The sequence below is a fragment of the Chenopodium quinoa genome, unplaced genomic scaffold, assembly GCF_001683475.1.
Source record: "Chenopodium quinoa cultivar QQ74 unplaced genomic scaffold, ASM168347v1, whole genome shotgun sequence".
Taxonomy (NCBI): Eukaryota; Viridiplantae; Streptophyta; class Magnoliopsida; order Caryophyllales; family Amaranthaceae; genus Chenopodium; species Chenopodium quinoa.
Window position 1 is genome coordinate 995,355 of NW_018742656.1, and position 72,089 is coordinate 1,067,443.

The 72,089-nt window shown below is 34.0% G+C and overlaps 5 protein-coding genes and 1 pseudogene across 6 annotated transcripts in view; 3 read left to right on the forward strand and 3 right to left on the reverse strand.

The window, feature by feature from the left end:
• The window catches only part of LOC110722203, a 1,304-nt gene extending 1,269 nt beyond the window's left edge, over positions 1 to 35 (reverse strand). Inside the window, exon 1 of the mRNA XM_021901468.1 lies at positions 1 to 35. This exon is cut by the window's left edge and continues 157 nt beyond it. The gene's annotated coding sequence lies outside the window, so the exon portion shown is untranslated.
• Positions 36 to 24,397: 24,362 nt separating this feature from the next.
• Positions 24,398 to 30,074, forward strand: LOC110722246 (WD repeat and HMG-box DNA-binding protein 1-like). The gene is made up of 12 exons (XM_021901523.1): positions 24,398 to 24,810; positions 25,873 to 26,981; positions 27,065 to 27,241; positions 27,397 to 27,510; positions 27,827 to 27,931; positions 28,116 to 28,250; positions 28,336 to 28,391; positions 28,479 to 28,581; positions 28,663 to 28,779; positions 28,912 to 29,038; positions 29,138 to 29,268; positions 29,408 to 30,074. Exons 1-12 carry the CDS (start codon positions 24,528 to 24,530, stop codon positions 29,939 to 29,941), a joined length of 2,991 nt encoding a protein of 996 aa, XP_021757215.1. The 5' UTR covers positions 24,398 to 24,527; the 3' UTR covers positions 29,942 to 30,074.
• A 2,519-nt stretch (positions 30,075 to 32,593) lies between these two features.
• Positions 32,594 to 34,425, forward strand: LOC110722247. The gene has a single exon (XM_021901524.1). It carries the CDS (start codon positions 32,662 to 32,664, stop codon positions 34,201 to 34,203), a length of 1,542 nt encoding a protein of 513 aa, XP_021757216.1. The 5' UTR covers positions 32,594 to 32,661; the 3' UTR covers positions 34,204 to 34,425.
• A 10,960-nt stretch (positions 34,426 to 45,385) lies between these two features.
• LOC110722248 lies at positions 45,386 to 49,735 on the reverse strand. 2 transcript variants are annotated; one of them, XM_021901527.1, is made up of 5 exons: positions 49,411 to 49,735; positions 49,226 to 49,308; positions 47,589 to 47,689; positions 45,962 to 46,016; positions 45,386 to 45,868 (listed from the first exon to the last, which is right to left on the reverse strand). In XM_021901527.1, the coding sequence occupies exons 1-5, from the start codon at positions 49,531 to 49,533 to the stop codon at positions 45,715 to 45,717; spliced, it is 516 nt and encodes a 171-aa protein (XP_021757219.1). In that variant the 5' UTR covers positions 49,534 to 49,735; the 3' UTR covers positions 45,386 to 45,714. The 2 variants fall into 2 exon arrangements, with proteins under 2 accessions (XP_021757219.1, XP_021757217.1); XM_021901525.1 differs by having other exon boundaries at positions 49,226 to 49,311; positions 49,411 to 49,732.
• Positions 49,736 to 63,805: 14,070 nt separating this feature from the next.
• On the forward strand, positions 63,806 to 68,076 carry LOC110722275 (pre-rRNA-processing protein TSR2 homolog). The gene is made up of 6 exons (XM_021901551.1): positions 63,806 to 64,001; positions 64,253 to 64,341; positions 64,435 to 64,536; positions 65,045 to 65,225; positions 67,512 to 67,561; positions 67,939 to 68,076. The coding sequence occupies exons 1-6, from the start codon at positions 63,806 to 63,808 to the stop codon at positions 68,074 to 68,076; spliced, it is 756 nt and encodes a 251-aa protein (XP_021757243.1).
• LOC110722250 overlaps positions 67,300 to 72,089 on the reverse strand; it is a 6,439-nt pseudogene continuing 1,649 nt past the window's right edge.

The following is a 72,089-nucleotide window of genomic DNA, read 5'->3' on the forward strand; positions in this document are numbered from 1 at the left end:
TTAATTTGATAAGGAAAATTACACAAGAAAGAGGAATGAAGTAATAAGCTTTAAAGTGAAAGAAGTTGTGTATTTAGGGCTTTAATTTATACATATAGCTTAGGATGATTAAACTATTTAAAGTGATCGATCAAACAGAAAAAATGTAAGTCAAAGCTGCAATTCCAAGGATAATTGGTCAGTTTCAGTTGATAAATTATATAAACTAGTTGTTACTATAAAATAATAATATGGTGGTTATTATATGCTTAACATGTATCAGTAATTTATGCATGAATAGCTCAGAAATCAAAGCTTTGTCTAATGGTGGTGAAATGAGAATTAGTAATATAATGGGGTTTTAAAATGTTATTAACAGCGTGGAACGGAAGATACGGGGTTGTTTTCACTTTTGCACTTGTTTGCTTGCCGTCATGCATGCTCCGAGGTGAAAGAGTTCGTAGGGTATGTTTTTGGGTAGCCAAGCTTTGACCATAGATGTACACTTTTGTAGTTCCATTCACATCCTATATTCCTATATTGGTCAACAAATTTATTCAGAGCGCGGAATTGTGTTTTGAAGTGATACATGATTTCAGAAAACGTGAAGATTATACTGTAAGATGAGATATTGATATATGGTATCGTGTATGTCTCATATGATAGTGTTATGTATAATGTTATGTCGTGTAAATGTACTTTGTTATATCATTGAGTTGTTCATACTTTGAATTGTCATTTTTTATGCTTCATGTTATTGCCCCTCTACCAACCTCTATGTTAAAATCCAAGCAACCATAATTATAATAATTTAAACAGTGGATATAAAAGTCGTAATATTAATTAACTAGATGTTACTATATACATACTATATATATGAATATTAAGACAATGTTAACTTGAATAAATGATTCATTATTATACATATGAGTTTTGTTTATATATGTCTAGATTCATGCTCAATTATGCAACAATGCAAGAGGATTAAAAAATTCACTCTTACAAGCTCAAATAATTTCTAATTAAAGAAGCCTAACTACAAGTTCAAACTTTGTGAACATAAAGTGTATGGAAACTTGAAAGCATGAACTAAGTTGGAAGATCAAACCATATAGTGAAAAGGTTTAATTTTACTTTTGAAGTGTGAAACAAGAAGCCCACTTTTAGGTTGTAATAACTTTGGAATTGCTTCTTTTACCATCTTTACTTAACACTATTATTTGACTAATTTACCAAAAAATTTACTGTTTGACTAAGGGTAACATGTCCACATGCTTCAAAGCATGTGACACCAACAATTACAAGTGATCGAGTTTAAAAAAGTTATTGGTGAAAGAGTTCTACTAATAAAATAATAAATAATTGTTGTTTATTCAAAAAACAAAAAAAAAACAAAAAAAAAAATCAATTTGCCGAAAAAAAAAATCAGATTAGGTTTTGGCATATGGCTCTTTATTCATAAATCACAAACAATTTTGTACATGCAAAAAACCTGATTTTCTGGCAAAATGGTCAGTTTAAAATCCGATTAATGCTGAATATTCTGGCATATTGTGATTGGCGTTCAAGGAAGAGACAATTATCATTTTGGCATATAATCATTGGTCCATGATTAGCCCTTTTAATTATGTGAGTATTTTGCTTATTGCTTAATTAGAATACATTAGAACCCTAAAAAAAAGCACATAAGAGAAGTGCATGTTAGACTATTTGTACTCCATAAAATAAGTCTCTGTTTTGTTCACTTTATTTTCATAGCAAAAATAGTTCTTAATTATATATGAGGGTCACCAAGCTCAACTTATAACTTAAATAATTCTAATAAGGTTTAATAATTATGATCCATACATGTAGGTAAATTATGTAAATGGGTAATCAATATATATTTCATGGCAAATTCTTTAATTTAGTATATATGTACTTATTAGCTTAGGTATATGAGTATATCATGTATGCACATGATTTGCTTAGTTGGGAACTAATCAATAATCTCACAAGAGGAATTTTGATCTCATGCAAGATTGCAAGAATATAATGTATGCTTAGGAAAGTGTGACCTAAGTAATAGTTATGGATATACCTTCTTTAAGGCTATATTTAGGCTTTGTAAAAAAAAAAAAAAAAAAAAAAAAAAAAATAGCCTATATTAAGGCCGTGATTTGTTCATCGTATTTCTACTTATTATTTTATGAATAATAAAAACTCCATATGTAAAAATAAGTTTGTATCTAGAAAACACACACCTATCTACATTTTAGTACTTCACTCATCACATATATGAAGTTGTTTTTTTTTTTTTAGGAAATCACTCATCACATTTATATGTCTAGTACCAAGTATATATTTAGATTATTTACTATGGACACATGTAAAATTTTATCGTTCGTGCCAAAAATTATTTCTTTTCGACGTATTAATTCAACCTATTACCAATCAATTAACTAGTTTTAGATAAACCCTAAATGAGCTTGTATAGTTGTAAGTGGTTACAGCCCTTATAGTACTATCAATATTCTCAAATACTCAAATTCTCAATTATCATAATGATATTTAAACTAGTACTACTGTACGTATTTAAAATAATTAAGAGTTTTTCTAAGCTATGCCCCTAAGGTAGTCGAGTTTCTAAGGAGTACGCATGCTTTTTCAAATTTCTAAGTTGTGCCCCTCAACTCACTACCATTAATGAATGGTACCCTCCTTGGAACTTCCACGTCACCTAAAGTTAACTATAAATTTAATAAAAAGATGATAAAAGCTAAGGAAATGATACGAGAAAGAAATCTTAACCACAACAACCCTAATAACGAAAACTAAAGCCACGAAATGACACTCTCAATTAACTTTTAAATAACTAATAAGGGTACATTTTAGTATTGATAAGAAGTTGAAGGGTACGGCTTAGAAACTTGAAAAAGCATGGATACACCTTAGAAACTCAACTAATTTAGGGGTATAGCTTAGAAAAACCCAATAATTTTATTTTATTTTTGAAGGGAGAAAAACCCAATAATTAATTATATACAAGTATGCCGCAACAAAAAGGAAATATCTGAAAAAAATAAAGTAATAAAAACAAACTTGGGGATTTGCCTCTCTGGCGAAAGGAGGGGGAAGATGCGGCAGCACAAAACATGTATTAAAACATGAAAAGCATATATTAGAATAGAAACCTTAGTTTGGTCAATTTGCCACTATCTCGATTCGTTAACTAATTTTTCATACTACAAGATCATAGGTAGCAATAGCGGTAGCAGTTTCTGATTTCAGGTGATTATGTGATCGATTCTAATAACTCATTCATTTGCCCTTGTGAATATCGTGACTCTAAAAAAAATTATTATTACATTTATCATAATTACAAAAATAATAATAATTTATACTTCATCTTTAATTTTAGCGAATATCAGATGAATAGATCAAGAACTAAGAGATTAAATACGAATAACAAAACCATAATCTATATATTGTCAAAAGTCAATATTACTGTATAAAATATTATATTAAGTATAAAAATATAAAGAAGCATAATCAAAACGGAGTACTAAGAATACTAATTTAGTTATAGTTACTAACTAAATTAGCATTAACTTAATTAGGTTAGCTAAGAACACGAGGACGAGCAATCCAACATGAAAGCAGTGGGTACTTTTAGAGAATTGTGTAAACAACTGTTCAAGATTAGTCGGTTTCTATTTGTCTTATTTCTAACACTAATTGTCAAATGATTATACTAATTACTAATAAAGTTAACCCTTAATTAAAAATACTACTTAAAGTTTTACCGCATGTGGATGATAAGTTTCCAAGACAAACACATGTACACTAATCCATAGAATATAAATATATTTTACAATGGTAAGAAAAAAGTAATCATTAGGAAACCCTCCTCACGAAGGGAATTCCTAATGCGATCCATAGACCATATATGGTATCATAAACTTAGATACCAACAAGTTGTGAGAGGCTATGAAAAAGGCAATTAAATCGGTTAATGAGACATTTTTACGTGACACCCTATTACATACAGATCTAGCTAGAGGGCACAACAAAATTTGAATTATAGGTTTGATGACATTCACCTTTAATCTACCCAAGAGATTCTCATGCTCCGGACAATTTTTTTTTTTTTTTTTTTTTTGGACAAAATGATAAAAAGATATCATTTATAAAATAGCCAAACATCACTTACAATCAATTTTTGAGAAATTTAAAATTCCAACAAAAATATATAAAACCCTAAAAATAACAACATCGCATAATTGATTGATAATAATCTTAACAACAAACTTCATCCGAAGCAATACAATATGTGAGTTCGCTCTAATTCGGCATAAGATCTGCAGATGCATAATTTTTTGGATGAATATACTTCCGTGGTCTTCTAAACTCCGGTAGAAATTGCAAACCTTCAATCTTCATATTTCAATAAACAAATAATTAAAATCCCTGCCATGAACACCATCTTAAGGATGCATGATATCTTTTTATTGAAAGCAATTAAAGTGATTTTGGGGCTTTTCACCGGTTAAAACCAGTAGAACCCCCTACAAAATTCACAAATAAAAATCAAGAATTAAGGAGATGAAGAGAAGTAGGGAAGGATTGAAGAAAAAAACTCTAGAAAAAGAGGCTATGGAAAACCCTAGATGGAACTAGGGATGTCAGTGGGGCGGGTCAAGTAGGAGACCCGCCCCATCCCCGCCCCAATGGGGCGGGGATGGGTCTCGGTTTGGCGGGTGGTGGGGCGGGGATGGGGATAAAAACCATACCCGCCATGGGTGATGGGGCGGGGGTGGATTTTAAGTTGTACCCACCCCATCCCCGCCCCGCCCCACTTCGTACCCGCCCCATCCCCACCTCATACTCACATCTATATATCTTTTAAAGTAAAATTACATACCTTTATTCTATTTATAAAATAATTACATGAAATACAATATTAATTATAATACTTTGTACGACACTTATATTATAACACAAAAATGTGTATAGAATGTTTTATTTTATAATTCGTATTAATTACGTAAGATTGTGTATTTGAGATACGGATATTAGGTGGATCTTGCTATTGGGTGGGGATTAGGCGGGTCTTTGGTGGGGATTAGGTGGGGATTGATATCCAAGTGGAGGGTGGGGCGGGGATGGTTTTGGAGTTGTACCCGGTGGGGCGGGGATGGGGATGAAAATTGGACCTGCCGCGGGGATGGGGATGGGGATGAAAATATTGGGTGGGGATGGGGATGAGAAGGCCAACATCCGCCCCGCCCCATTGACATCCCTAGATGGAACTATCTCTCTCTAAAAACTAGAGAGAGAAAAAAAAGAAGCGCCTTAATTTTTTTTTATTTTGATTGTTTGAAGGAAATCCACCTTACAAAGAAGAGTTCGTTTAATTTGGGTCCAACTTGTTTTGGGTGTTTTTGTCCCTCGGGAGAGTTACGGCTCGAAGACTGGTTCGATGGCGCATGTACCTGCAAAACAACGGAGACTCCGGATGGTTGGATTTTCGCCTTCGACGATCAAGTTAGAACGTGTAGGAGAATATGGAAAGGTGCGGAAAGTAAAGTGGGATCTTCACGGATTTCGAGATCAGGTATTCTATTATGTGAGAGAATATAGGGTGGTAGTGTAATAAATGATTGAACGTGCCCCCAAAATAGGGGGGGAATCTCCCTATTTATAGGGTCATTGGAAAGCGTGCCCTTTCTTAGGTCACTCTCACCTAATTCTGGTGGGCTGCACCGCATTGCGACTTTCTTGGGATTTGGGCCCTAAAGGCCGCCTTTTCTCTCATTCTCTTGGAGTGACACGTGTCAAGCTGGGATTGGTCCATGTTGGACTAATCATGGGATGATATGTGTCGCCTTCTGATTGCCCCGCGTGGCATCTGTGACATATGTCACTCTGCCATTGGGTGAATATTTAACCGCGACTTTTTTACTATTCACCTTCTAGGGAAATTATGGAATTACACCCGCATTTTACCCCCTCTCATTTTGCACTTTTGCAAAAATTTTCTAGAAAGAGAGACTCCTCCTTTCGTCTGTGTTAGATACAAACAATTGGAGTTCGTGCCCACCTGATACAGTCGGTCAACGCTTGACACCTTCAGATTTCAAATCTTAAGGTACCGTCTTTGCCCTTCTCAACTCTTTCTTGTTTTTAGCATTTGTATATATTTCAATTCTTGCAATAAATGGATACATCGCCGCCACCACACACGGCACAACCTAGGTTAGTATCCAGCCGGTCACCAGGTACGGCAGAGTTTAGGACTGGGAGTGCCGCCTTTAGGTGTTCGGACCACCCTTATGCTTCTCCGAATCCGACCGTCTCTATGTCTGTGCAGGAAACTATGGCTCGGACTATGTGGACGGCCCAAGATCCAGATTATAGAAAGTGAAGGCTTGGACGGTCTTCCGCCTGGGGATGGGTCGACAGAGAGGCAAACCCGTCTATAAAGGAGGAAAGATCTCCTACGAGTACTCCCCCAACTCCAGGTGATTCCATCTTAGAGGATTTCGAACATGGAGACGGCGAGGAAGCCGCCTCTATGTCTGGCTCGCAAGATGATGAGGCTTCCTCTAAGAGAGACGGGGATGACTCTACTTCTAGCTCAGAGATCAGTGACGAGCCCATGTCCCCGCTTGAGGATAGTGAGGCTGAAGAGAGGAAGAAGTGGAGTGATAAAGTCGATCCCTTCAAAATCCACATCTCTGCCAAAGAGAGGGAAAGTATGGAGAAGGGACTTAAGAACTTTAAGCTCATGCGGCCTCTCTACGAGGGGTATAACATCTGGATGCCGCCTGAGCTTGGTACCATCTCATGGAAGGATGACCAGAGGAATGACAACGCCTACTTCGGCTGTTATGAGGCGGCATTCCTGGCGGGTCTCCGATTCCCCCTTCACGAGACAATGAAGGCGATCTTGCAAGGCTATGACCTTGGTATTTGGCAACTATCCCCAAACTCCTGGGCCAATATCTTGGGGTACGTCGCAACCTGTGAGATGCAGGGTCTGCATCCCGGCTGGGAGGCGTTTTCCCACATGCATTATCTCAGCCGCAACCAAGGCAGCTGGAGGGCGTGGCATACCTTGACCACTTACCCCAAGTAAATGATGACTTTGGAAAGAGTAAGTGTCCAAATTTGACAACTGGAAGCACCGTTTCTATCTGCTATTTGGCCCCACAAGGCGTGAGAACTTTGAATTCCGCCGCTATAATAAGCAGCCTGACCTTTTGGGTCAGAAGTGTGCTCTTTCCCGGATTCCGGATGAGAACTATAAGCAAATAATTGAGTCGAAATTTTTCGAACTCAAAACAGACACCCTCTTAACCGGGGATGGAATAAACGTTCCAAATAATTGGATACCCATGAGCGTCTGGTTTAAAGATGAGGCGTTCTTGTCCGCCTACGGGCTGAGCACAATGTTCACCAAGCGTATGTTTACCGCACATCCGGCAATTTTCCGTCTGTAATATTGTACAGTCCAACTAAGTATCCCAGGACGTTTGTTTGTTCTTTTTTGCAGAAAAGGCTCTGAGAATGCTTCCTGGAGATAAGACCCCCAGGCGGTCTGCTGCTCAAATCCGCAACGACCTTGCAAAAGCAAAGGCAGCCCAGATAAAGGCTAAGGTAAAGTCGTCTAACTCTTTGCTCGATGAAACTCACCATGATGATAATTTCACCGATTGCGTTATTGACGAGCATCTTATTTGCAAGGTGGGAAAGTTCCCAAGTCCTTCAACAAACTACTCAAATAGGGCCAAGATGACAGCGCCTCCACCCCTTAAAAGTCTCAGAAGGCCACGTCTACTCAGACGGCTTCAGACGTTTCGTCTGGGAAAGGCGGGATGCGCATCGGGGGGAAGAGCATCACCCTCGGAAGTAGCCTCTGCTTGGATTTGGCCAATACTCTTTCTGCAGCCGGCGCTACTACGCCTGTAGGTAGTGCTAACCTACAGGTCACTGATGGTATGGCTAACCCTTTCAAAACCCCGCCTAAGTTGGGCTGGCCTTTGCAAGTGAAATCACACTCCTAACAGACCTCCTCTTCGGACAGCCGACAACAAGTTGGTGCCGCCTATATAGCTCACTCACCCACTGTTACCTATGTTGCAGATCAATTCCCCAATGGCCAGACGTGCAGGCACATGCTAGAGCCATGCTTAGAGCCATTTCCAAGAGGGAGAAGGATGTCATATCAGGGATAGAGACGTTCAACCTGGAGCGCATCTTAACCCTCATGTCTGAGGTAAGGTATCTACTCTCAAAAAGTTTTAAGTGTTTGTAGGGAATATTTCAATCATTACCCGTAACTTGAACCCCACTGTGATCATACACTAAAGTACGGTGGCGTCCAAAAGGGAAGAAGATAGAGCAAAAGAGTCGCCAACAAGTTTATTAGGAACTTGTAAACCGTTCACAGGGTGAAGGTTACACCCCTTAACGATCCAAGAGAATGTTAACTCCATAAGGTCTTGAACCAAATAGGGTTCGGGGATAAAGGTACAAATCCAACCTAAAAGAGATTGAACGTGCCCTAATAATAGGCCTCTACTTTATTCTGCTCGTATTCATGTGCGCTTTCTGATTAACATACAATCATTAGGATTACCCTAAACCTGTTTATCTATGTTGGTTGAATATTAATGCACAAATAAAACTATTATTGGCGACCACTTGAATTATAATCATATTAACCCTAAACAAGATTATTAATTATCTTATTAAGCGTGATTACAAGTACCAATTCCCTTTAAACATGCATAAAAGGCGTGATCAAGAAATATCAAGCAACATAATAATCATCATCAAAATAATAATTATAACAATCATAAAATTATAACAATAATAAAAACAATTATAAAAATAATCATGAATCATGTTAAAGCATAATAATATCAAGATCCTAGGCATGATACTAACAAGATTAATAACAAACCCTAGCATGTCACTAAACAATAAAAATCAAATCTTTAACCCTAACATGATACTAACATGAATATTAGGAAAGAAAATAGGAAGCATCATAGAAATCATAATTGACATTATATTATTTACCCTAAACATGATACTAGGAATTTATTGTTGTCACCCTAAACATCAAATTAAGGAAAACATCCTAACATGATACTAAGAATCAAAATAACAATCTAAGCATGATTTTTATATCATAATATCATTAAAACAATTAAAGCACTTACTTGGATGCCTCGTACCTTTTTCTAATAACAAAATACACGCTTTAGTAACTTCAAGGAAAATAATAAACAAAACAATTAAATTAAATAATTGAAAGAGAGATTTGGGACCAAACCCTCAGAAATTAAACCTTTCACGTCTAGGGCGAAGGCAACTTCGAATATGGCTAGGTGTATCTAGATCTAATGAATGCGGAATTTTGTATTTTGAGAAAAGCTAGTTTAGAAAAGAGAGAGAGAGAGAAATCAAGAAAAATCTTGATGAGAGTTGGTGAGAATTAAAAAGAATAAGAATTGATGAGAATTTATGATTGTAGGTTATTGTGGATGAAAACTGGTTATCGAAAACGGAGTTTTTAATACGTTATTTATAGAAAAATCAGCCAAAAAGATAAAATATCAAAACAAAGTCTGGAGCAGACTAAACTGGATTGGCGCCAACGCTGGCTATTGGCGCTAGGCGCCAATGCTAGCGCCAGGCGCTACAGCTGGCGTTTGGCGCTGATCCAGAAATTCACGCGTTTTCTTAAAATCAGATAAAAATTGTCGTTCAGGAAGATAAAATCGTATCTTCCTCAAAAAACGTTCTTTGATTTTAATTAAAACTCTGAAAAGTCAACAAAAGTCAATTTATCAATGCTAATTGAATTAGGAATGAAAAGAACCTTCTACAAGAATCTAGAAGACTAAAACCATTCCTAATTCATTAGAAATGATAAATCTATATTAGGCCCTCCCCTAGATCATTGGGCCGCATATAAGGCTCAAACCGGGCCCAATTTAGTAAATTGGCCATAACTTCCTCAGAATTGGGCTTATAATATATCGTTGGAAAGTTCTTTTCAAGCCCCATCCAACTACACTACTATTGGACCCATATCATGGACCAACCAAACTGGATTGACTGTTTTCTTAAAATAAGTTTTCAAAAACAGAGAGAAGAGAAAAGAAATTAAAACTATCCGCAATACTAGACTTTCCACACTTTCGATTCATTCGATTATGATTCGACGTGAAAGGTACTCATCACCGGGTTTGGTTTTGGGGAGACAAAAATAGGTACTCATCACCGAAAGTGCCGCTTCTACATCTATCAAACCACTATCGATTCCTTGTGAATTTCTATCAAACTTCATTTTCATGTCTCTATCTGAAAAACAAATCAAAACACTAACTAAATTAGTTCACTTAATTAGTCCAAACAAAAGTAATTAATAAGTCCAGATAACGTAGTTTAAAACTAATATAATAGAATGAAATATAGCATTAGTCATGAGGGCTGACTTGATAAAATCTGGTAAAAAATGCGGATTAAAACTCATGAAATATAATATAATATCAGCAATTATTGTCGTTGAGTAAGATGTTCCACTAGCAATGCGAAATTCACAACTTTCTTTTCCATTATCTCCATGTAATGTGACTTTTCCATTGGCTAATACAAGAATTGTCTTAAAATACAAAAATTCATTTGAAAATACAATATACTATTGGCTTACAAAGGAATACGATAGTCCTTCTTTAGTACAAAGTATAGCAGTTCTTAGATTGCTCTATTTACCAATGTTCTTAAATTCAAATAAAAAAAATAATCTTGGTTTGTCGTATAATATTAAAAAATTATATTAAAATTATTAATTAATTAACAAATTACATAAAACTATATGTATGTGTAAACATGCGTATCTGTAAAATAATCATAATTTTCATATTTTGTTTCTCATATTAATTTTACAGTCTAATACATATATGAGTTTTTATCCGAAACTTTAAAGAGTCGTGTGGTGTTATAATTTTTGTAACACACAACGTAATTAGAATCATAATTTGTAATATCGTTGTAAAAGGATATAATTTCATTTAAATTTAAATAATCTAAATATAAAATTAGTGAGAAAATTCACAAGTTATTTTATAAACATAAAAATTTAATAATATACAACGAATAGAATCATAAATTTATATCATAAATACATAAAATATTTGTTTTACAAAACTACAATAAACCATGCATAACACATATTTCATGTAGTCTTAAATAATTCATTACTATATGAAACTCGTATGATGCACGATTTATTTATATTTTTTTCAAATAATATATTTTGACTTTTTTATGATAAATTTATTACTCGTATAAATTAATTTGTCAAATTTTTTTCTAAAAAGATAGAATCAAATTAATGTAAGCCCGTGCGATGCGTAGATTATATTTTTTTTATATTTCTGTTTTTTTTTTTATATTTTGTTTTCTTTATCTTATAAATCTTTATACATTAAATAGTAGTTATTTTTTTAAGAAATTTTGCATAAAACCACCTTTTAAATCTTTTTTTTTTTTGGCATATAACCATCTTTTTAAAAAATGTTGTAAAAGACCATTAATTTTAAAATTTTTGTTGCAACTTTTCTTGATCTGTGACTTAAGAGGCTAAGACTAATGTCCTTACAAATGGCTATGTTAGACAAGTATGACCTAAGTTCTTCGGGAAGTATAAAGTCTATATATTATTGGTTTACAGAGTTACTAGAGAAAAAAAATTCCATAGTTTCAGGTAGACAAAAATTGGGATTTTTCATATGGTACCCAAATTTATTTTTCCTTTCATATGATACCGCTCAAGATTATACTTAACTAGCATGGTACCCGTGCGATGCACGTTTTATAAATTAAATTACTAATCTCGTAGGAAAAAAACAAATAACTTTATAAGTAATAAAGGCTCACTTACTAATGATCGATACAAAAATAAAGGAACATAATTTGAATAGTACTTTTATTTTATTTTTTTTATACATAAATTCATTTTATTAATTGAAATATAAATGAATATTGCTCCACATAACTATGTAAAGAGAAATTGATTCATTCATTCCTATCTCTCGTAGAGAAAAAAAAAACTAAAATTTTCTTGTCATACCTTCTGCTTCAGTAGCTACAATCTAATACGAAGTACATGTTTACCTATAGTGTTCACAAAAATCTTTAATTATTATTATTAAATTATAAAAAATTTAGCATAAATTTTCCTTGGAAAATATTTTTTAACTTTTAGATGTGTATTTTTTTATCAACGTTAATTTAGGGTTCTTTTGGCATCGTTGTGGTTTTCTTTTTTTGGTTTTTTTTTTTTAAAAATCATATGATATGTGTTATATAATGAGTAAAAAATTAGTCAATTTATTAAAATCATGATAATTTTAAAAATTGACAACAAAAAAGTTGAAACACCTTTTTCTTATTTCATGTTTTTGGTTTTTAGTTTTCAAAAAAATAGGAAACAAAATACAATACCAAACAAACCCTTAATTTTACATTAGGTTTTGTGGTAAAAATTGGAAACTCTTTATTTATTTAATATTACATTAGATATGTAGTCTAAATTTACATAGAAGGAAAAATATTAATTACTTAAACGAAAAGTATATAAATCAATACAATCACAAATATATTATATCATTTGGTGAATATTTTGTATATAACTTATAGAAGGTAATGAATGTCATTGGCTAAAAAAGGAATAAAAAAAAAAGGAAATTTTGTCAAAAACTACCAATTAAAGTGCGTGTTTTGAAAACAACTACCTATTAAATTTTTTTTTTTAAAAGAACTACCACAAAATTGTAAAAATTTTAAGTAGCACTACCACTTTAATAATTCCAACTAGAATATTCGGCATGTAGGTTCTACATTTTACCTTTACCTCATAAAATCATCATCTAAATTAACTAAATTACCCTTCATAAAGGTAAAAAGTGATAAAAAAAAATGAGACCCAAATACCGGAGATTTTAGCCAAAATTGTTAAAGTGGTAGTGCAAGTTAAACTTTTATATCTTTGTGGTAGTTCTTTTAAAAAAAATTAATAGGTAGTTGTTTTCAAAACACGTGCTTTAATTGGTAGTTATTGACAAAATTTCGAAAAAAAAGGAGGGGATTTTGGAGGGAAAAAAACACCTGACACGTGCCATTCATGGTGTCTGTTTTAATATTATATATTGATGATTGATATTGATTAGTGTAGTAACACTCCGTTAAATTAAACATGAATTACACTATTAGGTGAGTTAGATAACTAAACTTGAAATTACGTTTTAACCCTTAGCTTGTACTCTCTCTGTCCCCCCCCCCTTTTTTCTTCTCCATTGGACTTTACACGGTCTTCGAGACGCGTGTTAAAAAATTATATATCTCAAGATCTATAAGTGTAAAATTATAAAAATTTGATATTAATAATATATATAATTCGATAAATCCAACAAGATCCCACTTGACTATATTACCTCTTATACATTAATGGGAATTTGCGATCAAAGTTATTAAAAGTTGACTAAAAAATTAGCTATGGGGCAAAAAAAATAGGGAAAGAGGGAGTTGTTGTTGTCTTGCCCATCCTATTTGTCTTTGAAAATTGAAATGACAGGTGTGACTGTGGTGTCTTTCTGACTTTCTTCCTCATATAGCTTTAGTTCTTTAATGGCAGAACAAGCTCATCATTTCCTCTTGGTCAGATCGCCCTTTCCTTTTGCTTTGTTCTTGTCATGAATCACGAGTAACAAAGACGGAATCTCGAAAGCACCGACCTTCTTTCTTGCTTATAATTCCTGTGCGCTCTTCAAGTTCATTGCTTTCTTCTCTCTCCTTCTTTTGAAAATTTATGTAGTTTTTTCATGTATAAATTAATGGGCTTTTATATATATATATATATATATATATATATATATATATATATAAATATATATATATATATATATATATATATATATATATATATATGTCTTTATATATGAGAAATCTATCATATATGAGAATACATCACAATCCTAAATAGAACAAGATCCAACAGCTGAGATCACTCATATAGGTCTTTATACGAGAAATCTATCATATATGAGAATACATCACAACCCTAAATAGAACAAGATCCAACAGCTGAGATCACTCATATAGGTCTTTATATGAGAAATCTATCATATATGAGAATACATCACAACCCTAAATAGAACAAGATCCAACAGCTGAGATCACTCATATAGGTCTTTATGTGAGAAATTTATCATATATGAGAATACATCACAACCCTAAATAGAACAAGATCCAACAGCTGAGATCACTCCAAGAGTAATGTCAAAAGTGTAAATTCGCGCTCAAATAAAACCCTTCATACCCACACATTCAACTCATCCTCCAAACCCATGCTTAAATTACCAGCTTCTCTCTCTCTCCATAAAGCTAGACTTTCTCTCTCCTCTTGTTCTTAGGTAAGTAATTCAATTCTTATGATTCAATTCTTTTTACTTATTATATACTTATGATTTTTGCTGTGATTTGTTTGAGCATTTTTATGCGATTTTTCCCAATTTTCTAAGCGATTTTTTGCTTCGATTTTTATGCAATTTTTCTTAGTTTTTTCACAATTTTTTCCCTGATTTTAGCGATTTTTATGCTCGAGTTTGTTCGTTTTATGTTTCATTTATGTTCGATTTTTGGTTTCTGTTCGATTTTTGCGATTTATATGCGTTTTTTTTTTTTCGAATTTCCATCTTATTTTCGAATTTTTGATTTAAATTTGATTCTTACAATCAAAAATATGGTTTCAATTTTATTTTAAATTGATATATATATATATATATATATATATTTAGGTTAAATTTATTGATCTTGATTGCTTGGATTGAATTTGTGTATATTATCAGTGTTTCATTTGAAATTTGTAATCTGAATTTTTGCAGGTTCATAATATTAGGTTGAAAATTATGGATGAACAAAAATCGTAGAACATGGTTGAAATTTTTCTAACATGTATGTACAAATTTAGAACATGTTAAAAAAGCAAGGGAAAGTAATAACTGAGGATGTAGATGAGTAAAATTTGATGAATAATTTAGAGCATTTGATAAATAATTTAGAACAAATGAGTAAAATTTTGGAACATGTTCTGATTTTTCTAAGGGGGTGTCTAAATAACAATGTAGAACATATGAGTCATAAATTAGAACATATAAGTAAAAATTTAGAACAAACATCTTAATTAGGTTAAACTTTAGTCTTGAATTTATGCTCTATATATAATAAATCTCTTTGTTTTAAATCAAATTTGCATGTACACTTTGAATTAATTATTATAAATATTGTTCTAATTTCATACTCATATGTTCTAAATCTTAAATTGTTTTTTCTAAAAAACTTACATGATCTAAGATTGTTATTCAAATGTTCTAAAAATTGTTTCTAATGTTCTAAATTTTTAGTCTAATGTTCCAAATTATATTTTATATGCTCATAAGCTTTAACAACTAACTCTTCATTCAAATGTACTTAATAGTGATTCTTATGTTCCGATTACAATTAAATAAACTTCATTATTGAAATTAAGCTCTTAAAAATTAGTCTTTTGTTCAAATCATATGTTCTAAATATTTAATCACGTGTTCTAAATTTTTTTATCATATGTTCTAAATTTTATTCACATGTTGTAAAATTTATTTTTAATGTTATAAAGTTTTAGTCTAATGGTCCAAATTATGTTTTATACACTCATTACCTTTATGCTCTAAATAATTAAGTAAACTTCAGCCTTAAATCTATTCTCTAAATAATGTCTTCTGTTCTGAGTTAATCATGTGTTCTAAATATTAAATCATATGTTCTAAATATTTAATCACGTGTTCTAAATTTTTACTCATATGTTCTAAATATTTAATCATGTGTTCTAAATAGGTACTGCTATATTTCGTGTGTAATGAAATTTAATCTTCTTGTTCTAAACAAGTACAACATGGCATTTACTCCATTTACAAGGGTTGATCATCACAAGAGTTGCATCACTTTTGTGGCTGGTTTCATAGCAAAGGAAGATAATGAATCATTTGAGTGGTTGTTCAAAACATGATTGTGTTAATTTGACAAAGGGCGATGATGAAGATATCAAAGACCTTGTGATTAATCTTCAATTATTGAGGCTGAATTTGGAAGCTAAGAGGAATGCAAGAAGTAATGTTGAAAATAATGCTACTAGCATATGTTGTGGGGAATTGAGTCACCATGATATTCAAAATTGTCCAAAGAAAGTTAGATGATACTTAATGATTTTAGAACATTTTTTTGAATCTGTGTATTGAATAACACTTTTTTTGTAGTATAAAAATGATTATAGTTTGAATTTAATACATATACTTCGTATGTATTGAAGTTTAGAACATATGACTAAAAATTTAGAACATATGAGTTATAATTAGTAATCATGTGTGTTGTATGTTTCCGATGCGATTTCAAAATTTTAATTTAGACCATATGAATAAAATTTATCACTTAAATTCTTAGTTCTTGAATACATAAGTACTATTTTTTAATTCATGTGTTTTGTATGTTTTCGATGGGATTTCAAAATTAAAAATTTAGACCATAATGATTTAAATTGGTGGGAGGGTGTGCTGCATGACTTTAAATTTCATTCAGATGTATTTGGGTGGGAGGATATGAGTAAAAAAATGGAATATATGAGTTTTAATATAAAAAAATATGAGTTATAATTTAAAACATATATAAACATATAATTTAGAACATAAGGCTAAAATTTTAGAACATATGAGTAATAATTTAGAAAAATTTATAAAAATTTAGAACTTATGGGCTTATGGGGTAAATAATTAGAACATATGACTAATATTTTACAATAACATGCTATATTTTTGTTCTGAGGGGATTTCTAAATAGCAATTTAGAACATAAAAATTTATATAACATTATATATTTTCACATTAATATTTATAGCATATGGATAAAAATTTGGAACATATGAGTATTAATATATAATAAATTGTATTTTTATATTGTTGCATGCATAACAATGAAGTAGATCACAAGAAAGACAAGACAAGCTTATATATTCGAATACAACCTTTTAGAAAAATAGTTTTAGTATAATTATACTATATAAAATTCTACATGCTATTTCTAAAATTTTATTACAAATTATTTTCTTTCGCCCATTTCCGTGATCTTGAAGTAATCTCATGATGTAGCTCATTTTCCTTGTGTGATAATATTTTAGCACAAAAATCCACCCTCAATTTCTTTATTTGATCGATCTGCAATATAATAAGATAAAATCATTAGACTTTGGTATCCGCTATCCCATTTTTTACATCATTATAAAAAAAAATAGATTTACACAACTTACATGATTCAATTAAATCTGCTACTTACATTATACAATTTGGAACTTATGAGTTTAAATTTAGAACATATGTATAAAAATTTAGAACATATGGGTAAAAAATTTAGACATATATAAAGTTGTAGCAAAAATTAACAATTGAACTAGAATGTATATATACTGCATACTCAACAAAATTCTAGTAGAAAACATAAAATGTGAGTAAAATAAGAATTAAAATTAGAATTGAATTAAATTTAGAACATACAAGTAAAGTTTTAGAACATATGAGTAAAATTTAATCTCAAAAAAAAAACATATGAGTAAAATTTTAGAACACATCTAACATTTATAAAAAATTGAACAATATCCATGAATGATAACCAACCTTTGAATTTGATCATTGTTTATAGCTTCTAGTAAACATGACTCCACAATTGGACTTCTAGACCACTGATCATCAATTTTTACAGCTTCATCATCACCATCACTTTTTTTTCTTTTTGACAAGTGCTTCATCACCATCTCTATTTGAAAAAAAAAGTATGTTAGAAGCTTAAAACGGAGATTAAAAACAAGGTTACACTTGCTAATCTAAGCTAAGATAGTCAAAACAACAATATTGATTTACATAATCATACACGCAACATGCAGTTAAATTTCAGCTTGGCATTTTATCGAATAGGTTATGAGCATCTAAAAGTGATTTCTAAATTTGTAAAAAATCAAACATAAAGAAAACTATTGCAGATTATAAACAATGATGATAATGAAGAAAGGAGAGAAATACATCATAATCATATTATTGATCCATTAAATCCAATAAGTAAACATCCCAAAATAAACAATCAATTTCCTATAAACTAACAGATTCAAGAGCTTAGCTTTAGAGCACCAATGTTATTATCCTTCAATTTAGATTGATACTACCAAAATTCACATAAAAACAAAGTAAAATGCCCAAAATCAATAAATTGATACTTACATCCTTCGTTCTTAAGTAGTAATAGCTTAGATTGAATCCATTTGATGAAGAATTTGCGATTTCTAGGGTTTCAACAAAATCACAAAAACCTTATTCAATACAAAAATTTGAACATTGAAGCCAAATATCAAAGGAAAAATAGATAAAACAACAAATACCTAACAATATTTGTAGATTCAAGTCGAAATTCAAAGATATCTTAGCATTAAGATCGATCAAACCAGTGTTCGTTCAGAAATTTTTGGGGAAAGAAGAGAGAGAAAGGGAAGAGCTGGTTCAATTTCTAGAGAGAGAAAAAGCTCGACAATTTTTTTTAATTTTTCTTGTATACAATCTAAAATTTACAATATTGCCATTATTTTGACCAGGGTAGATGTGGAGCGTTGGATCTTGTTTGATCCAATGGTTATAAATTATTCTCACATATAAAGTGTTCTCATATAAGAAAGGTGTTCTCACATGAGCCTCTCCCTATATATATATATATATATATATATATATATATATATATATATATATGTATATATATATATATGTATATATATATATATGTATATATATATATATGTATATTGTATATATATATGTATATATATACACATATATATATATATGTATATATATACATATATATATATATATATATTTATTGTATTTGCTTGTTGTTTGAATCTCTTGTCAATTTCACCGTTTTGGATTTTATTTGTAATTTTCTTGTTGATTCATGTGAATTAGCTCTGAAATTGGTGGAAATGTTAATTGGAGATGATAATTTTGATGTTTGATTTTCTAATTATCTACTGTATGTGTTTGATTTTGAATTATCACAATTGCAATTGAGATTTGCTTTAATTTGGCTAATACATATGCCTGAATTAGATTTGCTTTATTTCTGTGAACATGCAATTAACTTTTCCTTTAATATTGTTGCTAAATTTCAATTTTTTTGTATGTATGATACACTTACTGACTTAGGGCCTATTCTCATTGACTAAACTCAGCTGAACTGAACTAAATTGAATTGAGCTAAATTGAGTGAACTGAATTGAACTTATTAATTAGTGATTTTTAACTACAAATTAGTAATATTTGATTATTTATTATTATACATATGTGTGTATACAAATATTCATATAAAAATATTTAAGAAAAATATACTATATGATTAAAATATTTATGGAAAATATAGTAATAACATGAAACCCCAAAACATTTTAAAAACATATACTATATAATTAAAAAATAAAATTAATTTAAGTTGAGTAATACTCTCATTTTGTCAATGAGTTTAACAGTAAAAATGTGTATCAAATAAATATAACCATTTGAATAATGAATTGTATCAACATTATTATTATTATTATTATTATTATTATTATTATTATTATTATTATTATTATTATTATTATTACTAAATGTTATTATTATTATTATTGTCGTTGTTGTAATAAGAGCTTAAAAGAATGAAATTTGGCTTTATATCATTAGCAATATCATTAGACATAAAATGAACTGAAAATAAACGTATGAGAACAGACCCTTACAGTAGTATATTTCGTAGAAATTGTTTGATTAAGTTTTAAAATTAGTTGTCTGAATGTGAGCTATGCAAATGATTTTGCTATTGTCCACATTTATTATCTTGGTAAATGGTAAACCAGGCTAAAAGCATCTAAATATTGATTTTTGAATTTCCAATTGGTGTGCGGATTGATTGAAGACGTTGGGCGTGTTGGGGGGCTAGCGTTTGAGTAGTTTTTAGTGGTTTGACTAGGTCAAACCACTACTTAACAAAAAATGTAAGTGTTTGGCAAAGTAGTGGTTAGGGTAGCTTTTAGTGGTGAAGGTAGCTTTTATGAAAAGTTAGAAATATTAGTTTTTTGAAATTAGAGGTAGCTTTTGAAAATTTAATCTATAGTATTAAATATAAAATATATATAGATTTTTAAATGTAACAGCTAGTCAACCGCTACTTTACCGAATACTCATACCTAAATTATCTATCTTCATAGCTAACAGCTTGAAGACAACTAAAAGCTACCTACACAGCTGACAACTACCTTCACAGCTATATTACGCCGAACACGGTCGTTGAAGTTTTATGGACTGATACGTTAGGACACAACTGAAAAAGACATAGGAGAAGGGAGAAGAACGATCTTTTTTTTTTTTTCCTATAAGAAGGAAAATATTAAATTGGGTATTTAAACATATTTTTTTCTTAAATCTAATTATCTAATAGTATAATTAACAGTTTTATTAATGTTTAATTTAACAGATTATTACTACAGTAATTAAGTATAATCTTGGGTGGTACCATGTGGAAGAAAAAATAAATTTGGGTACCATATAAAAAAGACAAAAGTCTACTGACACCATATGGAAAATCCCACAAAAATTTAACCAATTAATCTAATTATTTTCTTTAGGAAAAATTAATCTCAATTTTTTCTCGTTCGCTCAAAATAATCCCAACTATGATTTATTTTTAAATAATCCGAACTTTGAGGGTCATTAACTTTGATCAGTTCCAAGTGACTAATAACCTGCTATAGAGGTAATTTTTTTTGTTTAAAATACACGTGTCACCGCGTGATTGGTTAAAAAAATAAAAAAAATAATAATAAAAAACTTCTTTAGAAAAGCCAACCATCCCATCCCATCCCACCTCAACCACGACAAACCCACTACCACCCCCCTTCCCTAGCTCCCCATTTTCCCAGCAGCCCCCTTCACATCCCCTCACCTTCCGACAACCCTTCTCTTCATCCCCCCCCCCACCGGAATCCCCTTCCCCAGTTCCCCACTACCTACTCATCGAAATTGCCCCTCTCCCGGATCCACCCCTATTTCCGTCCCTCCCATCCCCCACCTCTGTCGCTATCGCAACCCCAACCTTCCACCTCTATCGGTGTCGGCAAGACTCAACCCCCCATTGTATATGTTGGAGAACGCATCCCCCACCCTTTGTTGCTTGGATTCGATGATTAGGCTTGTGGGTTGGTCATTGGGTTTTGTTTTGGGGGTGGTTACAAGGCGATTTTCATGGCTGCGAGTGGTTGAGGGATGGTTGGAGGAAAGGGGAGGGGTGACAATAGTGGTTATGGCTGGCGGGTTCTGATGAAGGGGGTCGGCGCTGGGTGGCTGTGGTGGGCGACAGGTGGCTAGCAAGTTGGGGAAAAGAGAGAATTTTTTTTTCAAAAAAATAAATCAGATTTTTTAATGTAAAAATATTTTTGAGTTTTATTTTTATTTTTTTCAACCAATCATATAGTGCCACGTGTTCCTTAACCTGGTACAATAGGTTAGGTGATCGGTTGGGACCGTTAATAGCGGATGACTTTAAAGTTCAGATTATTTAAAAATATAATCCATAATTGGGATTATTTTAAGCGAACAGACATAACTTGGGATTATTTTTACCAATTATCCTCTTCTTTATAGGCTAAATATTGCATATAAGAAATTTAAACTTTTAATAATATGTCTATGATATAAACTCAATCAAACCATAAAATTTACTTCCTCCACCCACTATTATGTGTAATATATGCTATAATGGATGCTTCCTGCTTTGTACAACAAATGTTTTTCTTCCAATTTAGTAATTTTAGTTGCCACAATCAACGACATTGCTAATAGCATTAGGAAGCTCGAAAAGGTGGATTAAGCATGTTCGTAGGGATATCAATGTCATCCGCAATAAGCTTGCTGAAGTTGGTAATGATATGGCTATTGGCGTACGTGGGCGTGGGTGTCGAGGTGTGTGGGTTCGTGGGGTGGCATGGTGGTTCGTACACCTCGGGTGTACTATGCACATGGTACACCCAGATTAAAGCGGAATCGCCGGAATGAACATCGTTTATAGTTATAAAGAGCATCATGAATTTATAAAAGAACATATCACTGAAATAAAAAAAGAACACAGTAATTTTGATGAATGGTATCTAATTTTAAAAAGGTAAAAGATAATACTAATTGAGTTTTACCAAAATTTTAAAGTCAAATCATTTCAAAATAATCAGTTATCAAGAAGTTCTCAATCTAAAATTATTTTCACCCAAATATAATTCAAAATTTCATTTTTAAATTTCAAAAATTAAAAATATAAGAACATATTATTCAAGTAAAAAGAACATGCTTAATTTATATACCTAAATGAACATTGTTTGTAAATTTGTAATATAAAGAGCATATAATTAGGACTTAAAAAAACATATTGATTAGACTTCAAAACATATTTCATTTCATTATAAAAAAATGATAAAAGAACATTCATCAGAATATGAAGAACATCATCTTCAACCTAAGAAAATATAACCAAAACAGAAAAATAGATTAAAAAAAATTGAAAATTACCTTCTCTTTCAACAACGAATGAATTCGTCAATTACACCTTTCAATTAAAAGATTAATGGGAATGATAAAATCTACTCCGTAATAACATTAAATCAGTTCGAAATCCAAAAATTATCATGGCTTCTTTCTCTATAAAAATTCAATTTCTCTTTCTCAACAAAAAATGAAATTCTATTTACCAAAAGTAATATAGAATGTAAATAATAAATCAATTTCATAAATCAAGGATATAAATAACAAAACAATCCCTTAAATCAAGGAGAGAATCGTCAAATTTTATTTTTTTTCAACTCATGTACTTTGTAATTGCAAACGATGTTCTTTCCGTGTTTATATAACTCTTGTATTATAAGTAGGTGTACCACGAGCATGGTACACCTGGGTGTATGATGAAAATTTCAGCGTGTAAGGGCTTGTAGCCTCGTGGGTGATACCCTTTTTAAATTTTTTTTTTATATTGGATTATTATCCACTCTCTTCTTACTTTTCAATAATCATGTGTAAGAAATTTTGCATTGGATTTCACACACATCCCCTTTGTTTCGAGGGTTTTTTGTCCCTCGGGAGAGTTACAACACTAAGACTGGATCCAGCAAGGGGCGCATGTACCTGCAAAGTAAACGGACCGCCGGATGGTCGGTGGTCCGCCTCCGAAGATTAAGTTAGTAAAGTATTCGGAGTAAAACGTGCGGAAATAAAGTTATCTGCTCGGATTCCAAGCTCGGATAAGGTGTTGTCTGATCTGTTTCCTGAGAACGACAACTCTATAATAAATGTTGATGTGACGTGTTGCCTCGTGTTACGTAATTATCCCCTCAAATGAGGGAATTGTCCCTATTTATAGGATCTTTTGGGAAAGTGTGCTTTCCCTAGGATCTGGAGACCTAGGGATTAGGGCACGCCGCAAAACGACGCCTCAAGGTTTGGGCCCTTAAAGGCCGCCATTTCAGAGGTGATATCTGAGTGACACGTGTCACTGATCCTAAAAGGCCATTTGGGCGTCTCTTAGGGTGACACATGTCGCCCTTCTAATGGTCCATTTTGGATCATCAAACATCCAAATCAAGGAGATATCTGCCTACCACGTGTCACCATCTTGAAGGTCCAAGGTGGCGCTTCTTCCAGCGACACGTGGCGGGCTCCGATTGGGCCACTTGGCCGGGTATAAAAATACCCAAATCACCCTTTGTAACTTTGTTACACATAATAGTGGGCAAAGGAAGTATAACAAATCCACCCAAATACAAAGGAGACAAGGTAATAATTTATGAACACTAAGGGCCTTCTCATTTACTGAACTCAGCTGAACTGAACAGAAATAAGCTGAACTGAACTAAACTGAATATTTTATAAGAGAAGGAAATTAGGAGCTGAACTAAACTGAACTGAACAGAAATAAGCTGAATTGAACTAAACTGAATATTTTATAAAAGAAGAAAATTAGGAGCTGAATTAAACTGAACTGAGCTGAACTGAACTGAAAATAAAATGTACGAGTACAAACCCTAAATTTACCAAAAATCTAGCGAAAAATGAACAGAGACAAAATAAACAATAATATTGAACATATGTACTCCTACAGTCCAAGTATTTTTTGGGCTTTGGCACTTCACAATTATAGAATAAAAATATTCTCGTAATACCAAAAATTTCAAAAATAATAAAAAAAAAGCCCCGGGAAACCAATTCCAAAACCCCCAAAATTTCCCGCGAAAATCATCCCCAAAATTCAACCTTTTATCCCCAAAAGTCCACCCCATAAACCCTAACCATTTCACTCCCCAATTCAATCATTCCCCACTTCAGAAAACCAGATTCAGAGAGAGAAAATCCAAGATGAAGGTGAAATCAGTTAAGCTCAGAGAATCCCACAAAAATACCAACAACAATGGCAAACCTTCATTTTGCTCAGTTTTGTGGGACATGTATTCTACCCACATTGTTACTTCTTCCTCTTCAGATTCATCCATTTCTATCTATGAATCTCTCCTCCTTTCGAATCCGATGAAGAATCTCCGCCACCATCGAGACGGCGTCACCGCTTTAGCTCTTAGCCCTAATTCCACCTGCCTTGCTTCTGGATCTATCGATCGCACCGTCAAATTATACAAATTCCCAAGTTTGTTTTCTCTCTCCTCTTTACCTTTCTATTCTTGAATTCTTCATTTCTGTATGTTTTTTCATCTGGGTATGTTTTATTTATTTTTTTCTGGGCTCAAATTTATCTGGGTTGTTTTTATTTTTTTACCTAACCTTTTATTTTAATTTATTTTTTATTTTTGTATTGCTGATTTGCAACATGTTTTGAACTTGGACTTGGGTTGAATAGTTGATTGATAAAGGATTAGGGAGATTATTAGCTATGTTGGGTATAAGTAACATAGATCTGATATTTTTAATAAAAAATGTGATAATTTTATAAGTTATTAATTAGTGTTTCAAACACTATTCCCAAATTTGTGAGCAATTTTAGATTCATGTGATAGAGTGCATGTTGCAATTCTCACATTGCTGCTGTTTGTGATGATATAGGCTGAATATATCGAATCGACATTGATTAAGATTTGATTTATATTGGTTAAGGTTTACTGTTGCTTAATGAAGCAGGACAAGTGCATAAGAAATAGTATTCTTCTGTTTATGATAATAAATGATGTATTTTGAAGATGTATAATGCAATGACGTTCAACTAGTTGGACATGACTGCATTATTACGAGGTTTCAAATTTTTTGCATACTTGCATTAAGTTAAAAGTAAAACCAAGCTTTTTGTCTCACTGTATGATCATCCATAGGTGTAAGCAACACATCGCCATGGTATATAATTAACTAAAATTTGTGACATACTAAAGCTATAGTAGGTTGAAAAGGCGAAAATGATTAGTTTGAATGTTTGTGTGGAAGAGGGCATGAAATAAAACTAAAACTGAAATCTTATGATTTTCCATATAGGTGTCTTGATGTACAATTGTAGTGTAGTCTAATTATAACAGGTGTTTGCTTCCAAGTTTGCTTAATTTGTCAGGCCTTTTAACTCTTAAATAGCTTAAGTATCACTATTATTGAATCAGTTAAGCTGTATGTAAAGCATCAAGCTTCTTAATTCAGAATGTGAGCCATTTGTATAGAAATTAAATGTAGTAGCTAATTACGTCTAATATGAGTTTTATTCTAATGTCAGGTGGGGAGTTTCAGAACAATATTACTAGATTCACGTTGCCTATTCGGACACTTGCTTTTAACAAATCAGGAAGCTTGCTGGCAGCTGCTGGTGATGATGAGGGAATCAAACTCATCAACACAGTTGATGCTACAATTGCGAGAGTTCTTAAAGGGCATAAAGGACCTGTCATTAGCTTGGCTTTTGATCCTAATAATGAATACCTTGCTTCTCTTGATACAAAGGGGACGGTAATATTTTGGGAACTTCTTTCAGGAAATATGCTACATACTCTGAAAGGAGTAGCTCCTGATACAGGTTCAGATATGTCCATTACGAATGGTCTTAGCTGGAGTCCTGATGGTGAATTGCTAGCTGTTCCAGGGCTCAAAAATGATGTGGTAATGTTTGATAGAGATACAGCTGAAAAGGTATCTTCGTTGAGAGGTGATCATGTGAAACCTATTTGTTTCTTGTCTTGGTCACCTAATGGAAAATATCTGGCTACATCTGGTTTAGATAACCAAGTGCTGATATGGGATTTTGCAAAGAAACAAGACATTGACCGACAGAAGTTTGATGAGAGGATTTGCCATATGGCATGGAAACCAACTGGCAATTCATTAGCCGTTATTGATGTCATGGGAAAATATGGTGTTTGGGAGTCGGTAATTCCTTCATCAATGAAATCTCCAACAGAAGATGTTCCCAACTTACAGTCGAAGAACAACAATGGAATCCTCTTTTTTGATGAGGAGGAGCAAGAGCCAAGTACATCTGCCAGTCTAAGTGATTTGGGTGAAGATGATTTTGGGGAATCAGTGCCTCAGACCAGGAAAAGATTGCGAAAATCTTCTATGTTGGAAGAAAATTTGGAAGAAGAGATTGATGAAGAATTAAATACATCTTCAAAATTTGAATCAAATAAAAGGCCTGCTAAGGCTCGCGAGGAACGCTTGGATGGTGGTGATAGGAGGCCAAAATCCATGATTGCTCAAAATGGTTCAAAAATACAAGAGCCATTTCAGCCCGGTGCAACTCCTGTGCAGCCAGGAACCAAAAGCTTTCTCTGTTACAATATGCTTGGAAGCATAACTACTATGCAGCATGATGGATACTCACATATAGAGGTTAAACAATCAACTATATTTTGTTTTTCTTCTCTGGTGTCTTTGTTGCTGTATGACTCACAAATTTGTACCTTTCTTTGCAGATCGATTTTCATGACACAAGTCAAGGTCCAAGAGTTCCAGCTATGACTGATCATTTTGGATTTACCATGGCTTCTCTAAATGAGAATGGAAGTGTTCTTGCAAATCCAAGGAAGGGCGACAAGAATATGAGTACTCTCATGTATCGTCCTTTTAGCAGCTGGGCAAATAATAGTGAGGTTAGCCCATTAGCTCTTTAACAATAACAAAATTTATTCATCTTTCGTTTTGATTGTCATGATTGGTAACTGTGTATTTAGAATATGCTAACATTTGTTATAAAGAATATTCTGAAGTTTTACTGGATGCTCATCTTTGTACTTGATGGCATTAGTGGTCTATGCGGTTTGAAGATGAAGAAGTGAAAGCTGTAGCACTTGGTACTGGGTGGGTGGCTGCTGCAACAAGTGCTAATTTTCTCCGCATCTTCACTGAGGGTGGCTTGCAGGTTGGTCTATAAAACTTATCATATAAGAATCTTTTCATAATTCACTTGTATATATATCAGGAATAACAAAAAAAAATCACGGCGTAAAGGATGTTTGAAGATACAACATCAAATGACTTAAATGTAATACTCAAAGCCACATACATTTGTGTAACATAACATGTGTGCTACTCTTTGTTAGTCAGTGTATGGTTAAATTAAAAGCTGCTGAAAAGATATACTCCATTTATGCAACTAAATTAGTTCTACCTTGATTTAGAGTTTTAGCATAAATGTAATGCTATGTGCTTACTTATTGCTTTGATGATTCTTGCAGAGACACATTCTCTCCCTTGATGGTCCAGTTGTGACAGCATCTGGCTTTAAGGACAAACTTGCTGTTGTCACTCATTCCTCTCAACCTCTTCCTTCGAATCATCAGGTAATTTATTCATACTCCAAACTATATTACTTAGCATCACAACTGTACCAAATGGCACCCCTAACATTTATAATGCTGATTTGGTACTTCTTTTAACATCTTATTCAAGATATATTAACTCATGTGTGACATCTTGCCGCATGAATCAATGTCTATCTGATTCCTTAATTTGTGCTATTTTCAGATGTTAGAGTTCAGAGTATTTAACATTAGCAATGGAACCCAACCTCTTAAAGGATGCCTGCCCTTGTCACCTGGTTCAAACTTAACATGGATTGGATTTAGTGAGGAAGGCCACCTAGCTTCTTATGATTCTAAGGTATGTCCTCTAAAGCTAAAGTTTTCTAGTGATAATTTGCTCTTTGGTGATGGTTTACTAAATTTCATAATATATAAATGTCTAGGGCATGCTGAGAGTGTACTCTGATCAATTTGGTGGGAATTGGCTTCCTCTATTCAGGTTAATATCTTTTAGACTTTTGTTTGATTATTTGTTCTCGCTGTCCATCATAACCTAAATTTTAACAATGGTAATCTGATTTGGCAGTGCCAGCAAAGTTAGGAAGCCAGATGAAAATCACTGGGTGGTTGGTTTGAGTGCTGAGAAGTTGTTTTGCATTATATGCAAGTCTCCTGATTTATATCCCAAGGTAAAGCTGAATTATCCCTTACAACTCAAGACACTCTAGTTCCTCTTTCTATAGCTTATGGAAATCTGTATCATTTTTTAGGTATCATCCAAACCAGTTCTCTCGCTTCTTGATCTTTCATATCCTCTTGCATCTTCTGATCTCGGAGCAGAGGCTCTTGAAAAAGAATTCATCTTCAGGAACACACGATTATTACAGGTTTGGCTTTTTCCTCCTTCATTGGTCATCCAAAGCAATGCATTGCTAGTGTTACGTGACATAGCTTTCTATTTGTTTTAGCGCAATTATTATAGGCACTTCTAATTTTTTTTTTTTTTTTGCTTGTTTCAGATTCAAAAATCAATTGAAGAAACAGAAGCTGCTGGTATGGATTGCTCACTTCTTGATGATGAAGCTTTTGATATGGAAGCAGCACTTGATAGGTGCATTTTGAGGCTTATTGCATCTTGCTGCAACGGTATGATGATCTGAAGTTTGTGCTTGATGAAATCCTCTCCTTTGAATGTATGCATCTTTTAAAGCAACATTATTAAACTGCCACTGTTCTCAATTTCAGGTGATAAGCTAGTACGTGCTACTGAACTTGTGAAGCTCCTGTCAATGGAAAAATCAGTTAGGGGAGCCATAAAGCTGGTTACAACTTTAAAGCTTCCGAGCTTAGCAGAAAGGTTCAATGGCATCTTGGAGGTATGACTATTTACACTCTTCACTAATTTGTGCTAAGATTTTTTTGGAAACAAAGTTTTTTTTTTTTCTTTCCTTTTTTCTTTTCTTGGATATAGATCTAAATCACTAACATAAATTTGAACTGTCTTGCTTATCTCAGGAGCGATTGCTGAATGATACAACCAAAAATGTGGTGCTATCTCATACTGATTCCCATGCTGATGCCTCTACTAGAACAGACACCATTGATAAGACAAACATTACTCCAAAAAATTTAACTGAAAAGTTCATAAGCAGAAATAACACCTTGAGTAGTAGCTTGCATTCAAACTCAATAAACGAGCCATCAGAGCCCATCACTCCCTCACCCACACCTAAATTTACAGCTCCTTTATTCCCTAAGAAAGCAAAGATCCAGGAAGGAAGCAGTTTCATGATGGAACAGAAGAAAACAGATGGTCTAACTACTGTACAGAAAGCTACAAACATTACCAAGGATGTTGATAGTTTAAAAAAGCAAGAAAATGCTGAAGAGGCAACAAAGAAAGTAAGATTGTCTGGTGCCTCTAATCCATTTGCCAAATCAGGAAATGACTCTGATGTACGACCGAAAAACCCATTTGCAAAGTCATCAAGCATTCAAGAGAAATCCTCACTGTTTGATTCGATCAAGAAGATGAAGACAGTCAGCTAGGAAATAGCTGCTCTGAACTTTTGTTTAGGGATATTGTATAATGTACATAAATTCAACTCTTATTGCTTGATTTGTGATCCTTTTTCAAGTTTGATAGAATATGATAATGCAATTTTCACATTGATCTCAGTAACTCAGTTGCAGAGTCTCTCGTGAGAGCGATGGAACAGCTGAAATTAGTTGAGTTATGCCTGTTTAATGATTTTTATCAATCATCACAAGGCTCAATAATTTGTCAAGGTACTTGTCTGAAAAAATTTGACAACCCAACCTTAATTGATTTAGACCTACATCGGCTACATGTACCTTCAAGGCTCAAGCTGTCAAGCATATTAGTGGCCAATTCATGAGCCCCCCTGGCCCCTTCACACATTTATGGGTATAATAAAGTAGAGGCTAGTCTTTAGAAGGCCACCCTAAGATCTCCTTTTGGATGATCAAAGTAAGGATAGCATATTATTAAAAGTTTTGAACTAATAGAGAATCATAACGTTGTTATGCTCTATGCCTTTATATTAACCATGAAGTCATTAACATAGGTAATTTTTAAAAGATAATAGAACATAAATGGATATTAAATTTGCAATGTAGGAACTAGGAAGACATAATTGAGGATATGAAGGTTTTCTTTTATAAATGGATATTCAACTTGCAATGTAGGAAGACATAATTGAGGATATGAAGGCTTAATTAGTCTAAAATATTGTTGTTGAAATATTTAGGATGCTTTTGATTTTTGATTTTTTTTTTTTACTTTTAGGATGCTTTGAATACTTTCTACTCATTTAGGGAGTAATATAAACTTATTTCCTGTCAATGTAAACTTGTTTAATTTTTTCTTAAAAAACAGACACAAATTTCATTCTATTTTAATTTTAAATTAGATTTGGTTCTCTTATTTTTCATCAACTTTTTTTTTCTTGACGAGAACTTATCTAAACCTATCAACTCTTTAATAGAGTTAAAGCCGGTTCACATTTACTGAACTGAGCTGAACTGAACTGAAATTAATATTTTATGAGAGAAGGAAATTAAAAGCTTAACTGAACTGAACTGTACTGAAATTAAGCTGAAGTGAACAAGCCCTCATTTTTCTTAAACAAGTTAAAATTTAATAGTGAAGAGAGCAATCTCAAGAAATACGTAGTATGTTGTACCACAATTTTAATTCTTTCTATTATTTTAATAAAGTTAATTTAAGTCTCGTTTCACTTGATCTTTAAAATATAATATTATATAAACAAAATTTTAGTTTAGTAAAAATAAATACACCACAATAAAAAATAATTTCATTTCAGTAAAAAAATTTATGAATTTTATTTTTTTAACTACAATAAATTAATCTCAATTAAGCAAATATAATTTTAGTTTTAAAAAAAAATATTTTCAATTTTACCAAAAAAAAAAAGGAAAAATGAACAAAACTTAATATCTATTGTCTCCGTTTCGTATTAATCGCAATTCGCAACACTTTCCTTTTACATCTGTTTCACATTTGCAATACTTATATATTTGGAAAGGACCCACCATTATTTTATAATTTCTCTCTCCCACTAATTTCACAAATATTTTATTATTTCTCTTTCTTTCCAGTTCCACTTACATTACTTTTTTTTTTTTTTTTTATTTCTCTCTCTTACTAACAATATTTTATACAAGTATTATACTAAAAAAAAAACTTTGTGAACACTCTAATGTTGCGATTAATACAAAACTGAAGGATTATAAGATAGTATAAGACTAGATGAAGCCCGTGCGATGCACGATTTGTTTAAAAATAATTTTTTATACATATATTTTTATGTGCTAAAATTTGTTATATATTTAGATAAAATTCCTAATATCAAAAGATAATATTTTATATTTAATTAATTTAAATTGAGAAATTTCATTCGTCAATTTTGCTTACGTGACATTTTAATTATAAAAGATTTATAATAATCTCCTATTTAATTGGTTACTACTAAAAACTTGGGAAAAAACTTCCCTTTAAATATATATATTAGATTAAAAAAGAACATGTAAAATTTCAACTACATAGATCCTTAAAAATACATTAAACTAGTTTTGTGCCCCGGCGATGCCCGAGTAGTTTATGGACTTTTAAGATAAAATTATACTACGTATTATAATTCAATTTGATTGAAAATAGAATTCTAAATTAACTCTTTTTGCTACAAAGTCAATCTATATTTATCCAACGTGGATACTTGGCGAAAAATTAAAATGCTAAATGATGTTGTCTTGTGGCCTAATTATAAATTTATTATTTGGTATTTTATCAAAAATATAACTCTAAATTAATAATCTTATTCTAAAATTCTATCCTATAGAATTCTTACCTATATTTTTTAATCTTATGAAATCTATCCAAGGTAGCGCGACACTTGACGGTTTTTTTTTTTTTTTTTTTTTTTTTGTTTTATCATATGAAGTTTATTTAAATTTACCCCAAGGTGGCGCGACACTTGGCGAAAAGTCAAAATGCCAAGTGTCGCTGTCTCGTGACCTGGCTAAAAGTTTAGCTTTATATATTAGTTATATGATCATGATTCCATATATTTTGCAAAGCAACCAAGTATTTTCCATATCTTTAATTTTTTTTTGAGGAGATTCCATATCTTTAATTTGAAATGAAGCAAATACGTAGTACTGTAATATTTTTTTTCAAAAATTAAAAAATAAATAAATAAAAAGGGAGGCTAGAATTAAAAGTCAAAATGCTGGCATACTCCAAAGCAAGAAAGATCCGGGGAACCTGCCAAACACCCCCTCCTTCAAAACTCATCCTTTTTCCATTTTTCGTAACTCTCTTACACAATTACAGAATTACTCTCTTCTCTCTCCTTTTCCTTCTTTCAGAGATCTCAATTCCTTCTTCAATGGCGGAAGTTTCTTTCCTCCATTTCCCAGAAGATGACCACGATTTATTCGTTGAACACGACGTTTTCTTTGAAGAATTCTCCACCCTCGATTCCTTCCCCTATTCCTTCTCTCCTCGCCGACACGGCGGCAGCCATGAAAGAGACGATTTCTTCGCACCCAGTTCTTCCAATCGGAGTGTCGGACAATCGGGTGTTGTTGAGGGTATCATGGGAGATAGGAAAAATCAGGTAAATTTTGTAATTGAGTTGTTACATGAACAAGTTGAGCAATCTCATATTGTGGGGTGTGATGATTTTGTTTCTGATGTTGTAAATGATTTGAATGTTGGAATTATTGAGGATAATTATGATGTGGGTGTTGATGCTTTGGATTTGGAATTGCGATTAGGGTTAGGGTTAGGGTTAGAAGATGATGATGGGGATGATTGTAATTGTGGTGGGTTTGTTGTTTCTGAATGTGGGGATGAGTTTTATATTGCTAGGAGAGAGACTGGTACTAGTACTGTGAATTGGAATGATTTTGAGAATGAGAATGGTAATGATAATGATGATGAAGGTGAGATTCCGAGTGGTTTGGCCAGAATTGGTGGATTAATGATGGTTGGTGTCGATTCCGATTCTGAAGAGGAGGGGAATGGAGTGTGGAGGGTTCATGTGCATTCAGAGGAAGAAGATTATGAGGTTGATGATGTGAATGATGATGAAAGTATACCACTATGTTGGGATTCACTCAATTTGGAGGAGGTTGATCAAGGTGGGGTTGCTGTCGATTTCGAGTGGGAAGAGGTGGATGATAGAGTTGATGAGAGGGAGATCTTGAGTGTTGCTGCTGATGCTGAAGAAGAAGGGTCCGGGTCTATATCGGTTTGGGCCTATTCGGGGCCTGAGGAAGACGGGGTTGGAGAAAGAGAAAGAGGGAGAGGGTTGAGGAATTCGGAATGGGAGGTGTTGCTCAATGCTAACCATATTGGGAGGAATTCTGAGATGATTGGAAATGATAATGACGCTTACTTTGATGGTCATGATAATAACTTTCTTGCTGCGGAGTATGAGATGATGTTCGGGCAGTTTCCTGAGAGTGAGAACGCTTACTTGAGTCGCCCCCCTGCTTCAAAGGCTGTTGTTGAGAAGCTCCCCTCGGTGACCACAACTAAAGAGGATGTGCTGAATGAGAAAGCGCTTTGTGCTGTTTGTAAGGATCAGATTGAGGTTGGGGAGGAGGGGAAGCAGTTGCCTTGTTCACATCGGTATCATGGTGATTGCATCCTCCCTTGGCTTGGGATTCGAAACACTTGCCCTTTATGTCGGTATGAATTGCCTACGGATGACCCTGATTACGAGCAGAGGAGGGTCCGGAGAGCAGCTCGTGTCTTGTAAGTTCTCTAAACAAGGTCAGAAAGAACTCAATATTATAGGTTCTGCACACAATGTAGATAGAAGATTTTCCTGAAAGACTGATATGTTTTGGGTATCCATAGCTGAAATTCGATTTAATTTGTATATGTTTCGTTGAAGGATTCTTTGTCGTTAGATTGTAGTATTTTGATTTTGTATGTTTATATGTGAGGTGTGAACCCCATTCATACAATTTCGATTTTACAGTGTTTGGTGTATAATTTTATCTTTGAGACTTTGAAACAGTCTCATTGAGCAATACTGTCATCATTTCACTGACAAATTATACTACTTGTATCCGTCAAAAAAAAAAAAATTATACTACTTGTAATAAAGATATTGGAATTTTTTAAAATGCTTTCATTGATTAGTTTTCTGAATTTGTGTCATTTTCCTTGTTCATAGTTCTAGGACTTGTTCAAGTTTTTGAAACTATCAACCTGTGAATATTTTGCCAATCTACCTCGTAAAACATGTCATTTTCCTTGTATAAATACGAACAAAATGTATCAAGCTAACTTCTTGTCACAGCTCAAGATTTTTAATTCCTTGTTGATTCATGCATAATGGTATTTCACCTCCCGTGTGATTGTGTTGTAATTCCTCTGTTCCCTGATCTCGTCTCCTTTTTCTTCTCTTCTTTGTTCCCTGCATCTCGTCCCTCTTCTTTCTATGTTCCATCTTCTACCCTCTTTGTTGCCATGGCTGGATTTCCTTGAAATTTGGGGTTTAGGTTTCTTCGGTTGTCAAATGCCGCTGCAACGACACTGCAAGCTTGCAAACCAATGAACCATTAGGCAAGCTTGCAAACCAATGAACCATTAGGCAAGCCTGCCGGGAAAGGGTTCCATGGATGCCCCGTACCCCCCATAGTTCTGGGCTAATTTTGGATAAATAAAACCAACCCTGTTCATCTGGAGCTACACTTCTCAAGATTCAGGTATAGTAACCCTCTGTTGCCTTTTGAACATTCCTGTATACCAATACTTTAAGGTAGCATCATCCATTATCAAGTACCTTAACAAACCTAATGTGACTTCAAATTGATCACTAAACAAGCTCAATTATACTGTAATAAGTAATTTGTTGTTTGGTTTTAATTATTTGTTTGACAAATAACCAACAATTCAAATTAATCACACAACCAATTTCAGGACAATTTAATCACCGGAATTGTATGCAAAGATCCAAACTTTATTAATATAAAAAGATAATTTAGGGCTTGTTCTCTTCCGTTGAAATTCAGTTCAATTCAGCTCAGCTCAGTTCAGCTCATAATTCAGTTCAGCTCATTCTTTTAAACTCTTATTACAACGACGACGACAACAACAAACAACAACAATAATAATAATAATAAAATAATAATAATAATAATAATAATAATAAAAAATAATAATAATAACAATAATAATAGTAATAATAAATTCAAAAATTCTCTAGGTTAGGGCGATTAGGGGGGTTCCACGTTCATTTTCCAGCGGTTTTCCGGCAACAATTCAGGCAGCTTGTGGCGGTGGTTTCATCTTCCTAGCAGGTCCGGCGAAGATTCTCGGTGGTGGTTCTGTTTTCAGGCGGTTTCAGGCAGAAATTCAGGCGTTTAAGGGGCGATTTTCCAGGCTGTTTGGGTGCAGTTCCGAGTCCTTTTTCCGGCATCATCTCTGGCGTAAGGTGTGATCAGGAGGGCGGTTTTCAGTTAGGGGTATTTCAGGCGGCTTTTGGGTGGATTTCAGGTGGTTTCTCGGGTGGTTTTCAGGCAGCTTTTGGGCGGATTTCAGGCGGCTTTTGTGGGTGGTTTCTTGATCAATTTTCTGGCGAATTATCGCGCTGTTTTCCTCGGGTTTTCGGGCTGCTTCAAGCGTCTTTAGGGTGCGTTTATTTTTGGTATTTTTTGGGCTGTTTTGGTCAGTTTTCAGGCTGCGGTTTTGGGTGCAATTCTGCTGTGTTTTCAAGCGTGGTTTTGCTCTGTTTTTGGGTGCGTTTTGGGTGCAATTTCAAGCTGTTATTGGGTCATTTTGAGGGCAGCTTTTCTCGCGAATATTGGTGTTGATTTTGGTCAGTTAGAGGAGGTTCTTTGTTGGTTTCTATTTTGGGTTTCGGTGATCAATATTTCCAGCGATTTTCGGTATTGGAAGCTGTTTTGGAGCAGTTTTTGGGTGCTGTTTTGGAGCAGTTTTGGGTGCAGTTTTGGAGTAGTTTTGTGTGCTGTTTTGGAGCAGTTTTGGGTGCAGTTTCTGGTGCAGTTTTTGGTCCAGTTTTGGCAGCTATTGGGTGCTGTTTTGGAGCTGTTTTGCGGCAGTTTCCGGTGCTCTTTCGGGCATATTTCAGTTTTGGGTGGTGCAAGTCAGCTATGTCGGCTGCCGTTGTGAAGTTTCATTGTCCCTTTGTGGGTCTTAGTGGTTGTCAAGATGGGAGTGGAAATGGCCTTACTCGACGTTCTCTAATCAAACATCTTAGTGATCGTCATTGTTGTATCGGTGCGCGAGATATCACCCGACATTCTCTTACTTCTAATTTGGCTGTTTATAATGAGGCAGAAGTTACTTTTAGGCGTATGGGGATTTGGTTATGTGGAGTTTGCTATAAAACGCACACGGTACGTATTAAGTGTCGTCATCGTGGGGATGAGGATGTGTCACCCCCTGATGAAGGAGATGGTGTTGTTCGTTTTGTGCTTCATAATTTCACCAAGCCGCAATCTCCTTCTTCTCCTACTCGAGTTGATCGTATGGATGGATTGGTGCAAGATCATAACGGTGGTTTTGATGTGGCCCTCCTTGATTGTTTATTCTCTAAGGGGTTTCGCTCTGTTAAGTCTATCCCTCCCAAGTGTCGTTTGGGGTTTTCTCGGGTTCTAAAAGGTGCTCTTGATAAGGTGATCTCTAAGAGCGTAATATTAAGCAGTGTCGTAGGAAGATTTGCGATGGCCATTACACTGCTGCGGTTCGGGTTCTTTCTTCAGCAGGCGTTGCACCTTATAATGACGCCACTCTTGCAGATTTACAGTCAAAGCACCCTTCATCTCCAGCTCCATCCTTGCCTGATATACCTATTGATCACCTTAATCTCGTTACGACTTCTGCTGTTGTTTTGGATCGGATTAGGAGTTTCCCTCGTGGCACATGATGTGGTAGGGATGGTTTGCGTGCTCAACATCTTATGGATTGCTTGAGTGGTGCGGCTGTGGCAGTATCAGATGAGTTGGTTGACTCTATTACTGGGGTGGTTAATCTCTTTCTAGCTGGGAGATGTCCTATGGAATTAGGAGAGTACATTGCTAGTGCTCCTCTTACGCCACTTGTCAAGCCTGGTGGTGGTATCCGTCCTATTGCTGTGGGTACGGTTTGGCGGCGTCTCGTTTCGAAGGTGGGTGCTGTTATGGTTGGTCAGTCTTTAGGGAGTTACTTTGATGACCTTCAATTTGGTGTTGGGGTTTCTTCAGGTGGTGAGGCAATTCTTCATGCGGTGAATCGGTTGATTGAGGACCGTGGTTCTGATGTTGGTTTATCTATGTTGTTGGTGGATTTTCAAAATGCCTTCAATCTGGTTGATCGTTCGGTCATGTTACGTGAGGTATGTCGTCGTTGTCCGGGCATTTCGCGATGGGTAGAATTCTGCTATTCTAATCCAGCCAGGTTGTACTATGGGGACCAAACCTTATGGTCATCTTAAGGGGTGCAGCAGGGTGATCCCCTTGGTCCTTTGCTTTTTTATTTGGTTTTACAACCCCTGGTGTGTAAAATTAGAGAGACTTTTGATGTATGTCTTCAGGCTTGGTATTTAGATGACGGCAAGATTATTGGTGACACTTTAGTGGTGGGGCAAGTTCTGCAATTGATTATGGAGGAAGGACCTCGTTCTGGGTTATGTCTTAATGTGGAAAAAACTGAAGTTTTCTGGCCTACAGAAAACCCTCGAAGCAGGCTGGTGGGTGTCTTTCCACCTAATATTGCTCGACCTTTGCGTGGTGTTAGGTTGCTTGGAGGTCCCGCTAGTTCCGATTCTGGTTTTAGTGGTGAGCTTGTGATGCAGAGGGTGACCAAGACCATTGCCCTTATGGATAAGGTCGCTATGCTCGATGATCCTCAGTGTGAGCTGTTGTTACTTAGGGCATGTACTGGAGTTTCAAAACTCTACTTTGCATTGCGTACTTGTCCTCCTAGTACTTTTGAGGTGGCTCAGCGCACTTTTGATGCAGCTCTTCGATCTTCCATGGAGCGTATTGTTACTGCTTCGGGGCCGGGGTTTGGTGATTGGCAGTGGCGACTTGCCACCTTACCATTTGCGTTTGGAGGGCTTAGTGTTTATTCTGCAGGTGATGTTCGTCACTATGCTTTTCTTGCTTCTCGATTACAGTCTGTTGGGTTGCAGACACAACTTCTTCGACATGCTGGCATTGTTGGTCTTGGACGAGCCTTTGAGGATGCGTTGAGTCTGTTTAATGGAACAGTGGAGTCTGACATTTTGAGTAATCCTAGTGAGGTCGCTGCCCCTAAACTCATGAAGAAATTGGCAGATACATATTTCACAAAGGTTACCGCTTCTGCAGAATCTGCTTATTCTTTAACTCCTCGACAATCAGCATTATGGAAATCACAGCAAGGTGATCACACCTCTGCTTGGCTTCGGGCGGTTCCTATTTCAGGATTGGGTCAGACGATGAACTCCAAGACTTATCGCTGTGTGTTGTCCTATCGGTTGGGTGTACCATTGTTCTCTATCTCGACGTTGTGCTCTGCTTGTTCGAGGGTTTTTGCTGGTGATATTTTCAGTGATCATGCAGTGTCTTGTACTGGTATTGTGGGTATTAAACATCGACATAATGTTGTTCGAGATACCCTTGTTGATGTTTACTTTCGTTTTGGGATTTCAGCGAGAAAAGAGGTTGACATTGGGTTGGCCGGAGGGAACGACGAGGCCCTCAGACCCGCGGATGTGTTACTTTATTCATGGGATCGTGGTCGCGATGTCTGTGTTGATTTGACAGGGTCTTCTCCTTTGACACAATCAAAGCTATCTGACTTCATTCCTGGGCGGGTTGTGGCTGATTCAGCTCATCGGAAGCGGGTTAAGTCTGAAGCTCGATGTCAGGCGATTGGATATGGTTTCATTCCCTTCTCCTTTTCTTCGCTTGGGGAATTAGAGAAAGAGGCTGTTGCGTTACTGAAAAGGTTCTCGACGACGCAAGACATTGGGGCTCGTGCTGCAGCTCATATCTTCACTAGGGTAGGATTTGCAATAGCTAGAGGAGTGGGGGCCCAGATTGTATCTCGGCTTCCCACTAATTTATTGTAGGTTGTATGACTTTTGTTTTTGAGATAATAATAATAATAATAATAATAATAATAATAATAATAATAATAATCAATAAGTAATAAATAATAATAATAATAATAATAGTCATCAATAAATAATAATAATAACAATAATAATTGAAATAATAATACTAATAACAATAATCAATAAATAATAATAATAATCATCAATAAATAATAATAATAATAATAATAATAATAATAATAATAATAATACTAATACTAATAATAATAATCAATAAATAATAATAATAATCATCAATAATTAATAATAATAATATTAATAATAATATTATTATTATTATTAATAATATGTACATTTGTATATACACATATGTATAGTAATAAATAATCAAAGATCACTAATCCGTAGTTAAAAATCACTAATTAATAAGTTCAGTTCAGTTCAGTTCAGCTCAGCTCAGTTCAGTTCAGTTTAGTTCAGCTCAGTTCAGTCAATCGGAACAGGCCCTTAAATAGCAAAATCACTAAGGTTTTTAGTTTCAATTTACTACCTTCGGGATCATATTATGCGCAACATTTACCAACTAATAATAAAAAATTACGTTAGCACATTACAAAATAAGTAAACTAAACAAATAAAACGAAGGGAAGGCACAGAGCCACAGACTACAAATCAACGCCAAACAAGAGAGGTTTCTTAGAGAGATGGAGTACACACTGTCAAACATGTTCAACAGTTAAGCGAAGTGTCCAAAGAGCATCTTCCAACGTAAATGTAACGTAGTACTTTTTTCGTTCTTTTGTTTCTCTTGCTTTGTCCTAATTTCTTGATTATAGATATAAATTAGACACTATCAATTAAATTACTACAAAACGCATGTATGGGTGAAATGGGTCACAAAACTTTATTTTACACAATGTCTTGACCAGAAACAACTTTGGTAATAACTTAAGGTAATAAGCAATACAGAGAGCATTTGAGCGTGTTAGGTAACACATTTTTTTTTCCAGAAGACCAGAAGGGTAAACTTTTTTGCTACATTTGCATTGTGTAGTGTGTGTACAACCTTCTCAAGAGCCGGGGACCGAGGTGAAGGTTTGGTGTACGGTTTGAATTAGGGCCTGAACCAAATCCAAACTAAAATAAATTTTTAAAATCATAATCCAAATCAAAATAGGATATAATCCAGTTCAAGCCAATCCGATGCTCTAAAAGCTGATGCAAATCTATTTTTAGTTTTTTAATTTTTTTATAATAAATTTGGGAATAAATTTTTACAAACATGCATTCACATATTAATTAACAAAACTCCTACTAGATGTTTAGGCCATAAATTGGTCCACTTGAAGCTTACAAATAAATATTACAAGCCAACATTATCATAATATGAAGTACTACAGATCCATGAAATACAGTCTAACAATATTTCAACAAAACTAGCTTCATATATTCTCCAGCAAGGTAGTTCACAAGTCACAACTCATCAATTTGCACTGTCTCATGATAAACATCTCCTAATTCGATCTCCAATGGACATTTTACTCGAGTCTTGTGTTTTTTCACTTGTCCTTTGGTAGAGCAAGTCGACATATGCTTCTAAGTCGGCTTCTAAGTCAGCTTCTAAGTCGTTGAAAGTTTGCTTTGTGAATCTTTAGAACATACATATAGAAAAAGAAACTCATAAATTCATAATTGAACTTTGCTAATACAGCAGCTTAAGAAATGAATCAGTTCAAAAAGATAACTATATCAGTCATTTGCAATTGATAGGGAATAATGAGTAGCAAATTACACGACTTAAAAGTACACCAGCCTTCATTTATATATGAAAAGAACAATGGAAAATCACAAATTGAAGTCTTTAAAAATGTAACAATATAATGGATCTTGCACGAATCTAAACAAGTTTAAATGAATTACCTGTCACACGTTTCTTTCAGATCTTGTGCATCTCCTGAGAACGAGATGAAAGAAGACGTGTGAGTAAGTGAGGGCAAGAGATTGAGAGTGAACCAAAATAAAATGTGTCATAATTTTGGAAAATTATGAATACTAGCAATACTTACTCTTTATCTTACTCGTATCTTCTTCAAATGCATATAATTTGTTTTCAAAAACTGACAACCGTGTCTCCATATACTCGACCTTTTGTATGATCCATGCTTTTTTAGCTTCGATTTTCATCATCAACTACACTAATCATTTAAAATAGGAGATTTAAAAACAACACTGGCTTCAATTACCAACAAATTAATTAATGCAATGGTATTGTAACTATCATCAAGCACTTACTTCAGGGGTCTTGTAATCTAGGGGATAGGAGACAACTATTTCATGTAGTCTTTTGGTGTTGTTATCATTCCAGTCATCAATCGTAGGAAGGTTGTACTTCCAAATATCGTCTAGACCAGATTTGGAAGAGTATTCACAAAATATGGCCTGCAAATTTAAGATTATATCAATGCAGTTTAGTTATACTGATTCTGTACAGACAAATCAAACAAGGATTTGATCATTGCTAATGTATCAACAGATGCACACACAAGCATTAAACACATTAATTTATGGCCAACAGAATATTTTTTTAATGTCATTACCGGAGAAGAATGTGAAGAATCGTTTACCACACAAAATCTCAGTTAGACAGAAAACATTTTAGAACAACATTCTAGTTTGGTAGGTGTAAGAGAAAAGGCCGGAGTTACCATAAAAAATAGGGGACAACCACCCAATGCTTTAGCTGAGGTAGACTTGAACTCTTTCACTGCTGCAACTGTGTTGTCGAGTATGAACTTTGCCCAATTCCACCTTCCGATCATTTCATTCCTTAAAACAAGGTGTAGCCAAGTGTTTCTGGGCCTTTTGTCTGCAGTTGGAGCAGCAAAAGATGTCATGAAGAACAATGTAAATACCTTTTGGAAGTCAGTATCATCATGTTTCATATTCCGGAGTTCAGCTGCAAAGCTCCCTGTGTCCTGGTGTAAAAGGCTAAGAAATTTCTTGGTGAAAGGTTCAGAAGGTTCAGTTTTCTGAAGCTCTTCATCTTTGATGTCAAAACCATCATTCTTAAACCCTAGTAGGTATTCCATATGTGTTGGATTAAGATTTGTTGTTTTCCCATCAATCTCTAAGATTTGAGATTCAGGGTCAAAGTGGTCGATGATCCATTTGCACATCGTTTTTCTCAAGTTCTTGCAATTAAACTTCAGCAAACATCCAAAACCCAATTCATCAATAAATTTCTTTTTATCAGCAAACATCAAAGTCATCAAACTATAAAATACAAGATTTTGTTACTTTTTTCAAATGCAAAAATGGAGCAAATAATACGTAGTAGTTAGTTGTTCACCATGTTAGTCCAGCCTATATGATCACCATCTGCTTGATGTTCTTTTGCTAGAGAATCACTTGAATCACCCATATCATCGGTCCTTTTCATCTTATTTGAAGAAATGACCTAGCAAAAATGAAACAAACAATAAAAACAAACATAATCTCAGTATCCCAAGTTTTTGCTCCCAAAATAAAATCTCAACATTTCAAGTAGTTTCACTACTTATTCGTGGATTGAAAGCGTAATCCACGAGCATCATAAATATGAACTAATGATGATACTCTTGGATTATGAAGGAGCTTTCAATCCTTTGATCCATCCATGATTGGAGATAAATGCAATTTCCTTGGAGAAAAGCTCATTATGAAAACTCATAACTTCTCTATGAAAGCACATATTACATTGAAAGACTAAGCTCATAAGCGCATAATTGGATTGTGAAAGCTCATAAGAGACAATGATTTTGTTATTTTTAGAGAAAGCTCATTTATTCTTTCTCATGTTTGCAATTGAGTTCATTTAAAATGGAATTAAGGATCATAAACTTATTTATGCCATTATCCTTGGAGAAAGAATATTTATGCAATTAAGGATCATAAAAGGAGAAAGTTTTAAAATGAGAGCTTTCTCCACACTTTTGTAGCAACTAATGAATATGATCCTTGATTTCCCTAACTCTTAAATCCATCCCACAAACAAAAATTACTTGCAACAAAAAAATAAGGGTTTGTTTGGCTTCGTTGTAGCATTCTTTTTTTTGGTTTTTTGTTTTTCAAAATCATATAATGAATCAAAAATTAATCAAACTTATCAAAATCATAATAATTTGGAAAACTAACAGAAAAATGGAAACTCCTTTTTCTTATTTCCTGTTTTTGGTTTAAAAAAAAACAAGAAAACTGAAAACAAAAAACAATGCCAGACAAGCCCTAAGTTTTCCTTTTTGGTTGCGAAATATTTTTGGTATGGAGACTAAAAGTGCAAATAATTAGGTTTTTTTATTGGCAATTGTTATGAGTAGATGGTAGCTGGTTGTTTAAGCAACAAGTAGCTGTCAGCATCTATTTTTGAAAGAATTGGAGCTTGGAATTGCAAAAAAGATCAGCTATTTAGGCTGTATATGGAAAAATTAAATGAAGAGTTTAAAAGGAAGAGTATGTGTGAAGTAAATTAATTTTCATATAGTATTATACTATTATTATATATATTCTTTATTATTTTTTTTTTGGTTAAACACAAAACCTTTAATTATTTTTTCCTCAGAATGAAGTAGATTAAGAGAATAATGAGGAAGGAAAAAGTTAACGAACACCTTGAGGACGTTGGATAAGATAACTTAAAGTAGAATATTAAATTATATGAGCATTAATTACACCAATCAACGCGTAATTTTGACATATATTTCTAAATTAATACCACTTAAAATATTTTAAATACTTTCTAATGCCTTAGAGGTGTTCGTTATCAAAATCCAATGAGGAATTGCAATAGATTAGTTGCCATTTCCATATTTCCCAACAAATCCACGTTAGTATACTTAAAGATTGGTCATGTCAACCCGTGTAGGTTGACACGTTTCGGCGTGCTTCGTGCTCAAGCGGGAATAACTAAGGAAAAATCATGTTGTGTTAGGCATGTGTTGATCATTTAAAAAAAGAGCCCATGTAGTGTCCGACCCACGTGCCATGCCAAGCAACCTCCTCAGTAATATTCATATATCGAGCTTGTAATTTAGTGAACACGAAGAAAATGTTGGCTTCGCTTGGCTCATCTTGTTTAACACCTACCCTAGTTATCTCTTGGTTCCAAAATACTTGTGTAGGTTTCTTCATGACTTTCTTGTCATTCATGGCACTAGTAAGAACTTTCCAATTCATTCCAATTCATAATGCACTTTTTTTTAGTTCGCGTCGCCTCGTTTGCTTTTAGAGATGAAGCGATTAGAGAAGACTAAAGAGGAAGATTTTTAAAATAAGATCACCTTGCCATCAAAAGTGGGGGTTCCCACACCTACCCCACTTATTTAAAAATATTAAAACATTGCTTATACTACCTTCTTTTCATATTATTTGCAACGATTTTGACATTAAGTAGAGAGGAGAAATGTCTAATCGTTGTAAATAATATGAAATGGAGGTAGTACAAATTTTTATTAAGAATGTCTTGTCATTGTAAGACCACCTAGTAGGTAGGTTGGATATAGGGTAAAGACAAACCAGGATAGGATCATATGTTTGCTATGAGCCTATGACTTACAAAAGCGGTCTTATGATGGTAAGATGATTTTACATAAATATTTCTTTTTAAACAAGATCGACCTCATAAAACCACCTTATAGGTGTCTTAATTTCACCTATTTTACCTATTTATAATAAGTTCTAATATGGTAAGTTGGTAACTTGAAGGTAAGTTCCAAAAAGTTCCCCGTATAAGATAAGTTTTACTATCGAGCTATTCCTATCATATGATGATACATAGGCTAGCAACTTAGAGTAATACTTACTTCCTTTTGTAGATGTTCTTCTACAACTTACTATTTTGGCCTATTTCCACTTCATAAAGACAAAAAAGTTCAACCATAATAGGTCTTGTCAATTACCAACTCAATTTTTTCCCTAAATTTTTTTAATTGGTCAGTCACCCTAAACGTTTATACATGAATACATATAAAATTAATCCAAATTGAGGGATTGTATAAAAATAACAATTATATGTGAATAGTGCATATAACAATGACTTCTTAACCTTTTTACTAATTTTTTTTTTTAAAAAGAAAAAAAAGAAGCCAAGTTTTATGCACTATTTACCATATTATGATTATTTTTTCAGCATTTCTCAAATTCAAATGCTGTAGATTTGCTAAAAAGTAAAAACAAACATCATCAGCTACTCTTCTTAACTGGAGTTATGCTGCCATTTGCAATGTTTGGAGACGGTTCAGCCCCTGGAGCGGGTAGTTCTACTTCAGAAGCCAAAACATGGCCAGGGTCTACAACACTCTGCGCAGGTTCTGCAAATGATCGAGTAGGAGACGACCTGCATCATGAAAAGCCATAACAAAACTATGTCATCTGTATTGAACTTCAACTTTGAATGTTGTAAATTCAAAAGAGTAAGCTTTGTGTGCACCTGCTAGCTTTTATGGTTTCATTGCCAACTTTGACTGTAAGGTCATATATGTCACCTGTACACACAAATCCACAGATAGTATATATAATTAATAAGTTAATTGTGTTAATACTTATCTGCTTTACTAATCCTCAGCATCGTCATACATAGAAAATGTACTGTACAGATAACAAAAACCAAACAATTGCGCAATACAGAGTAGAAGATGTGCCCTGCGGTCCCAGGATGTCTTGTTTTTCAACAATTAGATCCTTTCCACTTAGTCATGTATAAATGTAATCAAGTAATACTAGATTGTCTCAAATAATCTATAATACTCCTTAGGTCAAATTCAAAGAATGAGATATAGACTTTCTTATCCAAAGTAACAAATAGGACCTTCACTATTAGATTCCAACTTTAAGCACCCAGAGAGCTATAAGAACATTTGAACATTCCAAGTGTATGCACCTCATGATTGATGCCAATTGAATCACAGTGCTTCTCCGTGCCAATAATAAGTTAATAACAACACAATGCTATATCAATGTCAAAAGAATGCCGAATAACAACATTTATAGAAAAAACTCGCACAAAAGCCTATTTTACAAGCCACTTCATTGGAAATTTGGAAGCTAAAATTCTAAATCCCCTGTTCAAACTTTTCCATACCATATGAATGCCACTACTTTTTACGGAGTATCGTATAATCTTTACTGCTAACTAATATATTGGCTTGAACCTATACAAATGAATGGCAAATTGGCACACACAAAAGAAGTGGGAGCATGAAGATTTGGATACTTTACTGTACTCTAAGGAAAACTAAACTCCTTTCATGATGATGTTCATGAAGATCATGGTGCCAACACCTTAACACCATGACATGAAATCTCCTGTATAAGCTTTATGTGACTCGAGGCAGCTATTGTTGTTGGCTTGTTGCCACTGCATAGGGAAGCAGACACTATAATTGACTTCTTCTCTTCTGATTGATGGGTGGGGTAAAAAGTCTCTACACTAGAATTTCTATCCAAAAAAAAAAAAAAAAAAGGAAAGAAGCATGGAAAAGCTAGAATATCTAGAAACAAGATGAACCTAAATGCAATGTGATCTAAAATAAGTTAGAAAGGTAAAGTTCGAGACAGAATTTACACCTTCCAAAAGAAAAATGGAGTGGCACCCTTATGGGTGATATTATGGTAGCGAATACAAAGATGCCAACTAAGATGAGCTTGCGATGGGAAAGGAAGTGGAGAAGCGACAAGTAAACTAAGGCACACACATTAAAAACTCAAATGTGAATGTAAAGAGGACTACAGAGTGGAAAATCGGGTGGCAGATGAAGCAATTAGGGAGTTAAGTGTGAAATATGTAGCATTGTCTAATTTGGTTTAGCACTCATTAACGAAGACCCATTGCTTAATAGCATTTGGAAGCATGTAACACAAGGTAAGTCCAAATCAGATCTTACCTCTCGGTTAGGCTTGGAATGGTGGTTTCAAAGGATTTGCTAGATAGCACAAGTACAAAAAAATCAAATTCAATTTCTGATTCATTTGGTATTCCTAGTATAGGCTAAGCATCCCAGAAAAAAAGGACTTAAGCTTACAGGAACATGTATGAAAGAGTCAGCATAGCAATTTACCTCCGTAGACATCCTTGTCAGAGAAGTATTTCGCTCTCAGGTAACTAGCATAATCTGCTTCATACTTATTATACTTTGCGATTTCATCAGCAGTGAAGCACCTGTCAATCACTCCAGACATTGACAGACTCGAGTTAATCAATGCTATAAGTATTATGCCTACCAAAAACCTGATAACAGTATAACATAGAGGTTGCTGCACTACGCAATTTTATTGCCTAACTTCAGCTTAAGCAATCACTGTATTTTCTCCTTCACCCTTTAGAGTTTAGACTCAATACATGTGATGACGAATCAATCTGAATTTATGCATATCTCAATAGCATTCCACACGATAACCTCACCTTTTACTTGTAATTTGGTAAATACTACACCCTCATTTAGGTGGCACAACCTTACAACAAATATAAATGCAACTACGAAAACAGAAATTGAAATTTCGCAAGAATGCTCAGTTCCTCAAATAGCAAAACGTATCTTTAAAAGTTGCATATCGTACCCAAGGAAATCTATCAGTAGAGCTGTGAAAACTCTAAACCAATGCTCGGGTTGTATTGTATCAATCAGCTGGTTAGTCATGTAGAGTCATAAATAAATATCCCGCAGCATAACTCAGTAGCATAAAAGTATGCCTTTTATACTCTCTCTCTCTCTCTTTTTTTTTTAGTGATTTCGAGCAATTCCGATAATAGCACGAGAAATTTTGAGCCTCTTAATAGCTTGAGTTATAATGACTGTTAACAATTGATATTAAGTTGTATGTATCATCTTAATACCAACAAAGAACTCTATTCATACCAACAAAATTTGGATTTTAAGTTTGCTTTTGTTAGTACTAATGAAGATAAAGAAATATCTTACTTCAAAAAAAAAATAAAAAAATCATCTTGCTACTTAACTAATCTTACCAACACCATGATGATACGAAAAATACAATTTAATATCAACCGACATTATTAGAGTAAAAAAGACTAAAGCTACGTAGTATTTAAGATTGAGAATTTTTCGTAACGAGAGTTATCAATTCGGGTAAATGGGTCAAATTTGGTGAGATTGGGTCCGGTCGAATCTATTTCAATTTTAATTTTTGATAAATATTTCAAATTTAAATCATACTAACTTTATTATGTCCATACAAATTGAAATTTCAATCAAAGTTATTCGGGTCGAGTTACTTTTTGACATCCCTACTCGTATAAAACACCAAAAAAAAATCTTGCGTGACCTAGTCCACAATTGTGGACCTTATGGTCTCACGTGCGAGCATACAACATAGGCAGCCCATTTAATTTTTCTCAGTTCACATACAAACAGCCCAACCTCTTCCTAACCAAAAATAAACCCCTATACGAAAAACTCAGCAACGCTTAAGCAGCAAATTGATCAATGGAAGATATCAATCTCAACAAATCAATCACAAACGGTTGAATTCATCAATGGAACAACAATGCTATCGATCTCAAAAAATTAATTCGTGAATTTAATCAAACACAAATAACAATGAAGGTATCAATTAAACAATTGAATATATAATTGTATTAAAACCCTTTTTCCGACCCATTACCTCCAAATAAACTTAACAATTCAATAAAAATAAAAAATAAAAATTAAAAAAAGAGAGAGAGAGAGAAATTAACTGGTGGCTGTGGGTAATGTTGGAGTTATCCTGAGGTGGAGCAGTAGCACCGGTATTCATGGCTGCCGTAGAATCTTCTTTATCCTTCTGACAAAATTTCAAAAAAAAAAAAAATAATTAAAAATAATTTTGTTAAATTAAAAAGAGGGAAAATGGGTATAAAAAAGGAGAGAAAAAGAGAGTGACCTGGGGAAAGGAAGGTAAAGTGGAGGAAGGAGAGAGAGAAGGATTTTGATTATGATTATGATTAGGAGGATGAGTTGAAGAGCCTTGGGAGTTGGATGGAGAAATTTCAATTTCTGCTGCCATCGATTTTGTAATTCGGTTCAATCAATTCGATTTTATTAAAAAAAAAAAAAAAAATGGGTTTGATCTGATGTTTTATGGGACAATTCACAGAAGTAATAGTGTAGCAGTTATGTAACTGGAGTCAGAGACTCAGAGGTGGAGGAAAGTGAGAAGACAGAAGAGAACACAAGTACAGTCTTATAAACAAATGTACAGTCTTATGAGTTAACAATTGAAAAATAAGGTTTAATTAGGGGTGGGACTTCGGTCTGGCGGTTCGGTTTGACCTCGGTTTGAGTCGGTTTCGGTTTGGAGCGGTTCGGATTGAAACGGGTTAGTTTAGCTGGCGGGTCGGTTTGGTTCGGTTTGGGTTAGTCACGGCTCGGTTTGGTTTCGGTTTATTTCTTTGCGGTTCAAATTCGGTTTGGGTCATAAGCGGGTCGGTCTATAAACGATTCGGATTATGTCGGTTCGGTTTGATACGGGTCGGTTTAGGGGGCGGGTTTACCCGGGTCAATGTCAGTTCGGTTTACAAACGGTTTGGATCAAGCCGGTTTGGTTTGAAATGGGTCGGTTTAGGGGCGGGTTTACCCGGGTCAATATCGGTTCGGTTTATAAACGGTGCGAATCATGTCGGTTCAGTTTGAAATGGGCCGGTTTAGTGGAGGGTTTACATAGTTCAATTGGTTCGGTTTATGAACGGTTTGGATCATGTCGGTTCGGTTTATAAGCGGTTTGGGTCATGAATTCATGATTGTTTTAAAGATCGCGTCATGACCATGATTTAATGAGTTGATACTTATAATACGATAAATCGATAATTAAGAATGTACAAGTATTCAATTAGATTGATCAACAAGTGTTTTAAACTTTTAAGTTTTAATAATCAGATATGTAAATATGTTTATCGATTGTAGTACATACCAATAATTCAATGAGGCAATGATACTTATGATAGTATGATAATGATACCAACCGTACATTCGTACGATATGATATACATAATAATTAATCTATAATTACATATACATTAACAATATTGTATTGAATCAATTTCCATTTCCAAACATTGCATTTCTTATAAATTATAACTTACACGATATTAAATGGATTCGTTATTTAGTTTGTTACTTTATTTAGATTACTAACTCAAACAACTTAATAAGTTAAATGGACGAAATCACGAAATCATGACCATGATTTAATAAGTTGATACTTATAATACGATAAATCGATAATTAAGAATGTACAAGTATTCAATTAGATTGATCAACAAGTGTTTTAAACTTTTAAGTTTTAATGATCAGATATGTAAATATGTTTATCGATTATAGTACATACCAATAATTCAATGAGGCAATGATACTTATGATAGTATGATAATGATACCAACCGTACATTCGTACGATATGATATACATAATAATTAATCTATAATTACATATACATTAACAATATCGTATTGAATCAATTTCCATTTCCAAACATTGCATTTCTTATAAATTATAACTTACACGAGATTAAATGGATTCGTTATTTAGTTTGTTACTTTATTTAGATTACTAACTCAAACAACTTAATAAGTTAAATGGACGAAATCACGAAATCACTAATTAAAGTGGTGATGAAATCATTATGCAATACTAAGGTACGAATAGTCAAATATACAACGGTTAGATTGAATGCCCATGAAAAACAATGGTTAGATTTTCATTACTTTATTAGTTATTACTTATTAAGTTATTATTAGTTTATTATATATACTGATATACAGTCACAGACTCACAGATATATATAATATACATATAGAGATGTCAGATATTGATGTGCATTAACTCATTAAGTCATTAACTATGTCGTATTGAATCAATTTCAATTTTGAAACATTTGCGTTTCTTACAATTTATAACTTATAAGTAATATACTAATAATAATAATAATAATAATAATAATAATAATAATAATAATAATAATAATAGTAATAATAATAATAATAATTATAATAATATTATAATAATACTATAATAGTAGTACTGTAGTAGTAAACTAGTAATAATAATAATATTAACAAATAATTATACTAACAATAATAATAATAATAATCTTTCAAAATAATAATAATAATAATAAATAATTAAAAAAAAACGGTCAAAAAGACCTAGAAAAGCACAAAGAAAAATCTAGACCGTTAGATCTAGATGAAAATTCTGGAATCTACAAAAAAAAAAAAAAATGAACGGTTAGATGTTGAGAATCCTTGAGATTGAATATGGACGGTTGATCAAATGAACAAGTAAAACCTAAACCTAGAATCTCAAGCCCACTCTATCAGCCATTCAACCGTTTTACTCACTCTCAGTTTCTCTCTCTAACTTCTCAGTTTCTCAGTTCTCATCTCACTCATTCGTTCTGAAATTCTCAAGAATCTCAAGCTCAACTTCTCAACTTTTAAAAATCCTAATTAGGGTTTTTGTTTTCGTTTCATTTGTGTTTTGGATCTACATTTCTGATTTCTCGCTTTACATTCTCGTTTTTTTGTTTTTTCAAATCTTCCTCTCCTTCAATTTGAAGGCTTCAAGCCGTCAAAAGTTCAAAACTCAAGGTAATTTTTTGTTAATTTTTGTTGTTTTCGTTTTGATTTTTTTCGTTTTTGTTTCGGTTTGTTTATTTAGGGTTTTTGTTTTCGTTTCATTTTTGTTTTGGATCTAAGTTCTAATTTCTGACTTTTTCATTGTCGTTTTTTTTGTTTTTGTCTTCCTCTCCTTCAAGCCGTCAAACCTCAAGGTAATTTTTTGTTAATTTTTGTTGTTTTCGTTTTGATTTTTTTCGTTTTCGTTTCGATTTTTTACTTTTTTTTATTTAGGGTTTTTATTTTTGTTTCATTTTTGTTTTGGATCTAAACTTCTTATTTATGACTTTTCCATTCTCGTTTTTTTTTTTTTTCAATTCTTCCTCTCCTTCAAGCCGTCAAACCTCAAGGTAATTTTGTTGTTAATTTTTTCGATTTTTTTCGTTTTCGTTTCGGTTTTTTTTTTTACTTCAAGTTCTTGATTTTTTCTTTTGATCTCCAGTTCAGGCAGTTCTCCATCTTCAAATCTCCTTCAAGCCGTCAAAGACTACTCAAAGGTAATTACTTTTTCCTTTTCGTTTTTTTTAATACAGTTTTTCTGTTTTTGTATTTGATTATTGTTGTTGTTGTTCTAGTCTATGTTTGAGTTTACTTCTTATAAATCTTCATAGAGATTGCATATTTCCTTTGCTTTATATCTTCTATGAGAACTAGCTAAAGCCATTGTTTGCCTCTCTTATTTGCTTGTCTGTGGTGTCAAATTCATTTGATTGTCTAAGGTCCCAAAGTGATTGAGACCTTTCTTTTTTCTGTTTTCTTGTAGAGAGTCAATAGCAGTTATAAGCTGCAGGTATCTAGAACCAATAATGTACTGCATTTTCATGTATGCAACATGCATCTTGCTTGCAATGAGACATTAACCCGTTTGTTTTCACACTCCAAGCTAGCTATCTTCTTATAGCAGCTGATCTGTACAATTACTTAGATCAGTGGGGGTCTGTCCTGATGTTGTCTAAAAGCACTTGCATGTTTCTTATCTGAGTTTTAGAAAGCAAGGGTGGACTTTTGATGGTCTGTATTTTGGCTATCTTGTGGATATATGATTGGTGAAGAATGATAGAATCTTCAGTAACTGGATACCTAGTCAAACTGTGCGGGAAAGTCTAGTTAACTTATGCATTCCTTGTTCACTTCAGCGAGCTTGCCCTGGAATGTTTATGTCAAGAATTCATTTTTGACTGCTTTGATTAGAATGGAATGTTTATGTCAAGAATTCTTTTAGTTGGGCTTAAAGTTAGTACTTAAAATGTACTCATATGTTAGTCACATGAGACAATGCATGCTTAATTTCTCACTATTAGTAGAATCTGTCACTTAATTTGGTACTTATAAATGCTGTTTTTTTTTTTTTTTTTTTTTTTGTTTCAGTCATGTCTCGAGAGTATGATGAATTTGACTATGAGAGGCAATCAAATTTTGATACTGTTAGCTCTCAAGCTGCCTCTGTCCCGCTTGATGATGCTAGTAATACCGGCACTATCAATCCTTCTGTTAATAAACGTCAAAGAACCGCAGGTATATGGAAGCATTACACTTTTTTTGAAAATACGATAGGTAATGAAAAGGTAGATTATGCTCGTTGTAATTTGTGTGGCAAAGAATATAAAGCATCTGGTAGAGCGGGTACTTCAACTTGTAGAGCTCATATTAATGCATGTTTGGAAAAGCATGGTGTCCAGTCCGGTAACGAATCACAATTTGATAAAAAAAACTTATTTACAAAAGTTTGCTAAAGCTATAATCTTCCATGCATATCCTTTAAATATTGTAGAGCATGAATATCTTAGGGAACTTCATGCATATTTGAATCCTAAGGTGCAGCATGTTTGTAGAAAAACTATGTTAAAATATGTTATTGCTGAGCATGATAAATATAAATCCTTGTTGCATGAGTCTTTGGCTAATGTTTCTGGTAGAGTTAGCTTTACATGTGACTTGTGGACTGCATGTACTAACCGAGGCTATCTCACCTTGACTGCTCATTATGTTGATAACAGTTGGTCTCTTAGGTCTAAAATTTTAAATTTTAGATATTGTGGCCCTCCCCATACTGGTGTTGAGGTTGGAAAGTTTGTGTTTAAACTGATTAAAGAGTGGAACCTTGAAGGTAAGGCTTTTTCAATGACCGTTGATAATGCTCGTTCTATGGATGTTATGGTTGAATATTTGAAAAAAGAATTAATGCAATGCTCTCCTCTTCCTTGTAATGGGAAATTCTTTCATGTTCGATGTTCAGCTCATGTTTTAAATCTTATTGTTCAAAGAGGTTTAAAAGAAGTTCATGAAAGTGTTGAAAAATTGCGTGAGGTTTTTAAATATATTGATGCTTCTGATTCTAGATTAACTCAATTTGAGAATGCTTTGTCTGAGTTAGACTCTGTTTTTAATGGCAAGTTATGTCTTGATGTTGTGACTCGTTGGAATGTCACTTATACAATGCTCCGAAAAGCCTTAGAAGCTAAGGATGCCTTGATTCTATATACTAGTAGGTTTTTGGGTATGTCTTATAGACTTGATGCTGATGAATGGGATACCATTCAAAAAATTTGTGATTTCCTTCAGCCATTTAATGATATAACTGTGTTATTTTCTGGTACCGAATATCCCACTTCTAATTTGTATTTTGTTAGTGTTTTAAAAATTGAGTACGCTATTACTCAAGCCTTTAAAGACCCTAAACTTGCACCCATGGCAGCAGTTATGCTTGAGAAGTTTGAGAGTTATTGGGAGGATTATAGTTTGATACTTTCAGTTGCTATTGCTCTTGATCCTCGTTATAAGTTGTTTCGAGTGAGACATATGTTGAACTCGTTGTATAATGATGAGGCATGCGACGAAAAGATTATGATGATTAAGGAAGCTTTTTATGACCTTTATAAATTTTATTCTACTGCATCTAATACAAGCTGCAGAAATCCTGCCTCTTCAAACACAGCTCAATCTGAAAATTCTAATCGCACGTTGAGATCTCAAAATATTTTCACGGTATTTATGTTATACAATATACTCAATATTAATGGTAGTCTTCTATTTTTATTTGTAATGTCATAATTTAACTTTTATAATAAAAAATCTGTTTCAGTTGCGTGAGGTTGATGACGAATGTGATGATTCAACTAGATGCCCTCTGGCTGATCTTGAGGCATATTTGAATGACCTCGTTCGCGATTAATTCAAGGGGAACATTTTGATGTTCTCAAGTATTGGGAATCTCAAGCTTTTTCTCTTCCTATTTTAGCTAATATGGCAAGGGATGTTTTGGCCATTCCTATTACATCGGTGGCCTCTGAATCTTCTTTTAGTTTGGGTGGTCGTATTTTGAACAAATATAGGGGTAAACTTTTGCCAAAGAATGTTGAGGCATTGGTTACCACCCAAAATTGGTGCCGTGGTTATCAAGCGGATGTTGAGGAAGACGTCCTCCTTATTGGTAAAGAGATTGAAGCCGAAAGTGCTTCATCTGCATAACTGGTATTTGTGTCTCATTGTGGTTTATTTTATCTTGAAAAATCGTTGCCCTTGTCTTTTATTTTCAGACTTGCTGGCAGCATTTTTCAAGACTTTTAAAATCGTTGCCCTTGTCATTTATTTTCAGACTTGCTGCCAGCATTTTTCACGACTTTTAAAATCGTTGCCCTTGTCATTTATTTTCAGACTTGCTGCCAGCATTTTTCACGACTTTTAAAATCGTTGCCCTTGTCATTTATGTTGAGACTTAAATAGTTAAATGTATTTTGGTACTTGCTGGCAGCATTTCTCAAGTTTTTGTTAAAACAACCATTGCTCAGTGATGTAAATCTGAGAGCAATTTTAAAAAACAAAAGCTATAATTTTGAAGTTGCTTGAACTTGTTATGAGCTGCTGCCTGCTGGTAGTGCTTTTGCCTTTTGGTTGATGTCTCTGCTGAGTTGTTGTTGCTGCTGTTTTGTTGCTGCTGTTTCTTATGCTTGCTGCTGTTTTGTTGCTGCTGTTTCTTATGCTTGCTGTTTTAATTTTTCTTGAATCATCGTTGCCCTTGTCATTTATGTTGAGACTTCAATGTATATGTACTTGCTGGCAGCATTTTTCAAGTTTTAAGTTAAAACAACCATTGCTCAGTGATGATACGATAAACGTAAATCTAAGAGCAATTTTGAAAAACAAAAATAAGTTCCTGCTGAGTCCCTTCTGCTTATTGTTCCTTGCTTCTGATAAGTTTTTGATCTGTTATTGCGTAAGCTGGTTCCTGCTTGTTGCTGCTATTTCCTCTGCTCTTGGGTGTTGTGCTGCTGCTTCAAGATTCTGCTGCCTTTTGTTTTTAGGATATAGTAGTATACTAGTATTCTAGTATGTTAGCTTTCCTTTTACCGTCTGTTAGGGGTGTAAAATTTTTGATCATGTAAAGGAAGGGAAAGTTTCCCATTTTCTTCTACCATAAATTTCAAATCTAGACATCTAGTTATTCTCATGCAGTTTTATAAACATTTTAGTCCTCCCCCTTTACAAAATACTTGTATAAGAAAGTTTTATAAAGTGATAATGTGAATGATTGTACATTTGTATGCCTTATTGACTAGTACAGTAATATTCTAATGCTTATGCCACTTTTGTAATGCAATCTCATACATCTCCAATCTTATGTTACCTTTGAGTGTTATTGGATGATCATGAATATCTTTATGAAGGAACAATGAAGATAATTTGGGTGGACTAGCATTATTACTGGAATGAAAATGGTACAAATGATATATCTTGTAATTAAAATAAATAAGTAATCTAAAACGATATTAATAATGCTGTTGGACTAGATCTAGGTGATATAAACCTTTGTATAAACCTAAGCCGTTTGATTAGATCTACATTTGTTAACATTAATTGTATTTACTATTTAGCCATTTAGGTTGTAAATAATTCAATTTGAATTAAGCAGTTTGTAATCGGATCAGTTTAAACAGGTTGCGATTCGAAAACAGTTCGATTTTAACGGTTTAACGGCTTATGGCAGTTCAGTTTAGACGGTTAGCGGATTATAACGGTTCGGTTTATATAGTTTTTCCAGCGGTTTAAACGGTTTCGGTTCATAAACAGGTCGGTTTAAACGGTTAGCGGGTTACAAATGGTTCGGTTTAAACGGTTTTTTTTTACGGTTTAAACGGTTTCGGTTTATAAACGGTTCGGGTCATTAACGGGTTTATAAACCATTCAGTTCGGTTTTGTTTCGGTTTGGATTTGAGCAGTTTGGTTTGTTATTGGTTTACGGTCCGTAACGGGTTGACATTGAGCGGTTCGATTCGGTTTCGGTTTGATATTGAACGGTTCAGTTCGGTTTTCGGTTTAAATTTATCGGTTTATAAACGGATCGGTCCGTGATGGTTCGGTTCGGTAATGGCCGGTTTCACGGTTCGGTTTGAAAAGTCCCACCCCTAGGTTTAATCTTCTACGTTTATTTTTAGTTCATTTCAATACTTCAGTCCAGCTTCTAATTTCTTTTTCTTATAAAATACTCCCTTACCTTTTTTATTTGCATCACTTTTATACGGAGTATATAGTAACTTTATACTATACTTTAATATTTCTCTTTCTTACTTTAAACCCCACTCAAATAATTTATCATTTCTCTCTCTCATGGTCCCCACTACTCTCTCACACATATTTCCTCTTTCATCCCACACTACTTTTACCTAGGGGTGGGACTTTTCAAACCGAACCGTGAAACCGCCCGTTACCGAACCGAACCATCACGGACTGATCCGTTTATAAACCGATAAATTTAAACCGAAAACCGAACTGAACCGTTCAATATCAAACCGAAACCGAATCGAACCGCTGAATGTCAACCCGTTACGGACCGTAAACCGATAACAAACCAAACTGCGCAAATCCGAACCGAAACGAAACCGAACCGAATGGTTTATAAACCCGTTAATGACCCGAACCGTTTATAAACCGAAACCGTTTAAACCGAAAAAAAAACCGTTTAAACCGAACCATTTGTAACCCGCTAACCGTTTAAACCGACCCGTTTATGAACCGAAACCGTTTAAACCGCACGTATAAACCGAACCGTTATAATCTGCTAATCGTCTAAACTGAACTGCCATAACCCGTTAAATCGTTAAAATCGAACTGTTTTCGAATCGCAACCTGTTTAAACTGATCCGATTACAAACTGCTTAATTCAAATTGAATTATTTACAACCTAAATGGCTAAATAGTAAATACAATTAATGTTAATAAATGTAGATCTAATCAAAAGGCGTAGGTTTATACAAAGGTTTGTATCACCTAGATCTAGGCCAACGGCATTATTAATATCGTTTCAGATTACTTATTTATTTTAATTACAAGATATATCATTTGTATCATTTTCATTCCAGTAATAATGCTAATCCACCCAAATTATCTTCATTGTTCCTTCATAAAGATATTCATGATCATCCAATAACACTCAAAGCCTCAAAGGTAACATAAGATTGGAGATGTATGAGATTGTGTTACACAAGTGGCATAAGCATTAGAATATTACTTTACTAGTCAATAAGGCGTACAATCATTCACATTATCACTTTATAAAACTTTCTTATACAAGTATTTTGTAAAGGGGAGGACTAAAATGTTTATAAAACACATTTTTTTAGCTTTTCTTAAATTAAACCATATATTAAGTAAAAGAATTTTAATAAATACGGAGGCATCTCAAATCTGTAGCCACAATTATTTCATAACATTACCACAAATCCAGCAGATAAATAGCATTAAAATTAGAGTAATATCAACAAGCAATTAAAAAAAGTCACCATTTTCATTAATTAAAATTCACAATACATATACCAATACATAATGAAACTACTATCACTACTACCCAGATTAGATTTCAGATTTATCAACTGAAACATCATCAAGTTTAGGGTTGCAAAAAATGATACATGATAAGATGAAGGGAGGAGTGAGAATGTGAGTGATTTGGGAGCAGAATCTTGAAGCAGAATCTTGAAGCAGCAGCACAACACCCAAGAGCAGAGGAAATAGCATCAACAAGCAGGAACCAGCACACGCAATAACAGATCAGCAACTTATCAGAAGCAAGGAATAATATAAGCAGAAGGGACTCAGCAGGAACTTATTTTTGTTTTTCGAAATTGCTCTCAGATTTACGTTTATCGTATCATCACTGAGCAATGACTGTTTTAACTTAAAACTTGAAAAATGCTGCCAGCAAGTACATATACATTGAAGTCTCAACATAAATGACAAGGGCAACGATGATTCAAGAAAAATTAAAACAGCAAGCATAAGAAACAGCAGCAACAAAACTTATCATAAATTCATAACACAAAAGGCAGCAACACAACACCTCAAGCTGGCAGGAGGCAGGAACCAGCTCATGCAGGCAACAATATAGGCAATAACAACTCAGAGACAACAACCAAAAGGCAAAAGCACTACCAGCAGGCAGCAGCTCATAACAAGTTCAAGCAACTTCAAAATTATAGCTTTTGTGTTTTAAAATTGCTCTCAGATTTACTCTATAGTCTTGAATAAGAAAATAAAAAGAAAAAAAAAATCTATATACGTTCTACATACCCCATATTAAGGTAGATATTTACTCTATAGTCTTGAATCTTTTATACCACTACAAAAAAAACTCAACAAGCGTTAAATGTTTTTGGAAAATTTGCCAATTACTACCGCAAGTTAATACTACTTTGTAAATTACTACCGCAAATTTAAAAAGTTGTGAATTACTACCGCAAAAATTTTTAACATGTTGCGATTACTACCAGACCCCATTAGACCCAACTATGACGTCATTATATTACTTTAACCCATGGTTAAAGCCCTTAACCATGACGTCATTATATCCCTAAACCATTTTCTTTTTTGGGGGGGTTGGTTAAAGCCCTTAACCATGGTCAAATACGGGTTAAAGGGATATAATGACGTCATAGTTGGGTTTAATGGGGGTTTGGTAGTAATCGCAACATCTTAAAATTTTTTGCGGTAGTAATTCACATTTTTTTTAATTTGCGGTAGTAATTTACAAAGTGGTATTAACTTACGGTAGAAATTGGCAAATTATCCAATGTTTTTTAAGGCTAAGGTACAAGAAGTGGAGTAAAATTGTTATTATTGACAAAAAAACCTACAACAACAATATTATGAGTAAAATAGTAAACATCAATCAATCAATAACTATATGTTAAAAGACACATCAGCAATGACACATGTCATCTTTTGGTGCGTCGTTTTTATTTATATTTTTTTTTTGAAAAAAAAATTCTAGGAAAAATGGAATATAGAAATCCAACCTTTGCGAGGTTTGACAAAAAAAATCCAACCTTTACACCCCACCTTCACCTAAAGATCCATACCTTTAACCTATTAAACAGGTAAAAAAATATATATTTTTAATTCTCTTAATTTCCCTTCTCACTCCTTCTCTTTCTCTCTCCAACAACCCACCAAGGCACCACCACCAATTCTGCCACCCTAACACCAACCACCCTAAACGGCTAAACCCCGACCACCCCAAAACCCAACCCTAACACCAACCACCTAAACGGCTAAACCCTGACCACCCCCAGAACCCCAACCACCCCAGCCATCCACGAAACTCGATCCACAAAACCGGCGAGGGTTGTCGGATTTGGGTGGAAGGGGGCTAATTTGGGTCGGGTTAGGGTGGGGATGGGTGGAAAGTCGGGGAGGGTCAGGGGTTGTCGGTTTGTGGTCGGCGGGCGGCGGGGAGGTTCGGGGAGGGGTCGGGTTGGTTTGGGAGGGTCGAAAAGGGTGTTTGGCGTGGTGGTTAGGGTTTAGATTTGTAGGGGGTTTTGGTGGTTGGAGAGGTTGAGGCAAGGGGTGGGGGTGGGATGGGGGGAGATCGTCTGAAGCCAACGACCCCGATGGTGGGGCTGGTTGGGGGTGGGGGGAAGTTGTTAGGGAGTGGGGGAGGTGTCTGGGGTGGTGGGAGGGCTGGGGGAGGTGGCTGGTGGTGGTTTTTTTTTTTTCCTTTTATTTTTTTTGTTTTTTAATAATTAAAAAAATAATTGACCAATTAATGACTGACGACACGTGGCACATAACTTACAAAAATCGGTCATCAACAGGTAATGGATCTATGGGAGAAGGTGGGGTGCAAAGGTTGGATTTTTGTGAGATTAAACAAACATACATACTTTTATATAATGTGATAGAGAATAATGAGAAGATTTGATGATGTATCTTTCCCAAATATTCTTAACTTATTTTTGACGTACATTATTTTCTTGATTTTTTTTTAAAAAATATGTAAACAATAAAATGCGAATCTCTCTCCTTTTTTTTTATTATTTATTTAGAAATGTTAGGGATTTTATAAAATCAAAGCAAATCGGCTTCCGCCAAAGTAACATGTTGATTATTCTTAGTGTGATTTTTTTTTTGTCATTTTTGTTGTTCTTTAGTATATATTATGTTCGGGTCAGGTCATCTCAAGTCGAGTCATGTTCGAGTTTGGGTCACGTATCCTAAGGTTAACTTGGATCTCGGGCTGGTTTCAGGTTGGGTCATATTGAGTTCGGATCTTCAATTTCTCAGGTTCAAACAGGTCAGGACATGATCGGGTTCGGGTAAAATTTTCGGGTCGGATAAGCTTTTGACAGCTCTATTTTATGAATACAACATACTCCCTCTGTGTTTTTTTAAGTGCTACATTTTCCATTTTCGGCCGTGTTTTTTTAAGTGTTACACTTCCTTTTTTTTGGCAAAAAACTACATTTAAATATTATATCTCTCTCCTCTCATGGTCTCCACCCAAATACACAACTACTTTTTTTTTATTATATCTTTCCTCTCACATTCATTATTTTTCAATAGACTATTAACCACACTATCTTTCTTTTACAGTTTTTTAATACCCCAACTACCTCACATACCTCTTATTTTATCTAAGTTAATTAAATTGCCTAAAATTATGTGTCGGTCAAAGTGTAACACTTCAAAAAACATGAAGGGAGTATATTATTTAAAATATTAATATAGTATTAATTTAAAAAATACTTATTGAAAATTATTTTATACGACACGAGATTTTACCTAATAATCCTGTATTGTATTGTACTATGTAGCTTGTAAGTTGTAACTTTATAAGCCCGCTAGTGGCCGAGGCAACTACTTGAGATTCTCTACTCCATACTCATAAACCCACGTCCTAAAACCTAGGCAAAAAAAAAAAGGGTAAAAAAGGTATTTAGTTTTTCTTAGTCATGCACACTCAATTCCACAGCCTTGCAATTTGTAGGTTATAATAAGAAGAGCTAAACCTAGTCGAGTTAGGGTAGATTGCAAGTGGGATTGTGGCTTGAACTATTTTGTCACTTCATCAAATTACAACTTCAACAAGAAAAACATCACTAATTCGGTTAGCTTAGTCTCATTTTCTTAATTACGTTACTGTTATTTTAGGGTTTAATTATTTGTGTTGAGTTTATTTTGTTTTAATCAATTATTTTTTTTTTTTTTTTTTTTTTTTTTTTTTTTTTTTGCGTGGAATTTCGTTTTTCTTCCAATTGCTCAATTTTGTCCTTTTTTTTTTCTTTTCAATTTGCTGAATTACTTAATTTGATATGATTCCATTTTTATATCTTTTACTTTGTGTAATGTCGTTATTTTTTTTTTTTTAATATATTGCGTTTTTTATTGATTATATGTTTCGTTTACGTTGGTTGTGTTTAATAATCAAATCTGTGATTTTTGAATGCATCAAATGTTTCATATTGTTCTTGATTAGTTATTTATTGCATAAGATGCAGAAGCACTTGATTAATCAATTTGAGATTTATTGATTATGGCCCCGTTTGGTTTAATGTAATATATTTTCAATGGAAAATTAGTTTTCACGGAAAACATATTTTCAAGGAAAAACACAATTGCAAATTAGTTTTCCTTTGTTTGGTTGCATACAAGAAAAGTCCAAGAAAAATAAAAAATAAGAGTGGAAATGTAAGGATGAATGAGAGGGAAGTAAAAAAAAGAGGTAAGGAGGAGAGAGGAAAATGTGGCTTCCCTTATTTTTGGAAGGAAAATATTTTCTATCAAAATTGTTTTCCACTCCTTAACAAACCAAACAAAGGAAATTGGGAAAAAATGGAAAAATCATTTTCCATGAAACCTTTTACATCAAACCAAACAGGGCCATATGTTTCGTTTATTATTCGTTGCTAATGTAGGATGTAACACATTGTTACGTTCCCTGGTCTGCTAATATCATTTGGTGGTGTTTTATGTCTAAATTGTCTATACATACTTCGTATTTGTACTTGGTAGATAATCGGTGTTGTATTACCTCCGTTAATTTTTATGCGCAACTTTAGAATATTTTATATGTGACAAATAATACTCCAAAGTTGCACATAAAAATTAACAGAGGTAGTATTATGTTTGTTAATATCCTTATATCCGTATACTTCGGCCTTTGTTATCTTCTGTATTGGACACTCTTGTGTACAGGTGAAAAGAGTTTGCCACTGTTAGTAATACAATCAAACTTACCCTCAAAACATGAAGGAGAAATAGATTCATACTAGTTGCATTGATATTGTTCTTTTTATAATTGTGTTATCTATGTATGAATTAGCCACTGACAAATGATCCTTATCAAAACTGAATTCCTGAATCAATTATAGTTGTTATAGCTTGTGCAATTACAATGGAAACTTCGAAGAGGTCAAAGCTAACAGCAGATGCCCTAAAGCAATTTCAACAAGGGGTTTCACTTGTATTCTCAGGTTGGGTTGCTCTCCAAGATGCTGTGAATGGAGGTTGGGGAGGCCTATATTCGCGTGAAAAAGCGGTCTCTATTGAGTACTCTGTTCTCAGTTTCTTCTGCCAACCTAAGAACAATGGTAAAGATGCTATTTCATCTCATGCAATATCTCTGTAATAATCTTCGATGATGATGCCATGTTTCACATTTATGTGCTTTAGCCATCATACTGAAAATCATAGCAAAGATGATTTTGAGGTTATTTTCAGTTATAGTTGTACAAATATGTGAGTTTATATATAGTCAATAAAAGCTTTTAGAGGATATAAAAGCTCTTGTTGGGTTCTTAATTTTGGCTTTAGTTCTAATGTAAATGCTCCTCTTTCTCAGAACCTCTATGCATTTTCGATTTAGAAGATTTGCTTTGTGATGGCATGAATTCCATGAGTTTGATGGACTATGAAGGGGAATGTGAGGAGGTTATTTCTTGTATCAATTTGATTATATCGAAATTGAAGTTATAAGTTTATTGCTTTATTCTGATCTAGAATTATTCTGTTGACACATTATAGGTGGCAAACAAGCTGATGGTTATGTATGAAGAATGCTTAGAGGGTGACTATCAATCAATTCAAAGGCTCAGGGATGCGAGGCCAATTCGCCATGTGGTACCGGTAATTTTCCTCCATGTATAGTGTATCATATATTGTGGGTGAGATTGTGCATGTTTTTTTTTTTGCTACTTGAGGTTTTTTTGTTGGGTTTTGTCTTGATTGATCGAGGTAAGCCTTTTGGCTCTGTTCACATTTACTGAGTTGAGTTGAGCTGAGCTGAACTGATTGGAACTGAATTGAACTGAACTAAACAGAATTGAACTGATTGGAACTAAATTGAACTGAGCTGAAATAAATATTTTATGAGAGGAAAATTAAGAGCTGAACTGAACTGAAATAATTGGAGCAGAGCTGAAGTGAACTGAACTGAAATTAAGTAAATGTGAACAGGTCCGTAATCACACATGAGTTTTTTACCTGCAATTTAAAAAGAACATTATAGAAATGTACATGTAAAGCAAATGATAAGATGAAGCAACACTTAAAGGATATATAGTGAGGAGAACGTGTTCTTAGATTCCTAGTGTATTTTCAAAGTGCTGAATCTTGTATCTCGTCATGATTGCAGGTAATCAATAATGATGATGATGATAACGATGATGATGATGATGTTAACAACAATGATACGGTGAATGATGACGGTCCGAGTATGATGATAGATTCACAAGCCAGCTCCTCAAACAATGAAGTTGCTTCCCAAGATATGGAGATGGATGGGTGGATTCCTGTTACCCGAAAGAAGAGCAAGGGTCAGAGAAAGTAGGCTGAGTCTCTCATGGGATGTTCAGTATTTTATGGTCAAGCATTTTCTTATATTCTTTGCATTTTTCCTTTTATTTAACAGTACTTGGTGGATTATTTTTTAGTCGATTAGCCTTCTGTTTGGATTAGGCAGTGGCGGACCTAGAAATTTGATAATGGGGGACAATTTCGATAATTCAACTAACATCAACCTATTTTAAAAAAAAACGGGTACACAATACAAGTAATTTGGGTTTGGTTGGAAAATAGGAATAAGGGAGTAGTCGAGTGGTATGGTTGAAATAAAACACCCCAAAAAAAGGAGTGATGTTACAAGGGGGATTCGAATGCCATATTATTTTGTGATGTTAATTTCTTAGCAAACATTTGCCGAAGATGCTCGCTGCAGTCCGTGACTCGTGGTCGCGTGGGTGGTGGTTCGTGCCTCGTGATTGGGAAATAGGAATAAGGGAGTAGTCGAGTGGTTTGATTAAAATAAAGAAATTTTTTATTTTTACCACCTCTAAAAAACAACTTAATTGCTTTTACCACCTCCATAAAAAAAGTTTTATTTTATCAAAACCCAATAATATGGTGACACGTGGACATGATAGGCAAACCTGAAATTGGGCCCCTTGACATATTAATTTTAGCCCACGACCAACTTAGCTAAGACAAACTTCTTGTTTATTTTTACACTCAATTTTATATAACTATTTTTCCAATTTTATTTTTTTTCCTCTGTTTTTTTTTTTCCCGAAAGTGGGGGGACAATGGTCCCCCCTTGTTCCTTTATGGGTCTGCCCCTGGGATTAGGTGATCTAAAGAAGATGAGAGAGGGGATATATACGTATTTGTATGTGTCAATGACAAACTTGTAAATAATGGCAAAGTTATAAATTATTTACATTTTGATTTTTGATGTACCACATTTGTTATTTTATGTGCAATAGTAATGCTTAAATGGAGGACAACATTTGGTTGAGAAAAAATAAATAAATTTCTCCTTGAATATTTAGCATCTCTCTTTGGAAGCTCCGTTAACAAATCTACCAAATTACCATCAAAATTTTCAGCAAATTTACCAAAATATTGCGTGATTTACCTTTGCTCGTTTATAACGATGATGTAATGTTGTTGGGCGACCTTCCATGGAATTAGTAGACTACAGTTGAATGTTTATGACCTCTTTAGTGTTGTGGATTATTAATGGAGATATGCTGTGATGTTACAGCTTCTAAAATATTGTCTTGTTCACCATATCTATACTAATATATTAAAAGGTGTTCCTAAGAAGGTTAAAATGGCTATTTTGTTGCGTTATGTCATCTTTCCAATATATCATGATGCCAAATCATCACTTAAATAATGTCACATCGCTCAAGCAACTAACATTACCATATAAAAATATAAGGATAGAGGGGTTTGAACCCTCAACCTCTTATAACACATATAACTATTAAATCATCTAAGCCAATATTAACTATAATTAAGTGTCACAAGGTTCAATTAAAAAATAATAAAAAAATATTCAAGAATAACTCAACTTTAGTTTGACAACAACAATTGTTGTTTTGAAAAGCTTTTAAAAAAAATATCAATTGCAAGTCTACAATAGTAGAAACTCGGGGCAATGCCCGAGCTTACTCACTAGTTACCTATTAGAAGTTGCTTATATGGTCTTAGGGCTTAGGGTGCTTTCTCATAACATTGTTGTATCACTGATTAAAGACAGACTACAGTATGAATAATGAACATAGCAGTACAATTCACATGCCGGTCGCACTAAAAGAAAGAGTGCATCTAGACGCATAGGGCCTATGTATTTTGACATGTACATAGCAATCTGGGGTTTTGTGGTACATTTTCTCTTTTGTTTTAGTATAGTGGTATATTTTTATATACTAATATACATGTATAATGTACCATTAAAGTATAAATTATTTTAATAGTATTTTTTTTGTGTACTATTATACATATAGTGGTACTTTTTGTCATTATATTTTTCACCTTCAAGTCCCATTATTTACAAAAATGACATCCTATTTGCATTCTTAATACACAGGGCCTATACGCCAAGAGTTTTCCCTAAAAGAACGCAACACAACCCCAAGAGTGGTAAAATATCTGATTACACATACATATAGCCATATAGGCATATAGCCTCTTGCTATAAAACGAGTACATGCAAGTTCCACTAAAATTTTCTATCACCGGAGTAATTTTCGAATGCTTTGATGATTTACACTTTCATTTTTCATATAAATGAGTTTATGTAAGACTTTTGTTTAAAGGAGAGATGGCTGATCCTAGAGCTCATTCTGTATCGAGCAATATTATGAAGGTATTTATCATCAACGAGAGCCTAAACAGTCCTTCAGTATACATATGGTAGGATTGCAGTTAGATGCTTCACCCAGTCACAAAGATGATCCCATCCATCCTTGCCTGGATTCCCTCAACAGATGTTAACTTCTGAAGTAGCGTTTTTAGAGTTGTCCACCCCAATGAGAGTAACCCCTATGCCACTTGAGCTCAGCAAAGTTTTCCCTTGATATGATCTACTTGTTGAACTCAATCTTTTCATACAGCAGCCCCAAATTGAACTTCCCTATGATCAAACACAACTGCAAGTCTGCAATGGTCAAGTATCAACAGTTTCATTTTACACAGAAGAAATTTTTTCTGTAAATTCTGCTGTGAAACAATTTTACTAATCAGAATAGCTCAGAGGGAAAAATCCCAGAAATTCATTGCAGTATTCAGTTTAGGAGTATATATGTAGAGTTCAAAGCTCACCCTAAAGCAACATCAGGAATAGAGAAATATAAGCATGAAGAAGTTAATACAGAACATTAGTTAGTCATTCACAACCTTAGCCAAAAGCGAACAGCATCAAAGGTGTACAGTAGTAGCAATTATATTGAGTTGGCAGTTCAATTACTATACACAAGTAATCAAGAAACATAATGCCACCACTGATTTTCACTATAATGCCCATGATTTAGCGGTAAAGTGCAAGGATCACATTTGAATTCCGAACTGTATATCTAACATTTCAAGAACAGCATTAACAATGCTAATCTCTTCGATATGCCAATGTGTCTTGTTTGTTAAAGCAATTAATGTTGAATGTCACGACTTATGAGAAAAAGCATAGCAGGATTAGGCAATATATTAAAAAAAGGTTCATCACAACCTATTATTAGGCAATATATTACAAAAGGTTCATCAACCTCTTGCATCAATGTAAAAATTGCAGTAAGAGACTGTCCATGAGGGCATTTGCTAACTTGTCAAAAAAGAAAACACTATAAAAGGTACAACAGATAGATAAAAAAAACTTAATTTCAATCTTCTGGAAAGTTACCTGTATCCAATTTATGCACCATTCATAAAACTTTTTCATTAAAAAAGCCAATAATGTATATTAGATGCAGATAAACTAGCCAGACAAAGGAAACAAGACATACCTCTTACACTATGTACCTTCTCGATTAGCTGTTCTGCAACCATGCCTGGTACATAATTTTCTGGTACAGCCAGTCAGCCACCAATACATATAAGCAATGCTGATAAATTGAGATAAGCAGAATAATTTAGGTGAAATATTGAAAGGCCATTAATTATGTTTAGATGCACTTCAGCGCATTATAACAGTTTAACATACCACTTTAATTTCATATAGAAATGATAAGAGTACGGTACCATTCTTGTCAATTATACCAGTTCTCTGTAGTAATAATGTAGAAAAAAGAACATTATAAGGCTGCAAATAAGCTTCTGCAAACTCTGAAGTTATATCATCAGATCTCACAGACATGATATTATAAAAGGACGAAGTTCATGCTAGGGCTGAGGTTGTTGAAACTTAGGAAGCTTACATTGGCCTTTTGAGGCAGAAGAGAAAGGCAAACTGGTTAATAGATGGAGATATAAATACTGCATATTTTGATAAATGCATCAACACTAATAACAAAATAAGATTTTGCAATGAAAGATCTTGCTGGACAGAAGCATGATCAAACAATGATGCAAATAAAAGAATTTGATGATTTTGCCATCTACGGCTTGGGGTAACATATAAATGGATTATGCTACTTGATATGGAGAGCTTATTGAGTGTGGAGCTAAACATACAAATGTCTGACCACAAAAGAGAGATGAAGCCCTTCTATTTTGTCCTCAAAAAGTTCAAGCAGTGCGTACTTGCATTCCAAATTGGGAAAATAGCCAGAACTTCACAGCATCTGAAAAACATTAATATAGTAAGAGTACTTACACTATATACACCAGGTTTACAATTAATGGTATCCCATTTAATCATAATATTTGAGAGCATCACAATCTGCAGAAGACCAGATTCAGCATTTAGTAACAGCAATGAGTAATATCTTTAAAAGTCAGCATGATATTCAAACATTCAAACATAGACTTCAAATAAGAGGGGTGAGGCACTGAGGTGGGAAGTTACCAGTTTAAGCTAAAGCAGAGCAGGAAAGCAAAGAAAATGGCAAAGTGGCTGAGGTCTGCAATGGATATTATGCCGCCGTATGATTATTTAAATCTCCAATTTTCTTCCTTTTTATCTTCTTCCAAGATCTGTAGTGCTTGGGAATATTGGGGTAGTAGTAGAGCTTTAAACTGGCTAATTAGATCAGGCCAATTTTATTAACTGTTTTTTAGCATTCTTACATATCAAACCTCATTGACTGATTAGTGATTACCCATTAAAAGTCACTAACTAATCTAAACATGACAAAATTATTTATAAATGAGACTCTTTCAAAATTTCAGTACTCCCTCTTCTTAGCAAAACTTATGTAAGAACATCAGTCTATTTAATATCTCCATATGATAAAAATAATTACCAGAGCTGTTTGTTGTCTGTGTTTGCTTTGCTTTTTGTAAAGGTGTCTAAAGATCTCCATCAAAGATGTAGCTTGCTACCCTCACTTGTCACATGGAATAAGGGAACTGCAAAGAAACAAGACAATGATGTAAAAAGGGTAATGAGATAAGATAATTGTCACGCTGTAAAAATAAATTTTTGAGCACCTACTTGATGAGTAAAATTTACACATGGTTGAAAGCTTAAATTTCAGGCTAAAGAGCATTAGTGGAGGTGAACAAACTTTCTCACAAGTATGGGTCTATATGAGCCTAGCTGAGAGCCAATCATATTATTTTGTTCATGTCAAGCTCATTTTATTTAGTCACCTGAACTTAGCTTTTATTTGAGCTAATAAATCTGTCCAAAAGCCAAGTTCATTTAAGATTTAGCAATTTTGAGTTAGGTTCGTTTCTCTTTCACGTTAAGATCACAAAAAAAGCTTACTTTTTTCTAATGACTCTTTATGTAGCCAAACACAAACTAGTCACTGAAGAACCTGAGATTGAGCTGAGTCTTAGTTCAATACAACCCTGCTCACAAGGGAAAGATATGTCTTTGGCTTCAATTGTGAAAGGTTTGCATACGAGTATTTTACCAATAATCTCCACATGAACAACACCCATCCTTAAAATGGTGAAACCGCTTGTTATCTCTCACAACTATCTCCCTGTTAACAACCTTGGATACCAGTTTAATCGCATTATGGCAATCGCAACATATACGCAGATTCTTGCAAATTCTCACTGTCATACCATCTGCAGTTTTTAACAAGCCAAAGGAGACTGCAAGCTTCTCACTATGTCCCCTTAGAATTTGTAATTTCTCTTCTTGTCCCACATCATGAAGCACTGAACTAGTATCAGGAATGTAACCAATTTTTCTGATCTTCACCTCTAATTCAGTCCAAAATTTTTGAATCCCTTCTGATTTAGAAAGCATGTGATGACCAACGACGAAATTATAAATCTTCCCTCCAATTTCTACCCAACTACAGCCAGCATCTTTCTGAAGTCTTTTCTCTTTCATTTTCGCTCTCACACTTCTCACATCATCCCACTTGCCTGATTGTGCTAGTAAATTTGATACTAAAACATAGTTCTCTACCCTATTTGGATCAAGTTGTAGCAGTTTCTCAGCTGCTATTCTTCCTAAAACCATATTGCCATGAATTCTACAAGAACTAATCAAAGAAGTCCAAATTTTAGCATCAGCTTCCATGGGCATATTTTTCATAAGCTCCATTGCATCATACAGTTTGCCAGCACGTGCTAGCATGTCCACCACACAAGTGTAATGCTCTAATCTGGGAATTAACCCATCTAAACTATGCATTTCATAGAAATATTCCAGACCTTCTTCAATAAGCCCAGCATGGCTGCATGCCATAAGGATACTGACAAACGTAAAATGATCAGGCATGAATCCCTGTATTCGCATCTGTTCAAATAGCAGCAATGCCTCCTTTCCATGTCCATGAACTGCATATCCTGAAATCATGGCTGTCCACGATGCTGAAATTTTCTTAGTCATGCTATCAAAGAACCTCTGAGAGAATTCTATGCATCCACATTTAGCATACATATCTATGATGGAACAGTTAACAAACACATCTTCTGTCAGATTGCCCTTCAAGGTAAAACAGTGTATTTCCTTTGCCAGCCTCAAGCAAGAGAGCTGTGAGCATGCCCCAAGAAGACTTGTTACTGCAATTGCATTGGGCCTAATTCCTTGTTTAAGCATGTGATGAAATGTGTCAAGAGCTTGCTCTGGGCATCCAGACTGTTCATATCCAGAAATCATTGCATTCCAGGAAACGGGAATTTTATTTATCATTCCATCAAATAAAGCCCTAGAAAATTGTGGTTTATTACACCGGAAGTAAAAAGAAAGCAGTGATACACTTATAAACGGATCAGTATCTATTCCATTTCGAAGCACAAAGCCATGGATTTCTTTGCCAGATGGCAAAAGACGAAGT

What these genes read in the sequence shown, in the direction of transcription:
- LOC110722246 (XM_021901523.1), top strand. Translation starts at nt 24,528, where the DNA reads ATGAAGGTGAAATCAGTTAAGCTCAGAGAATCCCACAAAAATACCAAC. An exon ending in CAAATTATACAAATTCCCAA is followed by an intron (nt 24,811 to 25,872) that starts GTTTGTTTTCTC and finishes TTCTAATGTCAG; the next exon opens with GTGGGGAGTTTCAGAACAAT. An exon ending in TCACTGAGGGTGGCTTGCAG is followed by an intron (nt 27,511 to 27,826) that starts GTTGGTCTATAA and finishes TGATTCTTGCAG; the next exon opens with AGACACATTCTCTCCCTTGA.
- LOC110722247 (XM_021901524.1), top strand. Translation starts at nt 32,662, where the DNA reads ATGCTGGCATACTCCAAAGCAAGAAAGATCCGGGGAACCTGCCAAACA.
- LOC110722248 (XM_021901525.1), bottom strand. Translation starts at nt 49,533, where the DNA reads ATGGCAGCAGAAATTGAAATTTCTCCATCCAACTCCCAAGGCTCTTCA. An exon ending in CTTTACCTTCCTTTCCCCAG is followed by an intron (nt 49,312 to 49,410) that starts GTCACTCTCTTT and finishes AAATTTTGTCAG; the next exon opens with AAGGATAAAGAAGATTCTAC. An exon ending in AACATTACCCACAGCCACCA is followed by an intron (nt 47,690 to 49,225) that starts GTTAATTTCTCT and finishes AGTGATTGACAG; the next exon opens with GTGCTTCACTGCTGATGAAA.
- LOC110722275 (XM_021901551.1), top strand. Translation starts at nt 63,806, where the DNA reads ATGGAAACTTCGAAGAGGTCAAAGCTAACAGCAGATGCCCTAAAGCAA. An exon ending in CAATTCGCCATGTGGTACCG is followed by an intron (nt 64,537 to 65,044) that starts GTAATTTTCCTC and finishes TCATGATTGCAG; the next exon opens with GTAATCAATAATGATGATGA. An exon ending in TATCGAGCAATATTATGAAG is followed by an intron (nt 67,562 to 67,938) that starts GTATTTATCATC and finishes TTTACTAATCAG; the next exon opens with AATAGCTCAGAGGGAAAAAT.